We start from the raw sequence: 72,089 nt of genomic DNA, 5'->3' as shown, positions 1-72,089 counted from the left end.
CTCTAGCAAAGGTTGGAGAATAAGGAAGAAAGAGGGAGGGAGAGAGAGATAAGAGAGAGAGTGGTTATTATGGCTTGTCATAATGGTGTAAGGCCATCATTAATGCCTAGGTAAGGGTAGATGTTGACTTTTGGGAAAAGGTGATGGAATGATTACCTAGCACATCACCCCATAAAGGCTTAAAAAATTGTGTCATTGCAATAGGTGGGTCCCACAACGTGCAGTCAACAGTCATTACAATGCGTGGGCCATCACTAGTCATCCGAGCGTTGCATTGACGCACGAGACGCGGCATTGGAACTGTGGCGATAATGCGGTCATGATGGTACAAGTTTCGACTCAGATATACTTGACACAACTCAAGATCGCGCGCATATGCCAATAACAGATCGCGGGTCGCTGGAATTCGACCGGAAGGACCGCGGAAGCCTACGGAACGATACAGTCTAGGACACGGGCCTTACAACCTATATGGTTATATATTTGATGGATGAGTAGCTAACTCAGTGTGAATTCCCTTAAGATTACACACTACCGTATTAGGTAAGTATAGTTATAAAATAAAGCATACAAAACAATACATGATGCAGGTCTTATTAGATGCATGGATGCGTGAATGTAGTCATCACCCCAGGGATGCACATCCATGTGGAAGTTAGGCTCATCACCCATGCAATCATCGACTTGGAAAAATCATCCAGTCAGATAGAGGCTAGTCGTCGGCAAAAGCATACTACGTGCGGTATAACGACTGCCTATCGTACATCACGTATGTTAGCGATAAACGCTGGTCTGTGCCATGTATGCATGATTAGCCAAACCATTATTAGTCCAGTTACAATCAGCCAGTTTTAAATAAGCTCAAGGTCACTATGGGGGCTCATCACCAGCGTAGGTCGATAGCTCGGGCATAGGTCTCATACCACCATCCCCGGCTCATGAGACTACCATCTTAGGATGTTTAATGGAAACCTGTCGACTAGTGGCCAATCATATTATAGTATATGAGGCTTACCATCGCATGGTTGCACAGTATAAAACATCGAACCTATATAGGGAAAATACCAAAACAAAGCCACATAGGGTGATATCAAAACAAGCCACATCGGGTAATTATCAAAATAGGCCACATAGGGCAAGTATCAAAACCATGCGATAAAAGACCATCCTTGAAAACCATTAGACACGACAACCCTGGATGGTAGGCCCATATCGGTGGTCAATTTAAACCACCATTCAATAACCACCAAGCCGAAGGTCCATTACAATCATAACCAGTCGGGTTATATCCCAAGTATGGGTATACATTTATAGGTAGGGATTTCCCACTGATGTACCTGTTTAAGTTCCATAAGCAATCCACAAATAATCTATAAGCATGAATAAATATGCAGGATAAACATTAAGCATGTAATGTAGCAACTCAATTCCAACAATTAACACATATGATTATTAGTGTCTCATAATCGTAAATCGACAGTAGAAGGAACCTATAGTGAAATCATAGAGAATAAGCTTATCGATGTATACTATTAGGATCATAACTTATGATTTAGGTTACTTAGATTCATGGTTTCGTCCACTAATCCAATCTTAGGCTTTGGCTTAGAGTTTGAAATCAAATTCCTAAAATTAATTTAAAATAATATTAGCGATGGAGTAATGATAAATAATAATTATCGGTTAATACTATCAATACTAATTTAAGATAAATAATCTACTAACGACAACATAATGCTAAGTGTTAATAGTAAGTTTCTATAATCACTAACGCTAGCAAAATCAACCCACTAATGGTTAACCACGACTAGGTGGGCTTTAGGGATTTACCCAACCTGTGAGCTTGGGCTTGAACTTATGCAAACTAGGCCCAAACTGAGGCTAGGCCTAGTCCAGGCCCACTATGCTGTTTTAACCCGATTTTGGCCTAGACTTGGGCTAATTTCAGTCCATCACATGGCCCAAATTAGTGGCTGCCATTGACCCACCTTTTGGACTGATTTCAACCCAGAACATGGGTTGGTTTCGGCCCACTTCTTTGGCCCAGGTCAGCAGCTAGGTTCGACCCAAACCATGACCCAAGTTGTAGCCCATAATCCAGCTGGGCTAGCTGGAACATGGCCCACCGAGATATGTGATGCGGCTTGGTGGGGCCTGCCTATCTATTGCTCCTCCTATGGCCTATGTAAAGGCCCGTTCCCTGCATTTCCATAGCCCATCTGGGAGCTATCTTGATCTGTAACGTCTTGGATTTTCACTGTTTTGGATTTCTTAAAAAATCCTTGAATTCTTTTTTATAATTAACTTATATTATCACTTACTGACCATTAACACTCAATGTTAGTTTATACATGGGTGGTACCAGTAAAGAACCGTACAAGTCCGATTAATCAACCGTAGGAGGCTAACGAATCCGTCCGATCACTTAAACACTGAGTTTAACCACATGATTTGCTCACATAGAGCCTAAATCTAACCAACCTACCACTGATTAATCAAGACAATCGTAACTAAATTAAAAAATCTACCCGAAGTCGAGTTAGATAAAGCCCGGATCTTGATTAATGGACCAAATCAACCCCATTACTCTTTTAACCTAAAACTGACTATTTAGAGTAATCATGACCAAATCTTCACTTTCGCTAATTATAAATAGGCCACACTATGAACTTAGTTAATCTAAATCTTAATCATTGCCCACGAGAAATCTCAATACCTAATTTATTCTGAAAATGCCCCGATTACCCGAACAAGCTCTAGACTGCTCGTTAGTGGGCCACTAGTTTCGAAATTTTAGAGTAATGTCCATCCCACTGGGCTTGTGGTCCAACGTGGATGACAGACTCAGCCGACACCCGAAAATAGACGCTGCCAAGTCAATACTTGTAAAGTGCGACTCGCCCTGACCTTGGCTTGAGGCTTGAAATTTTAAATCAATGACCCTTACTTAGAACAGGGAATCAGAGCATTTTAGCCGTCAAATCTCTTCCAGATTTATACCAAAGGCTGAAAATAATTCTTTACACTCATCTGTCAAATATGGTCCCTGATCGAGTAACGGTGACGGTTGATCGTAAATCGGGCCATTACGATAAAACCCCACATCTGTTTACCGTCAAACTTTGTACAGCCCTTCATCGGGCCATGGACCACCTATTCTATAAATTTCGTGGCTAGGGGGCCATCAGGGCAACCTCATCAGCCAAAAAAGGGGGTCCCGCAGGGCCATTGGATCGCAAACCGGGCCGCTGCGCCAAAACCCCGCATCCGTTTTCGATCAAACTTCACCCAACCCTACATCAAGCTTTGAGGCATCTATCCAATGGCTTAGAAGGGCCAGGGGTCTATCAGAGCAACCCTTATATTCCAAATTAGGCCCCATTTGGCCATTTTTAGGATTTTTCAAACCTTGGGGCCAACTGAAATAATTCCATCCATATAAAAGCTCCAACCCTTCTCTCTCTCAGTCATTTTCAGTAGTTGAGAGAGAGAGTGAGAGCGAAAGTGAGAGAGAGAGGTGAGAGAAAGTGGGGGCCACCACCTTGCATGCACCCTCGGCAGACGGATCTCGTCTATTTCGGCATCTTTCTCCCCTTCTCCTTCAAAATCTCCAATTTCTTACTGTTGGAAGAGGGATCTCACCCTAATTAAGGTAATGTGGTGATTCTCCATTTAATTTTTATGAATTTCAGCTTTATCTTTAATCCTTGTACATCCTACACAATGTAGGGCCCCGGTACTTCAAGCCTATGGAGCCGGCGCTGTTAGGGTTGCCTCTTCACTCTTTGATCGTAATTAGGTGAGGACCATTATTTCTAGGTTTCCATTTATCGACCCTTGAGGGTCTCAATTAATGATTGGTTGTGGTGAATGATTTATAAATAGCTAGTATGTTCATATTTCATGTTTTATTGTAATACGTGTTATTGATTGTCTATGCATGCTTATGTTCGATAAAATACCTAAGTGATTAAATGTGTCATTCTAATGATGCTCACATGATTGATTGAACTCTAGATTGAATGCGTTGATTTGTTGATACTCACGTGCTTGATAATATGCTCCAATGAATGTGTTACTCTATTGTTGTCACATGTTTGATGAAATGTTTGAGTAGTGAAATATCTTGCTTTGTCGATGTTCACATGCTTGATTTAATGCTTAGGTAGTTGTATCACTTTATGCGTGTTCGTATGCTTGATTTAATGCTTTAGTGAACGTAGTACACTATGGACGCTCATATGTTCGATGAAATGCTTAAGTGATTGTGTAGTGAAACTTATGCTATAATTATGTGATATAGTGTTATTCTATAAATACTTAAGATTGTTATGATGTTGAGTTAATTGGCTAACCGCCTAAACTAAAAGGAGTGGCCCAAGTTAAGGTGGCCACTTTAGACTTGTTTCATCGACCCGGGTTGAACACGGACGACCAAGAGTAATTGGACTATACAGGCTGTTTGCACCCAATGTCAGTTGTGTCGTGGTTCTCTCAGGTCAATCAAATTAGTCCACTAGCCGACTAATCATGTATGTTCACAATGTATGACATAACTAAATGGAATCTAGGATACCCCGTTCCCAATAGATGTGTCTATTAATAACCGTTAGTGTGATACGATCCCACTAAGACTCATGAGCCGGGCATGGTGGTATAGGACACCGTGTCCAAGCTGTCGGCCTACGCTGGGGTGACGAGCCTCCCCATAGTGACCAGTGAGCAACTAAGACTCATAAGCCGGGCATGGTGGTATGGGACACCGTGTCCGAGCTGTCGGCCTATATTAGGGTGACAAGCCTCCCCATAGTGATCAGTGAGCACTAATGGAGGTGATATATCATTGTTCGAATGGCCCCCGTCAAACTACACAACCGATGGTTGCATGCAAGAGGACCATTCAAACAACTTAGGCGTGAATGGAATTGGGTGATGAGTCATTTTCCTTTATGTGTTTGGTTTTATGTCACAAGCCCGCACCTCAAAACTGAGTGATCATACTCGGTATTGGGTGACGATTCATACTGGGTTGATCCTCATATATTTAGGTATTATATTTTACCCTTGGAATAATCGATTTATGATATAAACGAGTGATACCCAAATTTGGATTAAGGGACATTGTTAAGAAGCCACTGCATGCAGCAACGAGCCATGTGATCCGGATAAGGACTCGTGATATAACGTCGGTATCCTAGCTTCGATAATATGCTGGATGAATTAAACTTAATAATCACTCGGCTAACATGATCATTCACCGCATTGCATTAGCTTAGAATGTAGCGAACAGGCGTGGTTGTCGCATGATGAGGAAGTGTTCTCATTTGCGAAATAGGTGGTCGGAGTCGCGTGTGAGGGAGTGGTTTAGAAAGGGCATGCATCATATCATATTTCATATGCACATTTAACAAGAGTATTTAGGAAATGTTTGATTTCTTATTTTATCATTACCTACGTTGATTGTATCGATAGCATGTGTAACTTATAACTAATTGAACCACTGAGTTAGCTACTCGCTCTCACCTAAGATGGTGTTTTAAAACACCAACCAGGCATATCATTGATGCAGGTACTAGTGAAACCTCAGACAAGTAGGCTTATACCAGGTTGTGCCAATGTCGTCATGTTTTGGAGAATTGTGAGTAAACTGAAAGCCTTACACTTTAATAATCTTGGGTATGTATATTGTGACTTGTATAATCTCATTTTGAGAGATCATCACAATTGAATTTTTTTTTTTCACTTAGCCTTATATTTTTGAATCTATTGTTATTTTTACCTCACTTTGGATTCGCTAATTCGAATTGCACTACTTTGATTATCTGTATGTGAAATGAATTTGAATTTGAATAAGGGCACACATGTGTTTTCATTTGGTTAATACCTAGGAACTCGGGATCGGAGTCTATATACTCGGGTGCCGATTTTCGGGTGTTACATGAGCCCACCATATGACCCATTTTCTGGACCGGTCTCAGCCCCGCTTCAGTCCAGTTAATGGCCCATCTAGGAGGATGTTTTCAGCCCATTGCAGGGCCAACTGAAGGGTATTTTCAGCTAAGCACAATGGCTTGCTAAAAGCCTGCTTTCGGCCCAACAACGGAGCAATCTCAGCCCAGATTGGAGGCTTAGTTGAGGCGTAATTTGGGCTTGATTCAAAACTTGACTGAGGCCTGATTTTAGCCCCATTTATGGCTCTCTAAAAGCTTTGATCCTGGTTAGATTAATGGCTCACCTTCAGTCCAGATTGTGGGTTGATCTCGGCTGAGATTGTGGCCCATTTTCAGTCCAAATAAGGGCTCTGCAGCCTAAATGAAAGCCTGATTTTGGATCAGTTTTTCGGCCCATTCAAGGCCTGATCTCGGCCCATTTTTCAGCTCATATTATGACTAAGCTTGGGCCTGTTCTTAGCTTGGTACAAAGCTCAGTTGGGAGCTTGATTTCAACCTGATACACATCTTGCAGCAAATGGAGGGTAAGGAGTTACTTGGTCTCTCCTCCCTCTCACTTTCTCTATTTCTTCCTCTATCTCCATCTCCTTCATCCTTCCTTCCTTCTCCATTTTCTTTCAACTTTGTAGATCCAGCGACGGCACCAGACTCATAGGAAACTCATCCAACCCGAATGCCCCGAGCTCGTGAGGCTCAGATCGAGCTGCTGCCGCACAGGGCAGCCGCTCACTCCCTCTGTCTTCTCTATTCTCTCCTTTTCCTTATTTCTTTCTTCTTCTTTTCTCTCTCCTTTCTTCTTAGACATGTCCCACAGGGCTTGGACGAGGCCGGACAAGGGCCAGAACCGCCAGCGCTTGACGGTTTCTCGGTGGAGAAGAGGATAGCCATTAATGGAAGATTCTCTCCCATTGTTTCTTTCTTCATTCCGTCAGCATGGGAGGGTTTCTACAGATGTAATAGAGCTAGGTGAATGGTCGGAATGAAGCTTGGATGTCGTTTGGTTAGTGGGGATTTTCATGGGAGGAGACGGCCGATTTTCTCTCAAGTGCGGCTGCCCTTTCTCACTCCCTCTCTTTCTTTTAAAAACCCAGCTTGAAGGGCTAGGATCACGCGAGGATGGACGGTCAGGATGGGGCAAGAGCAACTCACGCGAATTGCCATCGTGGCACATAGAAAACAGTTTCCGTTTTTGGAAAAACTGGTTTTTCACAGCCCCCTATGCGACTGGATTTGTGTCCATACGTACATGTAGATACATGTAAAAGTACCTAAGATTTGGTCAGAACCCTCCTTTGGACACAATGGACGGTTCAGATCCTTGGGATGGGGCCAGATGGTAGGCCATGGACGTTCCAAACGGACGTCCGTCCGTTTGAAGTGAAACAGAGCGAGAGGGAGGAAAATCCTCTAGTTTAAGGAGTTCGCGGGTCAAAGCCTGCTTGACTGGTCTGGCGGTCAGGTGCACTTCATGCACAGCTGCTGTGGTGTGCACGCACCCTGCGTGGGGTCTACCATGATGTATTTCCCGGATCCGCTCCATTTATTTAGCTTGGGGGTCCTGTAAGGACTTTAAACCAAAAATTTGGCAGATCCAAAGTTCAGATGGGTCATTCTCCTATGTTTTTAGTTATCAGCCGTGGAGTTTCATTGATCTAATGGCTAGATCACGCTGCCTTTGAACACCAACGGTCAAAAAGGTCCTAGGGACTATTCAAGTGGGTTTCTAATGGCTGTTTGTATGTCCTTCTAAATGGTTTACTAACCAATACTAATATTAGCGCTAATCTTGATTATAAGTACTTTATAATAAACTATATATTGTTATCATTGCTTGTTTTACGTTATTTTTATCGCTATTGTCATTATTATTACTATTTTCTCCATCATGCATGCATGCACCTTTTTCAAGTCATGTCATGGGTCCCACTCTGTAAGTTAGAACCATCCATCTCAAGACTTTATATTATTAAATATTTAATTATTTTTATTACATATACATTGTTATCTTCCTGTTGTATTTATATTTAAGATGTGGGACTACCCACTATGAGTCATTTAGTTACAAACCCTGATATTGGGGTTACTTTACGTTAAAGCGGGCCACTCCAAGTGACGTCAATTTTCTAATTTTTTACGTCCAGTTGGTTTGTTTAGTTCATCAGTATGATTGCTTGATTTAAGAATGAGGGTTTCTTCCAATGGTTGGATTTAGACTAGAATGAACGTGAACACTTGTTTAACCTAGGTTTGCATTTATACCAGGTTAGGTTACACGGTAACACTAGAGTGCTAGAAAGTACGGGGTATTACATTAACACCCTGACCATGTATATAGGTGGATGTACGGTCAGTTTTGTAAACGGATGGACATAAACTGGGTTTCTGGAGTGATTAGGGGATAGAATAGGTGTATCGTTAGATTCGAGTGTCTTATTCATATGTGTAAGTTTCTCATATTGTAGTTCTGATGGTGGATTAAGCATATTCATAGGTGATGAACAAGATGAACGGATCAGAATCTTGATCTAATAAGTGTACGGACGGATATAGAGGTCAAGTAGCTAGTTTACGATGATCTAAGGGCTGAAATTGGACGTGTATGGTTAATTTATGATAATTAGGTCTGGTATAAAATTTCACATGAAACGGACCATGAGAACCATGTGATTTGGAATTCAGGGGTATAGGTTGATGGCATTTTCGTAATTATTATTGATCTAAGAGTTTTGTGAAATCTAATGGTTTTACATGGTTATATGCCCATTTCTAAATAATTCTTATAAAAGAACTTACATCTAAATCATTATAAATAAAGAGTTATTCACCGATTTTGTCAAAGGAATGTACATATATCAAATCACATGACCAACGGTTGGATGACTTGATTTATGGATGAAGATCATTCTTAATGGTCAGATTCACATTGGAGAATAGGTGTAGGGTTAGGAAAGCTGATTTGATATTGTACATATGTATATATTAAGTTAAACTTCATGATAACACTCGAGAACTTTCAATACTCAGATATTGAAAAGTTCGAGGTGTTACACAAAGAGTGAGTTATCATCATTTTAGGTAAGATGTCTACAAAAACATAACCCATGATATAGCCCACTAAATGGATGGTCATATTGATAATGCTAAGTGTAGTATGATGAGATGGCTCCACACCAAACTCCGATCCTTTCGCCTCTACTTTACCATCTCCTCTTTAAGGACACAAATTAGCTACTGATATGTCGAGTAGTGAGACTAGCTATTGAAGTAACATCACCAAAGGGCCCCACCATGATGTATGTGTTGTATCCACATTGTCTATCCATTTAGAGAGATCATTTTATGGCATAAGCAAAAGAATGAGGCATATCCAAAGCTCGAGTGGATCCCACCAAAGAACAATAGGGAGACTAACGCTCACCATTGACACGTTCCGTTTATCTGTTTTGTAGGGTGACTTTAGGCCACGGGCTAAAAGATGATGCAAATCCAAGTCTCTGGTGGGCCACACATTCAAAAAGTGTGTGCATGACCCGTACCATTAAATCTCTTTACTTAACTACATGTGTGGTGTGTTTTCGCTGGAAGGTCACGTAAAATTGATTTTTCTTTTGTTTTTTTTTTTTTGGAGTTCACTATATAGTTTGTAGTGGTATAATCCGCTATGTTCATTGAGTTTGGCACGATATGTTAGGACATAGGTCCGAAAATTGAATGGATCTGTTGATCGGGTGGGCCACAAATTTCAATAGAGTGTCAACGGTGGCATGTAATAGTATTAGATGTTTGTAACTTTGTCATCCACTTCTCAAGTAACTTTCGACATCTGTAACTCATAACTTCACCATCCAAATGTGATGAGATTCAACAGGTGGTCTTTATTTTTTACTCTCTTTCCGTCGCCCGAATTTGAGCTCTAATCTCTCGAGGATGACTAAGATGCTATTTTACTAGTTAATATGCTTCAAAATTTCAAAATAATGTTTGTACACACCTAATTAACGAGTTATTAGGTGGTTTGGGCCTATACCCTTCATAAAAAAAACCTAATTTACTTTATCCCCTTCAAAAAAAATACCCTACTCGCACGCCGCACGCCCCATTTTCCTTCCCCTTAAAAAATACCCTAACTACACACACACACACACACTACACTAAGTCAAGTAAGCGCAAGCTCGAGCTCGACTCGAATACATTTAGAGCACCAAAAAACAGCTCGACTCGGTTCGAACTTAGCTTTGATCCGAGTCGAGTTGAGCTTTTTCGAGTCGAGTCAAGCGAGCTACCGAGCTTACTCTGCTCATGTACAGCTCTATTCATGATGATTGGTTTACCCCAATGTTCGTGTGGCCCATTTGGCGGATCCAAATATGATAGACGATCAGATGACTTACTAAAAATAAGGGAACTTGATGGTTAGCATCTTGACCGTGTATATAGGTAGATGTACGGTCAGTTTCGTAAACAGATGGACATAAAGTGGGTTTGTGGAGTGATTAGGAGATAGAACAGGTGTATTGTTAGATTTGAGTGTCTTATTCATATGTGTAAGTTTCTCAGATTGTAGTTCTGATGGTGGATTAAGCATATTCATAGGTGATGAACAAGATGAACGGATCAGAATCTTGATCCGATAAGTGTACAGATGGATATAGAGGTCAAGTAGCTAGTTTACTATGATCTAAGGGCTGAAATTCGACGTGTATGGTTAATTTATGATAATTAGACCTGGTATAAAATTTCACATAAAACGGATCATGAGAACCATGTGATTTGGAATTCAGGGGTATAGGTTAATAGCATTTTCGTAATTATTGTTGATCTAAGAGTTTTGTGAAATTTAATGGTTCTATAGGGTTATATGCCCATTTCTAAACAATTCTTACAAAATAACTTACATTTAAATCAGTACAGATAAAGAGTTATTTACCGATTTAGTCAAAGGAATGTACATATATCAAATCACATGATCAACGGTCGGATGACATGATTTATGGATGAAGATCATTCTTAACGGTCAAATTTACATTGAAGAATAGGTGTAGGGTTAGGAAAGCTGATTTAATATTGTGTATATATATATATATATAAAGTTAAACTTCATGATAACACTCGAGAACTTTCAATACTCTAATATTGAAAAGTTCGAGGTGTTACACAAATAGTGAGTTATCATCATTTTAGGTAAGGTGTCTACAAAAACATAACCCATGATATAGCCCACTAAATGAATGGTCGTATTGATAATGCCAAGTGTAGTATGAAGAGCTGGCTCCACACCAAACTCCGATCCTTTTGCCTCTACCTTACCATCTCCTCTTTAAGGACACAAATTAACTACTGATATGTTGAGTAGCGAGACTAGCTATTGAAGTAACGTCACCAAAGGGCCCCACCATAATGTATGTGTTGTATCCACACTTTCTATCCATTTGGAGAGATCATTTTATGGCATAAGCAAAAGAATGAGGCATATCCAAAGCTCGAGTGAATCCCACCACAAAAACAATAAGGAGAATGACGCTCACCATTGACACATTCCTAGGTGTACCATGATGTTTATTTGAGATCCAACATGTTCACAAGTTAACATAGACATGAAAGAAGGGAAAACACAAATATCAACTTGATCGAAATCTTCCTACGCCCCTAAAAGTTTTTAATGGTAGGCGTCACTCTCCCTACTGTTTGACATGGTGGGGTCCACTCGACCTTTTTATCTGACTTATTCTTTGGCTCACGCCCTAAAATGATCTCTCCAAATGGTTGGACAATGTGGATACAACACCTATATCAAGGTGGAGCACACAAAACTTAGTGACATCACTTTAGTAGCCAGCCTAGCTACTCAACCCATCTGTAGCTAATCCACGTCCCCTGCTCAATGGGATGCGGATTAGCTACTTACAGGTTGAGTAGCGAGATTCACTGTTGAAGTAACATCACTAAGTTCAGTGGATCTCACCATGATGTATGTTTTGTACCCACACTGTCCATCCATTTAGAGAGAACATTTTAGGATAGAGCCAAAGAATGAGTCACATCGAAAAGTTCAAGTGGACTCAGCCATAGAAAACGGTGGGAAGAGTGATGCCCACCATTAAAAACTTTTAAGAACCACAAAAGTTTTAGATCAAGCTGATATTTGTGTTTTCCTATCTTTCATGTCTATGTTAACTTATGAACATGTTAGATCTCAAATAAACATGATGGTGGACCTTAGGAAGGTTTTAATGGTAGGTGTCACTCTCCCCACCGTTTATGTGGTGGGTCCCCTCTAGCTTTGGATATGCTTCATTCTTTGGATCATGCCCTAAAATGATCTCTCCAAATGGATAGATAGTGTGGATACAACACATACATCATGGTGGGGCCCACAAATTTGCTGACGTCACTTCAGCAGCAGGTAGAGCTGTACATGAGTTAAACCGAGTTGAGCCTGACACAGCTCAGCCGGCAGCTAACCCCAGCTCGAAGTCGGCTTGACTCGGTCCTTGAGCTTGACTAGTCAGCTCAGCTTGGTTCAGTCAGTAGCTCAGGCCGGTTCAAGCCAAGTTCGAGTCTGTGCGACATTTTCTCAAACACAAACAATGCATCTTCAATCTCTCATAGAATGCATAACAGAAACAACACTTTACATATATTTCATCAAACACTTCACGAACAACATAAAAAACAAGAAATGAGGGCAGTCCTAGTGTAAAGTTTATATATATATATATATATATATATATATATATAATAGTGATTTGTTTCGTATCCATTCCTTCCTTGTCACAAGCCGATTATGCGGAGACTGTATGTACCGGAAACAATACTCCGTTGAGTCATTATGCGGAGACTATATGTACCGGAAACAATACTCTATTAAGTCATTTCATCAAACACTTGACAACACTCCGTTGAGTCATTTCATCAAACACTTGGCAAGCAGCATTACAACACTTTATTCAGTCATTTCATCAAACACCTGGCGAGTAGCATGACAACACTATTGAGCATTTCATCAAATACTTGGCCAGCAACATTAAAATAAAAATAACTGAGTCACCAAGCCGATTGGATTCGAGTCAATTTGAGTTAATGTTCAAGATGTGAACTCAAAAACGATTCAAAATATTTTTGTTCTAAAAAATTAGCACAATTCAGCTCGAACTCAATTTCAAACTGTAATGCCCTAAAATTCGGGGGTCGAGCAGGAGCCCAACTCCCGAGTCCCAGCACATCACTTATACAACATAGATAATGATGATTGAATGTTGTCTGTATTAGTGCCTTAAACATGAGTGAGATTATACTGAACAACATATCATACTCCATAGACAATTAAATTTCGCAAGCAGAAGATTGTGATAGATATATAAAGTACATAGATGTGTTTTCCAACCTCCCAAGTATGATGGCATATTGAGCTGAATAAATACATATCTATTCCAAAAAAAATGCAAAATGACAAAATGTGAATATCCAACTAATCATATATCCCTGTAATCCCATCGATTAGAGCGGCCTACGTAAACTCACCTGATAACTGCATGTATGAGAACTCCTCCTCATCGTTGTAGAAGTCTGGCTCGGCCTCATACGTCGTGCTAAAATCTACATCTAATACAGAGTCTGGTTGGTGTTTAAAACACCGTCCCAGAACGTGGGAGTGAGTGATCAACTCAGTGGAACTATGAAGCAAAGGTTAACATGTTATCAATTTAGTCAAGTAGTAATGATAAAGCAGTACAACTATAAGGTCCTAAGTACTCTTATTAATGCATGGATGGTATGTGTTAATGATGCATGCCCTCGCCTACACTCCCTCTTGCGAAACATCTTACGATCGCGGCATGCACCCCTTCCTCTGTGCACTTCCTCGCCAAAGCACCGTGCAATGCGATGCATGGTCGTATTAGCCAAGTTCTTAATTAGATATATTCATATAGCTAGATTGGGAAGCTAAGACACCTCCCTTTACATCATAACCCAGACATTGATCCATCTAGGGTCGTCAATCCTAGTAGTCACATACGATAGATGGCTTCCATGTCGCTACAGAGAGGCTCGTCACTGTCAGCGTAGGCCTGGTTTATACTCTAGTTTACTACGAAAAAGCTCGTCACCTCAACGTAGTTTCTAGTGTATACTCGAGGTCACTACGGGCTCGTCACCTGATTATAGCCCGACAGCTCGAATACAGTGTCCTATAACACCGTATTCAGCTCACGAGTCTAGGTTGCTCACTGGACACTACCGGGAGGCTTGTCGCCCCAGCGTAGGCCGACAACACGACCGCGGTGTCCCATACCACTATGCCCGGCTCATGAGTCTTAGCGGATCGAGGTACCAAGGTTAAACGGGTTTTGCACTTGTAAGTTGGTACCTTAGATTCAAACAATAGCATCCATACATGGTGAACATACATCGGGTCAACCAGGTTGCTTGACAAGCTCGACTGGTATGAGCATACGTCGAACCAATCGACATGGAGCGCGTAAGCACTCCGCGTGGCTTAACCACTGCCGACAAGTAGCGTACGACTCGGATTCATCGGACATGACTGTCGTGGTTAAGCAGTTCAACCACCGTTCACAGACAATTACCGATTGCCTAGACTACATCGTAGCCCGAATCACATTCTAATAATAGCATTCACATATAGTAATCCAAAACGGCATGTGACAACTGAAATCAGGTATGAATCTTACTTGAGCAATTTAACAAACACATATTACACATATTATCATACATAGACATTTCATCAATACAACACATAGTAGTAAGATAGGTTGTATAAAGGATACTATAACCATAGTTAAGGGAATTAAGAATCATATCCCAACACCCTTATTACATGCATTTAAATAAGCATTTTCACATTCAGGCATTTTATCAAACACTTAGGCTACACATATTATATACATGTAGTAAGGTAGTTATAACAGGTATCATAGCAAATCCCTTTACAAAGGGTTCACCATACGTACAACAATCATGAATTCTCAGTCAATAAACATGGCAAGCATAAATCACAATTCTATATTCGTTCACACATTTCAACAAACACATGAAATGCATTATAAATCAACATAGTTTATATATATATATATATATATATATATATATATATATATATATATATATATATATATATATATACATAATACACGAAAACCCTTGTATCTAAGCACATGTGATAGCAATCAAGCCAGTCATAAATCATTACTGACATTGAAAGCCTTAAAAACCATAACCTAAACATATATAGTCCGCACCTTTCGCCGGTAGACTCGTAACGAACTAAGTTTAAACAATAAGGCCTCGCTTACGGCACAACGACAACCTATAACATGAAATATGTTAGCTACTTCAGCATTTACCCTACTTGTATCCCTAAAACAAATTAGTGTTAGGATTTCTTACCTACGAACGGAGTCGAAATCGTCGAAATAGCGATATAGATGAGGTGGTACAACACGTGGAGCGGCAGGGAAAGATCCCAAGAACAATCTCCCACTTCCTCTCACACTTTCTCTCTCTTTCCTTCTCTCTTTGCTCTCTTCTTTCTCATAGGGTTGCAAAATCGTATGTGAAGGGAGAGAGAGGGTTTAAGGCTCTTATATAGGCCCATAACTGATGGGAATGACCTCAGGGCCATGGTATTCTTAGGTTATAGCCAAAAGTTGGTTGTTTCGGTCCAACGAAGTTGTTCTGGAGGCCCTTTTTCCACATTCGGTCGGACTTAAGCTTCCTGACGTTAGATCTAGGTCAGACTAAGATCTCGGCCTGATCGGATCAGTGGATCGACCGCGGGGGACCAGTTTCAGTTCAACGGTCACCGGTACTCGATCAGGGTCACAAGTACACTGACCTGTGTTGCAAATTTTTCTTGATCCGAGGGTGTAATTGAGTCAGATTCCGACGGTCTGAATCCTTAATCGGCCTACAAGCGAACGACTCAATTCACTTAAGTTTCAGTTCATTTCCTAAAGATATTCGCATTTCTCACACACTTCGCTCCGGGCTCAAGTTATGCGTTTCTGGGTACTATTAGGACTTGATTTCTGATGTGGTTGTCAAGTTCAGTATTGCGGTCATAACTGTATAGTTTTGGGGTAATCGGACTTTCGACGTGCGGTCCAGGTCCGATACGAGGTTTCATGATGCTCCTGAGAGCAACTGTGTTTTGAGATAGATCCTAAGTTTTTAGGTAATATAGCGTTAACGGTTCTACTCGTTTTAGTTCTTACAGATCATATTTGAAGTGACTAGTGCTAATTCTACAGATAATCTAGTTTAGCACTTAGCTAATCCTTGACTAATTTTTAAAGGATTTGTTCCTTAATGATTTCTGTCTAAAGTGGTAATGGAGTCTTTGTACAGATTTTTTCGAGACGTTACACAAACTGAGTTGATTCAAACTTTTTCAAGTTGAGTCCAGTCGAGTTAACCGAGCTAACTCGGTTCGTGTACATTTCTGGTAGCGACTCACGCTGCTCAACCTGTCAGTGGCTAATCGGCGTCCCGCTCAATGAACTGCGTTCTGACGTGGCATCCACCATGTGCCACGTAGGCCTTCCGGAACTGGACGAACAATGGGTATAAAAGACCATCATCATCTTCAGTGACGCCACTCGAAAAAAACAAAGACCAAAGCATTTCAGACAGGAGCAAGAGGCAGAAAATTCGCCATGGCCATTGTCGCCGTTGCTTCCTTGCCCTTTCCCTCCCTCTCCCGATCTAGGGTTTCTGACGAAGGGTTTCTTTCCATCTCTAATCATCATCCGCCGACAGAGATATCCTCGAAAATCTCTTTCTGCTATGGATCTGCTGCTTTTGGGGCTGGATTCTTGCTGAGAAGGCAAGGAAAACCTTCTATTCCTGTTAATTCTCTTGTTCTGGGCTTGTTATCTAAGGTTTATACTATCCGTGATGTGTTCTTACACGTTCTTGTTGATGATTTGGCTGAACAATGATGATTTGATATTCGTTGTACGATTGAATGGAATCGATTATCCTCTGACTATAGTGTTTGATCTTGCATTGCGAAGGTAATTCTGGCTTGGATGATTTGATGATTGTCCTCTTGACTATAGTGATCATCCCCGGACCTTATTACTCTTTCGTTTTCTTGGATACTATATCAAATTTTATTGGTATTCCTTTGATTGGAGCTTGTGATCTTGCAACTAAAAATGTTGCACTAGGAAATTGAATGAATTAGTCAACCAGCTCATCAGGTCGGCCCTACTGTTGTATGTAAGCTGAGACTAGAATGTCATATGCTGAATATGTTCTTCTTTTATGTATCCGATTCTTTCCATAGTGGAGCTTGTGTGATGAACAGGTTTTATTGTGTAGACATGTTGATGCAATTGTCCCACATCCCACACATGCACGCTCCGCACTAGTGTACAAGAAAAGGACCACCTTCCTTTTTTAGCCCATCACTACCTATTTCTTTCAAATCTCTAGATGAGAAAATCTGCCGTTTCTTTCATATCTTTATTGCAGGGAATGACTTTAAATATTTTCTTATCTAAGTATCGTCTTATTTTAGTCATTTTCTTAATTAGAATTCTTTGTTATATAAGTGCTTTGCTGTTTTTGCAGATTTTTAGATTCCATAACCTTTATTACAGATTGTAAGGTTGAATATAAATAGGACCTATGGCCTATGGAATAAAACAAGCTGATTAATATTCTCTTTATGAAATTCTCTTATTTTCTCTATGATGGCTGTTGAAGGGAGGGAGAGTGGTCTCTAGTTCTAGACTGGAGGACTGTTGAACTTGCTCACATTATTGCATTTGTGATCTCTAGCATTCGGCTAGAGGATTGTTAGGTCTTTTCTTGCAGTCTCTTTCTTTTCTTATTAATTTATTTGCTTTCCCTTTCGGGTTTGCATCAAATTGGTATCGGAGCAAGTTCCGCTCTTGGGAAAATTAGAAGGTAATTTTTTACATCTCAATCTATCCTTTCATCTTTCCCCTTCATCCATTCGTCATCTTTCATATTCTTTTCTTTCCTTTTTTTTTTCCCCCCCATCTCAAAATCACCAAACCCTAACTCTATGAAAAAAAAGAAAGAAGAAGAAGAAAGAAAGAAAGAAAGAAAAGAAGAAGAAGAAGAAAGAAGAAGAAGAAGAAGAAGAGTAAAAAAAGAGAAGAAGAAGGAAAAAAAATTTCTTGTATGCTTTGCCAAAGCCCGTTGTCTTATGCACCGCACTAGAAGAGGGACGATTTACAATCTTGAGATGGCCGCAAAACCTCAAGATGAAACTGTCACAACCTTGCAACAAGTGATCGATTTGATCACAAAACGGGAGGATGACCTAGAGGCCCGTTCCACAACCAGAATGAATACTTTGGAAGGACGTATTATTGTTCTCGAAAATGAAACAAGGGAATCAATCCAGACCGCCAAACATCTATGGATGACCTTGTTAGAGAATTGGAGTTTGGAAATGTTGACTAAGGCATCTTGGTCGGAATGATAATTTCTAAGAAGAAGAATATGAGTCTGGCTACGGGGCCCAACAACATCACTATGCCCAACCGAGAGCCAGATGGATGAACAATCTCCAACGGGATCATCCAATTTATCCCAAACGAGGAAGGAATATTCACACTTTGAATCTTGCCAAGCATGTTAAGATTGATATTCCAAATTATGATGGTAATTTGGATCCCAAAGTGTTTAATGACTGGCTAAAGTCAATGAAGCGATATTTTCGTTGGTACGAAATGGAAGTTGTCAAGTTGCGTTTTGCTACCTTAAAATTTAAACGCTTAACTCAAGACTGATAGTACACCATCGAAGATCTACAATGGTGTGGCCTTCCTCCTGTAAGCAATCAGGAGGAAATGAAAGCAAGAATAAAGCCAAGGTTTCTGCTCCTAGATTACGAGACGACCTCTTTTCAAGAGCTCCTCATGCTTCGACAAGACAATATGATTGTGAAGGAGTACACACAACGTTATTATGACTTAGTCATTCGGTGCCGCTTAACAGAAACTGGAAGACAACAAGTGGCACATTATTGTAATGGGCAACGGTTCGAGATTCAAAGAGAGTTGGTAATCGTTCGGCTCAACAACGTAAACGAGGCGTATCAAATGACTTGAAAAGTATAGGACTAGAAGTTGGCGATAAGGCACGGTAACCCTCAAGGTGGGGGCTATGCATCCACCTGCCCTACTACTAGTGGCTCCACTTCATGCCCATAACCATTCGTGCCCTGCACTAACTTACCTCAGGATTACAAAAGTGGTCAGAACTCCGCCCAATTCACTTCCAATCCTCTTCCCTGAAACAATGATGCAAAGGGAAATTCTGTTGCAGTAACGCAAGGGCGGTCGACCAACAATTGCTTTAAGTGTGGTGGTCGTGGACAATACCTGTGGTGACTGCATCAATAATCAGCTTCATGAGGAGAGGTCATGATGCAAGCTCACGGCCCACCAAAGTGCCCAACATGTGTTGATTTTGGATTGTTTATTGATAGATTTAGGGCATGAATGTAAAAAACTGTAATTTACTATTTGTGGTAGATATGGGGGCTGATTTAAAGATGTGTTAGAGATATGGGGGCTGAGTTAAAGATGTGATTGAAGATTTTGAGGATTAATTTTCAAATTTTTGTTTTTGTTTTTGTTTTTTTTTTCCCCCACTATTATTAGGCTTGTTGCCATCTTAGGTAGATTAGATTGATTTGAAATAAATCTAATAGTTGGGAGGATTTTCATTAAAGATTCATTTAAGGCCTATAAAAGGATGTAGGAGATAGTCATTTCAAAATTTCAAAGTTGTGAGTTTTCTCAAGTATTTTAGGAGAAGTTTGATATCAATCTAGTTATTTCTCCCTCCCTAGTCAATGTGGGTGTACTCTTGTCCATTTTTTTTTTTTTTTTGCCATTCAGATGTCGAGATCTCGTAGACTCAATAATCGGGTTGCATAATGGTAGGCAATCTCACTTATCAAGTGGGAGAGCTCTGGCATGGAGGGAATTCAAAGACCAAAATTGGAGCATGTGGACATATAGGGGAGGTTCCCATTTTGGTGCTGACCAATGACAGGCTGCCCTAGCTTGTGAATGTGACAAATAGCTTGGAGTTGAGGTAGAAATTCCAGAATTTCATGGTCCATTCCATGTTGACGACTTTATCGGTTGGCTAAGTAAGGTGGAAAAGGTGTCCGAGTACAAGGAAATTGCGGACAATCTGAAGGTTAAGTTAGTAGCTATGAAGTTTTTCAGTCATGCGTTATCATAGTGGGACGATCTCCAAAACGAACAAATCTGTTAAGGTAAGGAGAGAGTAAATTCTTGGGAAAAGATGAAAAAGAAGTAGGAAGTTCTTACCCGCAACTTATGCGCATGACCTTTTATCAAAGATGTCACAATTTATGTGAGGGAATAAATCAATAAATGAATATATTGAGGAAGTCCATATGTTGAAATTGAGGGCAGGTTTTTGTGAGTATGAAGACCGAAAGATGAATTGGCTTTCAAAGATGTATTTAAGATGTTCGATGCATGCATTTGCATTAAAAGTCGAAGAGATAATTAATTGGGGACTTGAGAGACGATTTGATGTTGTATGGAGACCATCGTCAATATTGGGTAACATGCTAACTTTCCACATAAGGCAACCATAGGTAGAGGGGCAATGGGCCAATGTCCAACAATGAAGTCAAGCCCTAATGTAAGGGGAGGTGGTTATGGGTGGTGTACTATGCCCAACGGCACTTCTTTTACGTGCTTTTAATGTGGGTAACTGGAACTAGTGCTCTCATTATTGGTGAAAATTGATATTATTGCCAATATTATTGGTGTTGCCGGAGTTGCGACACCGAAACTCGCTTTTTTCATTTATCTTCCTAATATCACCGACGATTGTATCGATTTTTTTTTTTTTGAAAAATTAAGTTGTTGGCAAGAAATCACTGTAGCTACCTACCCTGTCACGGGATAACTGTAGCCAACAACCCCTTTTCGACGATAAAAGGGCCGGTAAATCGGGGCATTGCGTAAATACGCAAAATATCGAAAAAAAGGGAAAAAAGGGGAAACTTGCGGATTTTAGTGCCTGTAGAAGAGGATCACTAATAGGAAGTGGCGGTGGGCCAATTGTAGAAGAGGATTGTTGATCGGAAGTAGCAGTGGCCCAATTGATCCATCAGTGCATCGTAAGTGCCATCTAATCTCTATTTTCTATTTTTTTCTTCAAATAGATAAAAAAATTCAAACTAAAAATGATTTCGGCAAAGAATATGCTAAAGATGAGGGATTTGGAGATTTTTTTTTTTGGGAATTTATGTTTTTGAGGGTTCCCGTTTGGAACCCTCTTTTGTTTCAAAAATGGCTTTTTGAAGGTCTTTTATGGGAGTGGATTTGCATGGTGTGCGGGTGTCAACCCCAGTGGCATATGGATGTCACCAAGTTCCATGACCCCACCATGATGTATGTGTTATATCCACATGGTGCATCCATTTGGCGAGATCCTTTTCGGTCATTAGCCCAAAAATGAGGCAGATCCAATGCTCAAGTGGACCACACCACAGAAAGTAGTGGGGACAATGAACCGTTGAAACCTTCCTAGGGCCCACAGTGATGTTTATTTGTCATCCAAGCTGTTCATAAGATCGCACAGACATCGATGAACATAAAATACAAAAATGACTCGAATCAAAAACTTCTGTGGCCCCTAAGATTTTTTCAATGGTAGACGTTCAATTCACACTATTTCCTGTGTTGTGGTCCACTTAGCATTGGATACGCTTCATCTTTGGGATTAAGCCCTAAAAATGTATGGTAAAATGGATGGACAGAGTGGATAAAATGCATAAATCATGATGGGCCCCACATAGTTGACTCAGTACGATAAGCGTATTGATTTATGCGGTGTGCAATCCACTTCCTACGAAGTCACTGGGTGTGCGACTTATTTGGATCTGTGGATTGGTGGGTCCATGCTCTTTTGGGCCATCATGATGATGAATATTTTATCAATGCTGTCCATTTATTTTGAAAGATAATTTTAGATGAGCCCAAAAATGAGGCAGATCTGCATCTCAGGTGGGCCACACCAAAGGAAACAGTGGTGATTAAATGCCCACCATTAAAAACTTCCTAGGGCCATTGTAATGGTTTTTTTGCCATCCAACCTCTTGATTAGGTTACACAGACCTTGATGAAGTGAAAACATAGTTTAGATTGTGTTAGAATTTTCCACACGTACCATTTTCAAGTGTTGGGTATCAAGTGTCATATGCAACTAGAGTATCAAATAACTTCCCTTTATGAAACTTGGAGTGGATTGTGTATGACTCCTGTGTGGGGCCATAGAGATGTACGTCACAAATCCACTCCGTTTCTTTTCGCACTTAGGCGCATAGCGTGCCGTTGGTAATGATTCTACTACGGTGCCACAAATTCGCAAGCTGATGCCATCCACTTTTGTCTCTTCATCTCGTTCTAAAAAGCGAGTTTTGTCTTATTGTTAGAGTATAGACGTGACTAGAGAAAAACTTAAAAGGTCTCTCTAATACCATCTATCATCTAACTCTCTAAACTCAAGCTTTTATTAAAGAGAATAGGCCTTTGAGAGGCTTCTCTTCGATAAGCTAGGTATTAGAGTTAAGAGCTAGAGTGGCCTCTTTTCTACGCCCTAACTCTCAAAATCCCTGTTCAAGATTCTAATAGCTTTAAGGGATCTCATTGTGGCTAATCTGAAAAGCGGGGTCCCTTTCACCCGCACTCTCCACACTTCCTCCACCAATGGTAGCCAAAGAGGCATGATCCAACCACATCTTCTCGAATCTAAAGGGGGACTTCTTGCAGCACTAGCTGAGTACCTGATCAAGTGGTTCACAGAAATTGAGTTCGAGCACGTTCCCAGAGATGAAAATAGGTTAGCCGATGCCCTGGCTACCCTTGCTTCGGTTGTTCGGCTCCCTGTTCATCGATCGATGGAGTCTCTTGTCATAGAGAAACTCTCAATTCTAGCTACCGAGAGGCACCCACTACCTCTTTAGGACATGATTCTAAAAATCAAGCAGATCCAAAACTCTGGTGGGCCATACCACATGAAATAGTGGGGATTGAACACCTGGCGGCGACAGAAGTTTTGTATCAGATGGTATTTGTTCCTACTGTTTATTTGAGTGGTAATAATTCTATGAATGGTTTGGATGGCATATAAATGTCATGGTCAGCTCTATGAAGGTTTCAATGGTGGATGTTGCTGTTCCCAATGTTTTGTGGTATGGCTAACCACCTAAGTTTTGGATTTGCCCGACTTTTAGAATACTGTCCTATTGTGGTCTTTCAAAACAGATGGTAGGAGTGGATTTGTGACGTACATCTCTATGGGCCCCAAAGTTTGAGTTTCAAGTGTAGAAATGCTCCAGTGCTCTCAAAGCACTGTAACTGCAATTCCCTAGTTGCAAAAGTATATTGGACAGTCCAATCGATCGATCTGAACTGTCCAAGTTTTTCATTCACTATCATGCAAAAACCACATTGATCGGATACTCCAGTCCATCCTTGATTTGGCCTTTTTTCCTATAGCCATCCATTTTCCAATCCATGATAGGATGATTGCGATTGCCTAGAAAAATAACTTTTTAGAACAACAAGAAATTCATGATATGCCTAAGGAATAAGATAAAATTGCAGATTGGACCTATTTTGTATAAGTGGTTTCAACCGTCCATACTAAAGGTCATTGATAAAATGGCTAAGATTTGTTAGACCATAAGATATTTGCAAGACAGTCCATGAAGGGTTAGTGAACCTAATGAAGAGTCTAGATCAATGGATTGGACCGTTATAAGTGTCCCAATGCAACTAGGAGCACTATAAGTTATTGTGCTCTGAAAATCACTGGAGTAGTTCTCTTTAAGGAAAGGCTGAAAATTACACAAATGTGCACTGAAATTATCAAAATAATGTATGTGGACGGCATAACAACACATATAGCTAAATTAGTTGGAGGATTTGTGGTGGAAAATGACCCAATGAAGGTTAGAACCATCTTGAAAATAAAAAATGTTTTGGTTTTTTTATAGCTAAAAAATGTTTCTTATGGCAGTGCATGCTTTTTGGGCCCTGTTAGATGGGAACTTATTATTTAATGCATTCTTTGTGCAAATTTTTTATTCCTGAATATGCAAATATGTGTATTTAGGCATTTCCTGAAGTTTCACTGAAAAATCCCACCATTTTCTGCATGTTTCCCCCATTTTCCCTGCATTGGTTGTGGGACTGAGATATGGTTCATTTGACTCGGGCTGACACCTATTCCTTCACATTTTGTTAATATCACATTGCACCCAATAAAACATCTTCTACCACCCAAATCTGATAAAGAAGAGGTCAGAAATTCCTTGGTGTAGAAAAGTTTGAAGAGAAGGGCAAATAGACTAGCATCATTTACGTCTTGGTCGTTAAACAAAACAAAAACTGTAAGATGTTCTACCTCCTATGCAAGAGCTCCTTCATGAATATGGAGACTTGGTGTTTGAAGAACTCCTAGCTAGAACATTCAACACCACAGATTTTAGTCTCTCGGGTTTGAGTCTACATCTTGTGGATTATTGAAAGAGCCTAGTCGAACATGCCGAGTTCCACAAACAAGTTACTAAATTGCTACAAAAGGATGTCATCATGTGTTATTCCTACATTAGTAACCTCTAAGAAAGATGGATCTTAGAGGATGTGTGTGGACAGTCGTGCGATCAATTGGATTAAAATCAAGTACCAGTTTTCTATTCCTCATTTGGATGATATGCTATAGATGCTGCATGGAGCGAAGGTTTTTTCAAAGATCGACCTAAGGAGCAGATATCATCAAATATGTATCTGGCTTGGGGACGAGTGGAAGACCTCATGTAAGCCTTGAGACAGGCTGTACGAATGGCTCATCATGCCATTTAGCCTTTCAAATGTGCCGAGTACTTTCTTGAGGCTGATAACAAAGGTACCCTATCCTTTTCTAGTAAATTTCTAAATTGTTTATTTCGATGATATTCTTGTTTTTAGTCCTGATTCATCTGTTCACCTTGATCACTTACGGCAAATACTTGATGTCCTATGGTGGGAATCACTATTTGTTAACTTGAGAAAGTGCTCATTGTCAACAGTGTTGTGTTTTTGGGGTATATTATGTCTGCAAAAGGGATCAAGGTTGACTAGGAAAAGATCAAGGCCACTGCGGAATGTTCATTTGGAGGCTCACCCCATGAACCCTTTCGGAAGTCCATTCTTTCCACAGTTTGTTAACATTTTATCAGAAATTTATTCAAAATTTCATACGATTATTACACCTGCCACCTATTGAATGCATGGAGGCAAGTTTGAATGGACTAAAGTGATGAACCAAAGCTTCAATACCATAAAAAAGATACTTACAGAGGCTTTGGTGATTGTACTTTCGGACTTAAATAAAGTCTTAAAGTAGAAAATGCTTTAAATGTTAGCATTGACACAGTGTTGAGTTAGGAAGGAAAGCTGATCACTTTTTTCTGTGAGAAGTTTAACGATGTACGAAAGTACTCTATAATCTCGAGTTCTATGCAATGGTACATGCGCTATGACATTGGAGGCATTACCTGATTCATTGTGAATTCATTTTATACTCGGATGATATGGTGTTGAGATATTTCAACTTCAGGAGGCCAAAAGAAGCCAGTGTTGGTCATGCGAAGTGGATGGCTTTTCTACAAGAATATACTTTCCTTTTTGTGTTACAAAGTTGGAAGTCAGAATAAAGCAACATGTGCTTTGAGTAGGAGGGTGGTTCTACTATCAACACTTGCTATGGAGGCCGTGAGATTCAAGGCATTAAAAGAACAATACAAGACAACCCCCTTTTTAGCAAAGTGCTCGACAGATGTGTGGATGATCGAGATCCAAAATGTGAATTCATCTCACACTAAGGATATTTATTTAAGGGTTCTCACTTATGTATTCTTGAAGAATGAGGTTGTGAGATTCAAGGCATTAAAGAACAATACAAGAGGACCCCATTTTTGGTGAAGTGCTCGACAGATGTGTGGATGACCGAGATCCAAAGTGTGAATTCATCTCACACCAAGGATATTTATTTTAGGGTTCTCACTTACGTATTCCCTAATAATCATTGTGAGAGAAGATCCTTTTAGAGTCACACGGAGGGCTAGGAGGACACTTTGGAAGGGATACAACATTGGCTATGATATTGAACGATTCGTAGCTCGATATCGCTGTGTTAGTTCTCCAAAAGTTAGATGCAAGATACAAACATTTATATGCCACTTTCTGTTCCAATCACACTATGGGTGGACATTTCTATGGACTTCATTCTGGGACTTCTTAAGACTCAAAGGGAAGTAGATTCAATTTTTTGTTATGGTGGGCTCTTTTTAAAGATGGCCCTTGATGCAGGACATGGAAATTCAAATATGATGTGCAAGATTTTTAGGCTTTAGATCACGTTAGTTTAGAAACAATTACACAAAATTCCATATCCTACACAAAAGTTCAAGCATTCAATCAAGGGGAATTTATGAAGGCCTAGGCCTACACAAGCTAGGGCTGGATCAATCAAAATTATAGACCAAACAATAATCAGAGGAGGGTAAATTCATCCACACATGCACAAAAATAATTCCCCAATCTAAGGGGTTCACAGATTTCAAGTTGGGGAACCTAAAGGTTGAAGAAAGGGCGTAAATTGGGAATTTGAGTAATTTAGGGTTAGGGTTAGGGATTTGGGGTGAAAGAGGGGTGAAAGAGAGGAGAGAGACGAACCAGAGATGCGTCACACGCGTGGACAGTGGTGAAGGCCCAGATGCACGTGCGTTGGAGGTGTCCCACACATGTGTGGGGCCTACAAATCAGAAAACGGCCAGCTTAGCCCTGGTCGGACAGGGGTGGGCCACAAAACCTCCAAATTTTAGCCTGATCTGATGCACGGTCTGTGTGTGGTGCTTTGCCGAAGTTTCAGCCCTCTTGCAGGGCCAGATTCTGGAAATCTGCTGTAGAGAGAAAAACTGCTACAATAGAGGATGGATTTGAAGTGTAGATGATTGTAGGAGGAGAAATATGGATGGTTGAAGGTGGGGGCGAATTGGGAAAGGTGTGGCTTCGCACCACGATAGTCAGCCCTTCGAGGAATGGAAGGTTTTACACCCAATTGGATCTCCACAACTTAGAAATTTAGAGGAGCAGAAAAATGCAGAAATTTTATTAATCTTCTATTAAAAAAACTTACAAGGGGTGTCTATTTATAATAAAACCCTATACTCCAAAACTTGCGCCATGTGCGCAACCTATTACTCAAATATGAAGTAACCATAAATAATAACTAATCAAAGCAATCTAAACCATCTATGATGTTCCTAATAACAAAAATAATCAAAACTCAAAGTACTAGATCGCTTAGAATAGTGGGCCACGATCATGAGAACCAATGGCGGGATTCACATGACGATCGGGTCTACTCTAAGGGACCAAAACGCAGTCCTCTAGTTAGGAAGTCCTCCTTAGACATTGTCATTGATCTATATCGATGGTGGGGTCCTCCTTGCGTACGTGCGTAGGGGGCGTGCGTGTGCGCGTGATGTCCCCATCAGCCCTCTTCAAATCATTCAAAGGGATGATGGACGTTGCACATATCGCTAACATATTCTCACAGAAGTTGTGTGGTTTCATGAGGTACCAAAAATAATAATTTTGGACTGCGATTCGAAGTTTGTGGGGCATTTTATGGAAGCGGTTGGAGACTATCTTTATCGCATGCTATTATCAAACAGACGACCAGACCAAAGTAATCAACAGGAGCTTTGGTAACCTCTTGAGGAGTATCGTAGGTGACTACGTATCTCAATGGGACTTGGTTGTACCCCAAGTTGAGTTTGTCAACAATAGTCCAATAATCGTACCATTGGAAAAATTCTTATTTGAGATCAAAAATGGGAGAGGTACACATCTCATGTACTTAAGTACCTTTACCGGTATGAGATTAAGTGAGTGAAGATGTTGATGCTTTTACAAGGTCAGATGAAAAAGAAGATTGAAGAGAGCAACACCAGGTATTGAGAAGCTGTGAATGAATATTGACGGGAAAAGATAAAGAAGGTGACGTAGTTATGGTTTCTCTTCGCAAAGTAAAGTTTTCGAGGGGAACTTACAACAAGTTCAAGTCGAAGAGGATTGGTCCATGCTGAGTTAAGAGGAAGTTGGGTGATAATGCCTATATGATTGAGTTTCTAGATGACTTATATCTTGTCAACTTTCAATGTGGCAGACTTGTTTGAATACCATAGCGAGGTGTCTAACATGAAAGATAAAGTCATTATCGATATGAATAAACAACTCATGAAAATAAAGAAGGAAGAAGTTGAATAAGTGTTGCTCATGAAAACTACTGATGCTTGATGGGGCCAATTCAATCAATGCTTGCTGAAATGGAAGAACGAGCCCTATTTGAATGTATATGGATCACAAGTGACGAATTGAAGAGATTGGATCCAAGCCTCTACTACTTATATGCAGTGTTTTAAGTATCGACAATCTCATCCGATATATCCCACGATATATCTTGTATCCCACCTATGCGATACGAAATGCACAAATAGTGGGATATATCCGACATGTTCGATCCAGTGAGCATTTTTGTTTTTTGATCCTTTTTTCCCCCCCTATTAATCATGTTAAATTAGTGTCAAATTGTTACAAATCCACGATTTTTCATTTTTCCATGAAAAATCACGCATTGGAAGCTTCAATTTTGAGATTTGGAGGAGATTGGCTGAGTTCCAGAAAATTGAAAAAATAAAAATTTCTCAATTTCTTGCAAATCGGTTGCAATCTGTGTCCAAACATAAAATCAAACATGATCTAGTGATTCTTCTTTTGCTTTTGAATGTATTGCTTTTTCTTTTTTCCACACATTTTCTTACATTTATAAATTATATTAATAAACTTTGAATATACTTGCATCAATTTAGTTAAACAACGCATAGATAAGGATTGTATACAAAGAAAACATATTATGTGCACTTGTTTTTTGTAATGTTTTGATTTATAAGTGTGTATTGATCAATGTTTGAAATATCGGTATCGCACAATGTATCAATGTATCGCAACCTTGGGATACAGATACGTATCGGTTATCGCATGGGATATATCGTTTGTATTGCGTAATTTATCGCACTTTTTGGGAAACATGGGGAAACATTGGGAAAATGGTTGAATTTTTCAATGAAACTTCAGGAATTATTTAAAAAGACCTTAATACACACTTTTAAATCATAAAATCTTAAAAAATAAGTGCACATAATAGGTTTCCTTTGTATAGGATCCGAAGTTATGCGTTGTCTGGTTGAACAAAGGCAACTATATTCAAATATGATGCATAACTTTTATAAATGTATCAAGACATGAATGAAAACACAACCAATGTATTCACAAGCAAAAGATATAAAAATAAATTAATATTTTAATTTTTTTTAGGTGGACCATGATACAGGAAACAGTGGTAATCAACCATTACAAACTTTTCATGGGCCACAAGAGCTTTGGATCAAGCTGATATTTGTGTGGTCTCTTCATCCAGGTCTTTGTGACCTTACCAACAGGCAACAAGTTGGATGGCGAATAAAAATTCCAGTGGACCGTATGGAGTTCTAATGGTGGGGATTCAATCACCACTATTAATAGTGTTGTGGTCCACCTAAGACCTGGACCTGCTTCATTTTTGGGATCATGCCTGAAAATGAGCTTTAAAATGGATGGACGGTGTGGATGTGTGGATGTAAGGCACATGCATTATAGTGGGCCCCACAGTTAGGGATCCACCAAAACAAGGACGCCAATTCCCTGGATTGCCTAGCCAAGCGACTACCGACAATGCTTTGTGTGCCCCACCATGATGTGTGTGTCCTATCCACTCCATCCATCCATTTTTCCAAACTATTTTATGGCATGAGCTTAAAAATGAGGCAGATCCAAATCTCATATGGACCACGCCACGAGAAAAGTGGTGATTGAACACTTACTGTTAAAAACTTGTTAGGGCCACAAAAGTTTTGGATTAAGCTGATATTTGTGTTTTCTGTTCATCCAGGTGTGCGTGACATAATCAACGAGTTAAATGACAAATAAATATCACGGTGAGCTCTAGGAAGTTTTTAATGGTGGGCATTCAATCACCATTGTTTTCTTGTGATGTGGTCCACTTAGATTTGGATCTCCCTCATTTTTTAGCCCATGCTCTATATTAATCTGGAAAAATAGATGGATGGCTTGGATAAAACACGTATCGGAGCCCACATAGCATTAGGCAATTGGCGTCCCCAAAACAGGGACGCAAATTAGGTATTACCCGTGTAGTAGCTTAGTGGGTGTTGCCCCTATTGTAGGGCCCACCTTGATGATGTTGTGTATATCAATGCTGACCATTCGTTTTTCTAGCCCATTTTAGGATGGGATACCAAAAATTATGCAGATCCAAATCTCACCTGGACCACATCACAAGAAACAGTAGTGATTTAGTGCCTCACCATTAAAAAATCCAAAGAGCCCATCATAAGGTTTTTGTAATGTTTATTTGCAAATCCAACCTGTTGACAATGTCAAGAAGATTTGGATGAATGGAAAATAAAAATATCAGATTCATCCAAAACTTTTATGGCCCATACAAAGTTTTTAATGGTTATTCATCACTGTTTCTATTGGTATGGTCCACCTGAGATTTGGATTTTGATGATTTAAGATCTCATCCTAAAATGAGATGGAAAAATAGATGGTTGTCATGGATATATAAAAAAAACACATCAAGATGGGCCCCATATGGTTAGGGTATACTCACTAAGCTGTTCCTCGGTAACTGCTAATCCACTCTCCACTCTCAGTTCGCGTTGCATAACGGACGAGCGATGTGAGTGGGACCTTGATTGTAGGCCCCACCATGATGTATGTGTTATATCCACACCATCCATCCATTTGGAGAGATCATTTTAAGGAATCAGCCAAAGAATGAGGCAGATTCAAAGCTTAAGTGGACCCCACCACATGAAACAACGGGTATCGTGATGCCCACCATTGAAACTTTTAACGTTCCTAGGGCCCATAATAATGTTTATTTGTGATCCAACCTGTTCATAAGTCCAAGGAGATATGGACTAAGGGAAAACACAAATATCAGCGTGATCGAAAACTTCTTTGGCCCTCAATAAGTTTTGCTATGGTAAATGTTCAATACCCACTGTTTTTTGTGATGAGGTCCAATTGAGCTTTGGATTTGCCTCATTCTTTGTCTCATGACCTAAATGGATATTTTAAAGCGTATAAATGGAATGGATATACAATATATACATCAAGGTGGCCCCACTGTAAGGATTGCACTGTCCTAAATACACCGTACATGCACCAAATCCACTCCTTATATAAGGAGAGAGTTGACGAAACCCTCTCGAATCGTTTTCTTCTTCGTAGGCTTCGTTAGGTGCTGGATTTCGGTTCAAAAGGCCCAAAAATCTCGCTGGAATCCCTACCAAAATCCCGAAAACCTGGGTAGCAATCTGGTTTTTTTTTCAGGAATCTCTCTGAAAGAAAAAAAAAAGGGGGGGTTTTACGATTTTCTTACTTGATTTGGCGCGCTCAATGTTTGGCCCACCAAATCCGGTCGAAGGCGACTACATCTTTAGGTAAGAGAGATTTATCTATATATATTTTCGAATTTGTGGGCTAGTAGAGAGGATTTTGCCTCATACCGCCGAAAATGATGCCGCTACAGAAAGATTCTGTGGTAGGTGGCTGCAGAAGATTTCGTCGATATCAACAGATATCGACGATATTGTGTATAAAATCATTGGAAATTTTATGATACATTGAGATATATCGTCAATATCTGCAATATCGCACAATATTTTGCAATATTGTGTGATATATTGCACGATACAAATAATTCCCTATTTATTTTTCATTTCTGAGCAAATTCCATGGAGTTTCGTATCGCTGGCCAGCGATAATGATAATATCGGCCGATAGTATCGATATTACGAACACTGGTATTGATGTCTTTTTAACAATAACTGAAGTTTCATTGAATTCCCAACATTTCTCTATGTTTCCAACAACAGTGATACATTATGCGATTCGATCGATATATCCCATGCGATAACCGATACGTATCCGTATCCCAAGGGTGCGACATGTAACGCGATACCGATATTTCGAACACTGCTTATATGAAGCTGTCCAACTCGCTGGAGTTGAGTTTTTTCCAACCCGAGGGAAATGATGCAAGCCTACGGCCCACCGTAAGCCCATCATGTGCTGATTTTGGATGGTTTATCAATAGATTTGGGGCCTAAATATTATTAACTGCAATTTACTATTTGTGGATGATATGGGGGCTGATTTAAAGATGTGATTGGAGATAGGCTGAGTCAAAGATATGATTGAAGATTTTGAGGATTATTTCCAAATTTGATTTTTTTTTTTTTTTTTTTTAACTATATTAGGTGTTGCCATCTAAGGTACGTTAGATTTATTCCAAATTAATCTAATAGTTGTGGGGATTTTCATTAAAGATTCATATAGGGTCTTGGGGACCCTCTCTACTCAAATATTCTTGTGGGTGTATGCTTGTCCATTTCTTTGCTATTCGGATGTTGAGATCTCATTGACTTGATAACCGGGTTGCATTAGGTCATAGTTCCTTTGAGATCTCATGGACTCATTAACTGGGTTGCACTAGGTCATAATTCCTTAGTGATTCAGGTATTCGAAATTTCCAAATTGTGAGTTTTCTTAAGTATTTTAAGTGAAGTTTGATGTCAATAAAGTTATTTCCCCCACTACTCAAATATTCTTGTGGCTGTACTCTCCATTTCTTTGCTATTCAGATTTCGAGATCTCAGTACTTGATGACCAGGTTGCACCAGGTCATAATTCCTTGGTGATCCAGGTATTTTACCAACGACCCTAAATATCGTTTGTGGGAAGACTACTCATCTAGCACTTGGCCAGAAATTGCTTCTGCATTTGGTGTGGTTTGACATTTTTAAGCATGCTCCTTGTGCTCATCATCTTGATGCTGTATATCATAACCCGCAGACTGCAGTACCTAAAGTTTACTCTTGCGAAACGTTTATTAAACTCTGATCATGGTCATCTGTACCTCAGTGGTTATTGTGGTAGTGGTTTGTTGGATCAACTGATGATGGAAGATCTACAAGTGGTTACTGTAACTTTGAAGGAGTTAACTTAGTGACTTGCAAGCAAGAAGCAAAGTGTAGTTGCTTGATTATTTGTAGTGGTGATGGCAAATACAACTTGTGAGCTCATGTGGCTAAAGTTCTCCTTGAAATGGGTTTATATGTTAGTACTCTAATTCGCCTTCGTTTTGACAATCAGGCTGCCACAAACATTGCAAATAATCCAATTTTCCATGAGAGGACCAAAGTTATTGAAGTAGATAGTTACTTTGTTTGGAAAAAAAGTGATGGAAAGTATGCCATTGATTCATTGGGGGAGTACCGGAAGTGTTAGAAAATGTTATTGTAAAACATGGCTGTTTAACTTTTGGTACTCCATCAGTGTACCATATCTTTTTTGTATTGTTATGTGAGGACTTGGGTGTAAGAAATGTAAGAGAGGAGATCATTGATTCTTTCTTTATTCTCTCTTCTTCTTCATTTCTTCTCCATACCATGAATCATAACACTACCATTGCCTTCATGGCTGATCTTTGGTTGATCTCCACCACTCCGATGCAACGCCCAAGGGTGGCCATGATTGTATCATGATTCATGAGCCCATGCTACCAGGCAGATATGACTTAACCAAATCCATTGACGTTGCACTGAGTTCTGTTCCTCCGCCTCAGACAAAAGGTTGAGTTTCTTCACAAGCCCATACAAATATCTCCCCCCCTCTCTGGACCCTGATAATCTTTCCTCCGACCTTGAGGCCATTGATCTCCCTCATTTATCCTTTGCTTCTTCCCACCTCATCCTAATGAAGGGGAAGCCTCTACCTCTATCCCCTGTTGCTATGATCATCTCTTCCACACTCTAGATTGATTTGGATGTTGTTTCCACCTGCCAATCTCGATTTCTTGTGGACAGTGTGTTTGAGATAATGTTACTGCTCCATTCCACCGTGGATTTTTATTTATTTATTTATTTATTATTATTATTTATTTATTTTTTATGGATTTGGATGCTTTTCTCTTTTCTTTGAACCATCCTCCATTGGCCCTTTTGTCCTTTGGTCTGGAGTTGTTGCCAGCCTCCATAGGCCTTAAACTGACAAAAGGGAACACAACACGTTTTTGGAAGTTTTGCTTTTAGAGGCAGATGGGATGTGCCCTGCCCTGCCCCAAATTGCAATCGGAAAGGGGAAGGATTTCCACTTAACAGTTCACATTTTCCGAACTGCCCAAATCAGATGGGTTTTGTGCAAATTGTTTTTGTCTAATGTTAGATTTTGTTGATGAGACATGAAGCGCAGTATGAATGTATGATGATCAGTATAGTTATTCTGGTGGGTACCTCAACGAAGATATTCATACCTAACCATTGATCAGTAATATCTGCTTTCTTAATACTTCCATCATGGAATAATTTAGTATCTGTGGAGTTGCGATGGTAATGATGAGATTTAGATGAATAATTATTGACTTGCTACTTCAACTTCTTTACCATTGAACTTCTAGTTTTTTTTTTTTTTAATAATATTTTTTCCTTCAAAAAATTGTGCAAGTTCTTTCTTCACTGTTTCAAATGTCTAAGTGTATGTGAGACCGCTTTGCCTCTGCTTTCACTTTTCTGAACACAGTTATGGTTTACAAAGCTTGATCAATTGCTTTCAGTTTAATTCATTACAAATTAAATCAATAGTGACTGGTTCCTCATATATCAGATTTCGTCCAATCTCTATGACTTGTTAGTTTGTCTGATTGAGTTTTTCATAAAACCTCTGGGATATTTTCCTTCTATTGTTTCTGCTAGTCATTTTTCTGGCATTCAACATATTCTATCTTGACCCTTGTTTGTACAAATCATGCTAGTGTATATTTTGTTGTTCGTTTGTTTTCATTATTCACTTTTATCCAACAAGGCATCAATACCGAGGGTTTGATGGATCTTTGATGTTTTTCTTAATATTGAGACACAAGACTGCTCATTCTGGTGGCTTCTGTACTATTAACAATCTGATCTCATCTGACTGTTGTATTCATAGATAGTGTGCTTTTTGTTATTGATAAGTCTTGCTCAAACAATGTTATAGGAATATTTGCCAATCTTCTATCAATTCATCAAGCGTGTTGGGATCATCCTCTTCGGTTAGTGGCATCTTCTCTGTTTGCTCAAATTTAAGTGTTGTCAATGTACTCTTGCATTTGGCTTGCTGATGAAACTAAGGTCTGCTTTCGGTGTCTATCACTTGAATATTGTTTCTTTTAGTTAATTTTTAAGAGGTAAACTCTTTGAAACGAGCTCATTACCTTTGTTCTAGGCAGACTGGACATACATCCTCTTTTCTCTGCGTACACTTTCCTGTGCATTCCATGTATTTGAATTTGAACACTTCTTTGTGTTTATAATGTGACAGTAGCATAACTCATGATCTCTGAAAATAAATTTCAACTTCACATCCATTGACAACTGTGCCGTTGATTGCTCACCTTGATCAGCAGTTCAAATAATTTCTTGGCTTTAGCACATAAGGTGAATCTACTGGTAGGAAGGAGCAATGCTATGGATTGGCCGCAACCTGTTCATGACAGGCTAAGGGTTGCCCAGGCATGGTCCAGGAGCTAATATAAGGTACCGCGCCACTCCTAGACAGCCTTCTGGCCAAGGACTAAGATCCAAGCCCAGCTCAGCCTGCTGTAACTCAGCTCTCCCATGCCCAGCGGTTATTATCCTGTGGGGCTGGGCCCAGCCAGGCTAGCCTGTTGGCTCTGCAGGAAGATATAGGCCCGACTGCTGCCCAAGGTTCGGTGGGGATCAGTATTAAGGCCCATGCTGTTCAAGTTATAGCCCTAAATATAGATTCCAGTATGTAATTCTGTTAACATGATTTTAGTTATTAAAGATAACTTGTCTCCAACTTCAAATGTTAAATGCCTCGTGCTCAATCCAGCAGGTTTTATATGACAATTGACCGTGATACAAAATTTCCTTATTTTCTGATCTTGTTATCTTTGTTCATTTTAAGCTCCATTCAAGGTTTTAGAACCAATTCTATTGAATTGCTGTGTTTCAATTTTGAGGGCATTAATTAATCGTTGCCAATAAGATTGCCTTTTGAAATTCTTAGAGAAGTCAATATTTTCAGGTGAGTAGTACAATTCACAACGGAACCTTAATTATTCTTTTTACCTTCTAAAAAATAAAACTCTTCATCATGTTAAAGATTCTCTGGAAGGCATACTGCATCCATTCACAGCGTATCTGATTTCCTCCCATTTCTTGTTGTGAAATTTTGCACGGTAGGGTCATGACTGCATATCCACTTCTTCATTTGCGCGGGAATTACATTTATATGTCATGATTTGTATAACATTTTCTCAATGGCAGAAGTCCGATCAGGGTGCTGATTATGTTCCCATGCCAATAATAGTGATTGATCAAGATTCAGATTCTGATGCCACAATTGTGGAACTCAGCTTTGGAGATCGCCTTGGAGCTCTCATTGACACGGTGAAATGATTATGCAAAGCCTCTCTTTCATAATGAAAAATATATTATTTCCAAAAAAAAAAAAAAATGCTCCTTGTTGATAATTATGGCTAGCTTATGGTGAGCAGACAATTCAAAAAAGGCTGCAAACTTTAGTGGAACAGAGCATACTTGAGTAATATCCCTATTGAACATTTTGTTCTAGCTGCTATTTATTTGGTTTTTCATATGATGCACCTGGCCAATGGATTGATTCATAGACTATTTAGTTGCCGTAACGTGCTCTAATTTTGAGGGCTGTTTGGATAGAGGGGAATTGTCTCAGGGTGAGAAATAGATCACATCAAAATATGCCTGAAATGTCTATTCTAAAAATTTTTGAATATGTTAATCTTTCGAACTTTGATAAAAGTACTATTCTGAATTGAAATTAAATACCAAAAATACCATCCATCATATTGCTACCAATCTGCCTTTTAAGATGTAATTTCACTTTTGTTTTGTGATCCACTCAATTTGGACTTCATGATTTGGATGCCTTTTGCATTATGGTCGTCACTATTATCGTCGTTGTTGTCATCATCAACACTGTCATTGTCAACATCATTTTGGATGGTTTTTGTGTTGTAGTCATCACCATCATGATCATTGTTGTCCTCGTCATTATCCAAAATTGGGTGGTGTTTTAGTTGTAATCATCAATATCAGAATCATCGACATTGTCATCCCCATCATCGTTATCATCTTCATCTTCATTATCGTCACTATCATTATCATTACTACACCCCCCCCCCCCCCCCACCAAAAAGAAAAAGAAAAAAAGATGGAGCATAGATACTATCTATGCCAAGCTTGGAATATATATGTGTAACCTGAGTGAAATGAAGAGCCTTAGTGAACACATCAGCAAGTTGGTCCTAAAATCCTAAAATCGGACAAAATAGAGATTTTTCCATTTGAAGCATTCTCACGTATGAAGTGATAGTTAACTTCGATGTGTTTAGTTCTTTTGTGATAGATTGGATTGTTTGCTTTGTGTGAAGCTGGTTGATTGTCACAAAGTAACTGCTACAGTGGTAGGTGTACTGTAAATCCCACTTCTTGCAACAATTTCTTGATCCACCAACTACAGGAGTCATGAGCCATTGCTCTGTACTCTGCTTTGACACTCGATTGGGCCACCACTCTGCTTCTTTACCATTCCATATGACTAGATTTTCTTCCACAAATGTACAATATTCAGTCGTAGATTGTCTATTTGCTGAGCAACCTGCCCAGTCTGCATGTGAATATCCTGAAACCTGAAGATAACCATTCCGTTTATACAAAATTCTTTGACCTAATGCTCCTTTAAGGTAATGGAAAATTTAAATAACTGCTTCCATGTTTGGTCCTGTAATAGTTAAGTAAATAGTTGCTTCCATGTTTGGAAAATTTAACCTGAAGAGAACTCATGACTTGGCTTACCACGCTTACTACATAGGATATGTTTGGTCCAGTAATAGTTAAGTAAATGAGTTTTCCAACCAATCTTCTGCGCCCTCCTAAATCCTTCACCACATTTCCTTGGTCACTTACATGCTTGTGATTGTCTCATGAATTGGCTTACCACCCTCACTGCAAAGGATATGTTTGGTCCATAATAGTTAAGTAAATGAGTTTTCCAACCAATCTTCCTTGCCTTCCTAAATCCTTCACTATATCTCCTTGGTTACTTACATGCTTGTGATTCGGATCCATTGGAGTCAACTAACTTGGTCCCAAGAAGATCGGTCTACATGAGTAACTCTAGAACATTTCCATTGAGATACATTAACTCATTTTTTGGATTTGACTAATTTTATACTGAGGAAGTATCGAAGATGACTCAGATCTTTTGTGAAAAAATGTTGTTGAAGATACTTCTTTAGTTTTTCAGTCCTCTTGTTGTCGCTTCCAATAACAAAAATATCATCCACATATACTACAAGCACAATGAGACCTGAAATACCTTTTCATACAAAAATGAAATAATCAACATGACTTCGAACAAAGCCATAGTTTAACACAACCTTGCTGAACTTGTCAAACCATGCATGTGGAGATTATTTTAACCCATCAAATGCCTTTCACAATTTACACACTTTGTTAGACTTCCCCTGAGCAACAAATCCGAGAGGTTGCTCTATATAAATTTTCTAAGTACAATCACCATGAAGGAAGCCATTTTTTTACGTTAAGTTGGAAGAGGGGCTAGTTGTGATTAACATCTATAGATGGTATAATTTGAATGGAATTCAACTTGGCCATGGAGAGAAGGTTTCACTGTAATCAACATCAAGTGTTTAAGTATGCTCCTTTAACTGTTCAATCGTAATATTAGGTTGAAACTTGATTTTGTAGACCCACTTGCAACCCATAACACATACCAGTTAGAAGAGTGGTAAGTTTTCAAGTGTCATTCCGATGAAGTGCATCCATCTCCTCTATAGCTTACTTTCGCCTCTTATGTGACAGAGCTTCCTCATTTAACTTTGCAACAAAGTCAGAAAACAAGGACATGGCTTAGTTGTGGAAATTTGGAGATAATCAATGAAAAGAAACATGATGATGGTTGGATGACACATCATGATTGGCTATATCATTTGTCCATTTTCGTTGTGAGCAGACCTTTAGCTAAGGCATGGTGGTAATGGAAGAGGTATTAGATGATGAAAGTTGGGCATCTTCGTTGACTGCAGCACGTATGGAAACGGTTTCCTATAAGGAGATTTGCCGTCTTTCGAGAAGAACATTATAGACTAAAAAGGTAACATTGCACACACATATATTGTCTTTGAAGTGATGGACTAGTACAATGATAACCCCCTCTATGTGCGAGAATATATAAGAAAAATACATTTCACTTTTCAGGATTAAATTTACCATGGCTAGACTCCAATTGATCGATAAAACAAAGCCATCCAAAAACTTTAAGAGTTAAGAGGACACAATGGAGTATCTAGGAACAAAACTTGATGAGGCAATTGACCCTTTAAAACGAATGAGAGAATCCAATTTATTAGAAAATATGTTGCGAGTATTAGATCACTCCAAAAACTTTTAGGAACATTCAGGTGAATTAACATAGCATGAGTTCGCAAGGAGGTGACGATTTTTTTTTTTGTTTTGTTTTCTGCAACCCCGTTTTGTTCTGGGGTGTGCGTGCATGATGTTTGATGTAGGATTCCTATTTCAGAAAAAAAAATGATCAAAAATGTCACATTTACTCGTCATTATCAGATCGAAATACATGTGGAATTAAACTGATTTTGCACTTCAATGTGGAAAGTCTTAAAAATAGAAAATAATTCAGTTATATCTTTTATTAAATTAAACCATGTCAATTTTGAACAATCATCAACAAATGTAACAAGATACTTAAATCTAGACCTACTAGATATTTTAATTGGAGTCTAAACATCTGAATAAACTAAAGAGAAAAGAACTAAACGACGCTTCTCAACACGTGGTGGAAAAGTAGCACGGTGATGTTTACTCAACTCGCAGACATTACACTATAGATATAATATTGTCGACAACATATGACACCTCTAAGAATCTTCAATGATAGATGACTGAGTTGGTAGTGCCATTGATAAGCTGTGATGTCTTTTTGTGTTGTTGCGCCCACTACGTCATGATGAAGATAATACATTCCATCATGGTTTTGTCCTCCAATCTTCCTCTTCATCTTTAGGTCCTAGAAAACACAATGTAAAGGATAGAAAGTGATGCAATGATTAAGGAATTTGGTAAGTTTACTAACAGACAAAAGGCTTAAAGGAAATTTTGAAATAAATAAATAAGAGATTAATGAAAGAGAGGACTTGCTTGAAAGGTACTTGTTATGGGGAAAACCAAACCGACCTGTTATACAAGATGTGCAACCAATCATAGATGGGGTATCTTGGAGCTATGTCAACTAAGAATTACCCGAATGAACTCCTTAACCTATCAATGCATCAACTGTGAGGTGAGCTGACATCGAAGGATCAACACCGAGCTGAAGCTCAAGGGCAGAGCTTAACAACTTGACTCACCTGCCGAGTTGATATGATCGACTCATACCTATGAAGAGGGATATCCGGAGAGAACCCCGCCTCATGCCAAGAAAAGGGAAGGTTTCGCAAAATTATAGCCGAAGAGCAAGTCGACTGAGGTGGTCTCGACGATTCTTTCAAAAGCAGATCCCCATTCAAATATGGACCCTTCAGCATCCTACCAGGATACGCAAGTCCAACGTATCCCACCAGGATACGATAATCCAAAAGTCGCTTAAACACCTTATAAATACACCCATTGCCATTGAAGGGGGGTAAGGACAAAAATCTCAATTTAAATCCCGTTTCTATCAATCCACCTGACTTAGGCATCGGAGGGTCCCTGGTCGTAACCGGCGCCCCCATTGTCTTTTGTCATGCTACTATTGCTGGTACTACGTCCACAGGGGTAGTCCCTGCCCATTGAAATTCGAGTAACAACATTTTGGCGCTGTCTGTGGGAAACGACAGCGAAGCCATTAAGGTTCTCCAACATCACTGTGACCTACCCGTTCTTCCCCTCCTACCTCAATGGCCAAGAAGAAGGGTATAACACTGTTCGCAGCCGATCTTGTATAGGAGCAGCCTGAGATTCCCCAGGCTTCGTAGTCAGCTCCTCGGTCTCGGCCACCATCACCAGTAAACATGCCGAGCTATCCACGGAAGGAGGCCCTCTGTCGTGACAGATGCGGATTTGAGGGCTACCCGGGCCTCGCCCCCTTGGCGATCAGCCGAATTGCTCGCCTAAGCTCGGGTTGTGGGGGGCTGTGCCTCAGAAATAGGGACTGCTTGAACCTCAGAGGGTTGGGCTTCGATGACAGGGGCCGCCTCCCTTGATGGGGTGACCTTGACCGCTTCCTAGATCACTGGCAGGTCTGAAGTGGTGGTGGCAGGAGTGGCAGCAGGGTCTGCAGCTGGGCTCGACTGACCTACCATGGACGAGGGGGCGGTACCCCTCCTCTTCGGAGGTGGTTTTTGCTTTTTCTAAGCCAGTTCGGCCTTAGAAGGAGCACAACGTTTGGAGTGAGGCTGGTCAGGCATCCTATACGACAAAAGGGAACGATTAGCAAATGGATAGAGATAAAATGATTTTCGACTAAGTCAACCTGGATATACTTGATATAGGTGGGGCAAGACCAGATTGGAAGAGTAGCTCGGGCGTGATCAACAACCTCCAAGACCTCAACTTAGTATCCAATGATCTCGCCTCGGCAATCCGGCTGTACTCCGACTCGCTCACCTCGGAAGGATACTTGGGTAGAATTGTCAAAGACCACTACAGTTAGAAATAGACTACAAAAATATAAGCTAAAAGAAAAGTCAATTTAGATATACCCGTCTTGGATGAGAAAAATGGGTTGAAAACCGAGGTCGTAGCCCATAAGCCGCTGGAGCCTCCTAGTATCCGGAGACCCAAAATCACATACTTTTCCACTTCTTATGTGAGGTCGGGGCGTCTGTAACAATGGCCTTACCCATCTTCGCCCAAGTTGAAAAGTAATACCAACCCTCATGACGGGGGTTGGACTTCACCTGGTATAGGTGAGAGAATTCATCTGCGGTTAGATTGGGCTGGCCGAGCTGAAACCACAGAATAAACGACCTCACCAAGGCTCTCCAGGCATTCGGGATTATCTGCCCGGGAGCCAGCCCCATGCGCAGGAGAACCTTCCTGATTACGCGATGGAAAGAAAGTCTTAAACTGCACCGTAGGGCAACCAGAAACATGGCTACCTCGCCGTCCATAGGCTCACTTGGAATTTTGCCAAGTGCGGGAGCTCGGAGCACCACTGAGTCTGGAATGTGGTACTCCGACTTAATCTGCACCAAGTTGGATTCCGTCAGCATAGACCCAATTGGCCTGGTCTCTTCTGACTCCGCCAAAAGACTGGCTGACCTCTTCCCTTGCTGGGGCAGACCCCTCAGCGTCCATTGGTCGCTCAACCGAGGATTGAGTGACCATCCTAGACCCATGGGATGCCTGGAAATCTCTATTGCTCATCATAACCAGTGGAGATGGCGGATTCTTTAGTAGATCCCAATCGTCCGGTCCCCCATCACTCTGGAACGTCGTTGATTCCTCCCATTGGGTCGACGGACTTGACATTTTTTGGCCAGAATGATGATTGGAAATCAGGGGCCCATAAGATAAGTGAAAAAGGGAGAGAAGATAGGAGAGACGAAGCTCACTGGAGAGGGAAGCTTTTGGATTGCCGAAAATCGCAAAGTCAGGCTGGGGCAGAGAGGAGCTGAGGAGCGACATGGCAAATAACCCTTGTATTGTTAGGGTTCATCCCTTGTATAGGAAACCCGCTCGTACAACATTCAATGCCTGCACTTAATGTAGTAGCCAAAACGGCTCCTCGACATGTGGAGCTCTCCCACTCGTTGAATTGCTCGACTCTCTAGAAGATGCCACGCGTCAGCTCCCCACAAGCCAGAAACTGAACAAGCTTGTTGCCAACGCATGTGACCTCGAGCTGGTGCACGTTACCTCAAGCGTGCCATATCATGATTGCAGACACACCTTGATTCCTGCGCCCGCCGCTCTATTCCGCATTAATGGTGCGCAGGCTCGACACCCTAGGCACAAGATAGTCCGACCTCACTAATACCGACTTACTTCCCGAGCCCGTTGCATGAGCTTGAAAGTAAGGGGCTACTGTTATGGGTAAAAATAAACTGACCAAAGAAAAGATGTCAGCTCGGACCTCTACGGTCGTCGTGTGATCAACCAGCACCATTCACAACCAAGGAGCTCCTCAACGGCTAGAAAGCAATAACACACTACTAAGGAAACGGTCTACTACTCGAGCTTGACCGCCAGAAGATGAAGTACCTCCGCTTCCATCAAACACCGAACTCTTCCACAGTCCCATACATTTCTGAGCTGCCACCCGAATCGTTTCTTGAGAATAGCTCGTGTCCCATGCAGTAAGATGAAGAGGATGGTCATCCCTGATTCCGTGTACATTTCGCTAAGGAAAGGACCTCGGTCTCAATGCTCGGGCAACAACAGGTCGGTAGGTCGACCATCTGCTCGATACCAAGGGAAAACTCGACTACAGCTCACTAGAGAATTCAGGTTAGCAAACCGCTCTCCGGAACGGTCGTATAAGTCACCTCAGATTCTTCACCTTGGCCTCTTGCCGCGTGCTTCTACTAGTTTCGACCTGGTACTGATTGTCTAGATCTTACCAAAGTTACCCGTCCGAGATCTCAGCCAAGGATCTCGGGAAACAACTGTAACACGGGTCTGTCCAAGGTCTTCACTGAAGATCTCGAAAGATCACTGCGATACTCCCCGGACACTACAATACACTTCTACTAAATAGGGAATCCCCCTCTACGCCACCGCCCACATTCAGCTATAAATAGGAACGCCTCTAATGGTGAAAGATACGAACAATCCAACTCAGAAAACACACCAAAAAACGTTATGTTCTACTAGACCTAGCTTGCCTGTTTGACTTTGGCATTGGAGGGTCCCCTGCTGCAGCCAAGGTCTTCATCTTTGTCTTCTCTTGTAGGTACCGAGTGGTCTAAGGAGGACGTATAGATTTTTGCATCAACAGTTAGTATATGTAGTGTACTACATCTATAATTATTAATGGAATTTAACCACCAATCAAATTGAATTTTCAAAAAAATAAAATTTTTCATTTTAATTATTTTCTAATTAAAAATTAATTATATTTTTCAAAAAATCACCAAACTAGCAATAATGTGTAGCTTGGATTACATGCGTGTTTCATTTCATGTTTGGACATTAAGATTGCAACTGATTTGAGAAAATTTGTGGAAATTTTGAATTTTTCATAAAATTTCCACAAATGGACCCATTTTCCCCCCATATCCCAAAATTAAAAGTGTATGTGATGATGATTTCATCAAATACTCCTAAATACTCTAATATTGGGGCCAATTGACCTGTGATGGAAGTGAAATTTTGGAATTTTTTTTTTAAAAATAATTTTTAGTTAATTATTAATTTAAAAATTAATTTATGTTTTGGAAAATCCCACTAGGAATCACTAGGTTAGGTTACATACGTGTTTGATTTCGTGTTTGGATACAAAGATTGCAACTAACAAAATAAAAATAAAATAAAATAAAGAATAGGGGAAGAAGAAATCCAATTTTTTAAAACATGTTTGCCCATTCCTACTAAATCTTGTCATATTAATTTCTACTTTACCTTCCCAGAGGTCATTCTTTGGGAAACTTCATTTAATCATTCCGATGAATACCTTCCAATCTCCTTATTTTGATGATCTCATTGGAAATCATGTAAAGACAATTCCTACTGCATTTATCATAGTGATCTACAAACGATGAAAATCTCTCTTTTGCCTGCCTCTAACTCGATGAGTGGGGACACCAAAGCTCTCATTTTCTGCAATTTGGGAAAAATTGGGGAAATTTTGATATTTCCCAAAATTTCCCAAATCAGCTCAACTACCCTCAAGTCCCAAAATTAGAGTGTATGTCATGATGATTTCAACAAACACTCCTAAATATTTTGAAATTGGGGCCAATTGACCGTGATAGAAGTGGAGTTTTGAAAAAATGTTTTTTAATATTTTTAATTAAAAAATTATTATTATTTTTTTTTCCAAAAAACTTCCAAATTACTAAGAATCACTAGATCAAGTTTGACAAATGTTTGATTCGTGTTTAGACACTAAGATTGCAATCAATTTGGGAGAAACTGAGGAAATGTTGATTTTTTCCCAATTTCCCTTAGATTGGCCCACCCACATCCAAATCTTGAAAAGCTCCAAATTCATGATTTTTCATGCTAAACATGAAGAATCATGGATTTGCAACAATTTCCCATTGATTACAACCTAAAAACATGAGGAAAAAAAAATGAATCAAAACTTAAAGTACTCACCATATTGAAACCGGCCCCATGAAGCCTCTGATTGCGACTTCTCCCAAATGTGGAAGTTTTCCTTCCAACAATCTACCAATGACTAGTCGAAATCAATATAGAATGAAGTAGAAAGCGGAATTTTGCAAAAAAGAAGATTTTTTTTTTTTTTTTGAAAGGGGTGCGTTGCTGGGATTATATGTGTGATATTGACAATGTATCGATACCAATGTGGATACATTGAAAAAGCATAAAGAAGCATGTGTGATATTCAACAATATATCACGATATTATCTAGAAAGAGAGGAATGAGTGGTGCTTTAGAAATGGGAGGTCCATAGTGGATGGGGGTGATAAAGACAGTTTTAGGGCTTGTTAAGGATTAGGCCTCTCATGTATATGCAGCTAAAGCTGCTTCTTCTTACTCCTGTTCCTTTTTGTCTTCTTAGTGTGTAGTTGTATTCTTTCCTGCCTTTTGGCAGGCATTCTAATAAATTTTGCTCTCTTAAAAAAATAAAGAAAAAGAAGAAAAAAATGCACAATGTTATCTGCGACACCACTAATTTCAGATACTACAACCGGATGTCGTATTGCCAACTTGGGATAATTGATTTATCGGCCGATATTGGCGATACTGAACACACTGATCATTACCATTAGAAAAACCCAAATTAAAGATTGTTCCACTTCCATGGCTTTTCCGGACACGGTTAAATAATGGATAGCCAGGTAAAATATTTTAACTTACCTAGTTACACTTGTATGCAAACAGCCCATTAGATTACCCAAGCATTTTTCCTGCTCAATGCACCAAGTGATATTCCTATAGGTTGAAAAGTGTGGGCTGGTATTCTGTCAGGATAATGACAGCTGTAATTGCCACCACCATTACCGTTACCATATGGACCATAGCAATCGTTACAGCCTTTTTTAAAGCTTGTATTGGCCCTGTAACTGACCGTTGCAGCCAGGCTGTTATGGGTCATTCTTTCCCTAATGGCCATTATGACCCTGTAACGTGTAATGGTTACCGCCGTTATCATTAGGAATGGCTATCACGGCGATTACAACACACCATGTGTGGGGCCCACATGATGTATGTAGCATCTGCCCTATCCATCAGATGCACCCTTTCATGGTGTGAATGAGCCCAAAAATAAGGCCAAATCCATGACTTAGTGGGCTGCACTATAGGGAACGGTTTAGAGTGGATGCCCACCACTCTTGATTGTGTGTAGGGTCCATCATCGTGCGGTTCCGACATCCAACCTGTTCGTTGTGTGTCCAACCTGGATGTGGGAGCTGGCCAGGTTTCAGATCATTCCAAAAATCAAGCGGGCCCCATGAAATGAAATAAGAGGTTTGAGGCATGATTATGCACTGTTCTAAATGGTGTGGCCCAGATACCACTGATTTTTGGGAGTCCAATTTTCTTGGTGGGACTCGCCAAATGCATGGTTAAGATGCCACATACACATTATGTTGGGGCCACTTTGCTTAACCTCACAATTTCTGGTAGCAACCTTGTAGGAACATTTTCCTATGTATATTATATTTCTTTTCATTACTCTATTGAGGCGATATTCTCTAGAGCCTTAAAAAAAAACAATATCAAGTTGGATTTTTTGGGTGTATTATATGCCAGCAAAATTTGTACTTTCATGGTTTGGATAGCTCACAAAAGCAATTGTGTTCTCGAAGGATTATCTGTCTTATTTATATGGAGCATTATTAATCTCTGTTTACAACTTTACATGCTTGCAGATGAAGGCCCTCAAGGATTTAGGCTTAGATGTTGCCAAGGGAACTGTTACAACTGAGGCATCGGTTTTACGAACAAAATTTTTCATCACACGTCTGTGAGTATGCAATACACATTCTATCAGTTTTAATCTCTAGTATTATTACTTATTGAAATATATGGCACAAAAGGTCTCCTTGTATTGTACTCCTTGCAATGCTTGTTGAAGACCTTGATTATTTATTTATTTTTAATTTTTATGGTCTAGTATTTCTGATTGGACCATGAATGGGCTCATTAAGAGCTTGTTTGGATGTAAGCAAAGTTGTCTTCTAGGTGATCTGTTCTGGATAGGCTATTTAGGTCATGCAGTCTTGGACTAGCTATTCTGTTCATTGTTTATCAAACACCCCAGATTAGGGAGTGAAGATAGACTGTAGCATGCGTCACATGTTTGGAGCTTAAATATGGATGGTGTCACATGTGGCATTAACAGCGCATGTGCACATTTACACTTGTGGCACATGTGGGGTGCTTGAACTTGCATAATAAGGGGATAACTTATCCTTTTTCGCCCCCGTGCATAAATTAGTTGGACAAACCATGCAAAACTTGTGCCTGAAGGAATTTTGCTTGCAACCAATGTCTCAAGAAGCATAACAAATTGTCTATTATTGTTCCTCCAAAGTAGAAATGTTGTGATTCTTGACCTGTTTGTTAATCAGTCATGTGTGCAACTCCAAATGTGTTTATTGTTGCTTAGTTCTACAATGCTAAAGCATCCAAAGAAACCAGTGGAGACAAGGCTCTGGGTCAGAAGAACAGACGTAACATGGAACCTAGACTACATTTACTGGAGAATGGGCTGAGTTAGCCTAAATAAGATTTAGTAACACATAAATATGAGATGTAGTTACGAGCCTTGACAATTGTCCCAGCCCATCCAAACATACTGTCTAAAACCTATAACATGCACTCGCTGCTGATAACCTCAGTTTGGCATGGTGCATGGAAATCCATTGAATGCTAACTTGGGATCTGGTGATGACTTTCATCATCAATGATAAAAATGTTAGCTGAGCCAATAATGTTCAACTGCGTCAACTTGGTCTTTTCAAGTAGTTGGGTTGAAATAGGCAACTTATTGACTCAGCTGGAGTCACAGTAAGTCTGTTGAGTTGTTCTGAGTTTTGAAGAATTACCCACGTCTACACATCCAAGTCGGACGTCAGACTATAGTCAGTTTATCTTTGTTACTTTTGATGGATGAGGAATAGATTGTATGATTTGGGTTTTCATTCATTATTAGTGAGGGTGCTTTCGTATACATTCACCTCTCTCTTTTCTGTTTTCATCAAATAGATCATGTGTGATTTGGACATGCATGCTGCACACATGTAATGTATACTGACAACAATCAAGGAAAAATGTTTACTGCAATTTAATATTATAAACGCACTAGACTATTAGTGAGGGAGGATTTTAAGAGGCAATTGGGACAGTTTCAGGGATATTTTAGTCATTTTTTGGAAACATCCGCGAGACTTGGATGATGATGATCATCTATGAGGCTATCAAAGTAATTCAATGAAAAATGCATATTTTTACCTGAGGTTTGCCAGCCATCTGCGCAGCAATCCACACATGCCGCTTTACATGCTGTGGTGCATGTGCCAATATGGAACATGGACACTGGATCTGTGGAAAAATATCAGCCAAGATCATCTTATGAGACAGTCCAATCATCAGGTGCATTACACGTACAATATAATGTAGACTGCTGGAAAATTTTCAAAACAGTCTTCATGTGATCGATACCTCAAGAGGATATTGTGATTTGGCATTTGGGATCCCTCACGCTAATTCGTAGTTAAGTTTATGTATTGGAAGGTTTTGGAGGGTGAATCTAAGATCCTACATGGTGGATCTGGAAGACGAAAGTGCCTACTGTAGCTATAGCCTTTGCATGGCTGGCTGGTGGGATGGTATTCTTACGATTGATCTTCTTAAAAGAAGGAATATGATTCTAGTTAATGGATGCTGCATGTGCCCAAGGGATGCTGAAGACTGCAACCATCTCCTAATGCATTGCTCGTTGAGAGCGGCTCTGTGGAATTGATGTTTTCAATTCAGCAGCTTGTAGTGGCTTGGAGGCTATCCTTCAAGTTGGAAGTGCAAAGTGGTGTGGGATCTCTTTTTTGTGGCTATCCTTTGGACTATTTGGAGAGAAAGGCCTAGTCAAACTTTTGATGGTAAAAGTGACTGTCTCAGGCATCATGTCTCATGTCAACGCCTTTTTGCTCTTGAGTGGAGGCTTCAGGTTCCTTTCCTCTGCCCTCTTTGGTTGGTGCTCCTCTCTGTCGGTCTGAGATTTCTGATAAGCAGTGTAATGGTTGGTTAGCTTCTCTTTTTGTAAAATCTTAGTTTCCGATAAAAGGGAAAAAAGTTTTTCAAACCTGTCCATTGATTTTGTACAAATGGGCTGTCTGATGAGTCGAATTGTCTGATTTGTTCATTAGGTAATTGGATGTCCACTTTATGTATGGCTCATATACCCCATACTGCCATTCATGTGCCATATTGGTATGTGCATCCTGTGTAAAGAGATGTGTAGAGATATATATATGAGTCATGTTCATGTATATTCTATAGTCCTGCGGAGTACCATACTATCCTATGTTAATAAGATAGTGTTAGTCTTTTACTTTCTATAAGGTTAATTACGACATGGCCACAAAAATAAAATAAAGATCCCAATCATCACAAACAATTGAAATCAAAGCCCATTCTAATTTAGCCCTTCTAAAGTCCTCTGATGCTTCCCCATGGAGATTCCGAAAGCATTGGTTGTTCTGCTCTCAACAGGTAGTCTAGACCTCTAATGCTCGAGAGCCACTTTGACAAGCTAATGAACTCTTCCTCTTATTCCAACAAGTTCGTATGGAATAGAGGGTCCACACCACCTCAGAGTTGGAAGCCGAATGCAAAGAGTAATAGTGACACCTATATTCAGGGCCAAACTAGTCAACCTTAGGTAGTCTTCATGCAATCTTCTCTCACCCAGCCAAATGTCCTTCTAGAACCTGATTTTTTTCCCATCGCCTAGGGATCTGTCACATTTGGGGTTGTAGACACCCAGGTTTACACATCCCTATGGTAAAGTTTGATGGAGAGAATTCTTCAGAATGGGTCCAAGTTTGCAAATATTATCTATGAGAGACGAAAACTGGGATCTTTTGGATGGTACAGTGGTGGAGCCAAAGGTTGATGATCCTTCTCGTGCTGAAAGTAAGTAGATAATATGATAGTTATTTCATGGTTGCTTCATTATTTGAAGCTTGAAATTGGGGGTGTTCATGTATTGTGAGACAACAAAGGATAGTTGCGACTTGACTGCTGCGTCGTAGTCTAAAAAAATAAACGTTTTCTAGATTCAAAATATATTCCTTTCTACTATGCTAATAAAGCTAAGCTAATTAAAGAGACATTTGAATGCCTAAATATAGATATAGATATTGGGATGTCTCTTATTAATTATTAATGACTAATGAATCATCCTTTTATTTGTAATAGAGTAACGCTTGGATCCATTTAGGCACTTAGATATGAATACACTAGGTTTCACCAAAAAATTGTTTTGCGTCATGCCTGGATGGGGTTTTACAAGATTATAAAGGTCCAATGAGTGCCTCATGGCTATGTCATAATAGATCCGAACACGTGCCCCGAATCAACTTCCATATCATAATTGCTCCTTAGTTTGTTTTTGTTTGCTCTGACTTTATTCCCGACGAACGATCTCTACATGCTCTAGTGGAGTGGAAGAAGCAACACTTCGTTCCAAATAGACTCTGATCTCAGTTGAGTACCTTAGTCACTGATGCCCATATAGGCATAACAGGTGTTTGGACGAAAATGTGGGCAATGCCGCAAGCAGTGTTTTAAATAGTGGTAGCATGTTGCATAGTGTTCAACCCTTTGTAGCGTGTAGTGTAAGCTACATAATACTTTTATTTTTAAAAATTAAATATAGGAAAAATATGATAAATAGTAAGAAAAAAAAGCAAAAAATATAAAAATGCCTAAAATTGGTTTATTTTTCAAGTTAAGCATATTCAAATAAGTTAATAATTATCATTTATCAAAAGCCAATCCACATATAAATAGAGCTGGGCACAGAACGACTTGACTCGCTTGACTCGACTCGTCCGACTTGTTCTTACCCGGCTCGACCCCAATCGAATGGGTGAGTCGGTCTGAACTGAGTAGGCTTTCACCCAATCAGAATTCAAACTGAGTCGAGTTCGAGTTACCCAGTAACTCGACCTGAAACTTGGTCCAATCAGACTCGACTCAATCCGAAACCGACTTGACTCGGATTTGGGTATATATGTAATAAAAAAAATCCTAAGTTTTAGTATATCTAACCCTATACGCCGCACACGACCACGACCCGATCCCAAACCCTCTCTCCCTCCCTCATCCTCCTCTTCCAAGGTCGGCAACCGCCTACCACCATCACCACCCTCCTCCTCTCTATCTCTCCTCTCCACTCCCTCCTTCCCTCCTCTTCCAAGCTCGACAGCCACCCACCACCATCACCATCCACCCTCCTCTCTCTCTCTCTCTCTCTCTCTCTCTCTCTCTCCTTGATCTCTCAATCCAAATCAGTGCCAACTCGAACCGACTTGGTACTTGGATTAGTCCAGGCCAGACCCGGATTCGGATTGGTTCAGGCATGCTGGACTCGGTACTGAGTCGAGACAAGTTTGGGTCAGGCCTATTTCAAAACTGGATTGAGTCAGGTCGGCCCTAACTTGGTCCGACTCGACTCGATGCCCAACTCTACAAATAAAGTCCTAAGCCAAATCAAATAATGATCACGTTACCAACTTTATAAGCCACTTTATTTTTTTATTTAGTCAAACCGCTTTAATTAATAATGTCTAATTGAAACCAGAAGTCACAATTCACAAGTATGAAAAGAAATAAGAATCCCATAGGTTAAGAGTATTAAGTACAATACATAAGTCATCTATACAAAGAAGGGTTTTCAAAAACCCTCTTTTGAAACTCTTTTTCTTTTAATTTTAGTTTTAAAGGTTTTTTTTGCATGTGAGTTTCACACCAACTTTAGTAAAGGATCACCACAATTTTAAGTGAAAATAAACAGAAAGGTTTGGTTTTAACTTTAAGTTAAAGTAAACAGAAAGGTTTGGTTTTAACTTTACATTTTAATTATTTTTCTAAATAATATGAGTTCTACACTATTTTTAGTAAAAAAAAGTTCTCATCACTCTCTTCAAAAAGAAAAAAACATTGTAGCGTATGTTACAAATGCTACACACTACGATGTAGCATATGCATATGCTACAGGGGATTTACGCTATTTAGCTATGCTACGTAGCACTACGGCTACACTACGCAACGAGTGCTATTTGAAACACTGGCCACAAGGGCTGAGGCCAAATATAGAACTGGCATGAAGGTTTCAATTGGCTAGAGAGCCTAGTTTTGACAAGGTGAAAAGTCCGTGGAAATTATTACACTATGATTCTTGGGATGTGACTTGAGTTGGATTATCATTGACCCATTAGATCATGTTGTGACAAGGAACATAGGGCTAAGATAGAAGAGCAACATATCTCTGAACTTCTAGTGGGCTAGCAATGTTGAAAAGATGATTCATAAAGGTGATGCTAAGAGGATATTTTTGGACATGTTGTTTCTTTTGAGATTATAGTCAAAGATGTATAGGATAGTGATTTAAACTGTATTATGACACATCTACACTTGCAGATTTACCGCATACAGGTTTTAAATTGATAATATCATGATATATGACTTTTCTTTATGCATATTGATGGGAAATGGATAATTACATTGATGGGAAATGGATAATAACATTGATGGAAATTGACATAAGGAGTTTTTTAAAATAAAATTTCTGATTTTTTTTTAAAATTTTTTTAATCTTTTAATTTTTTTATTTTAAAGAATTAAGAATAAATCTTACGATTTACAATTCCATTTGTTATTTCATATGAATTTGATCCCTATTATGGTTTATGATATGATGAAGATTTTGACAATATTGCTAAGGAGGCCAATGAGTTGGTTTTTTCTCTTAAGAGGGACAATGAGGGTCACTCACTATCCGTGAATTCGATCCCTCTGATTTTCAATATGATTATGATTTTCACAAAGTTGCTAGGGAGGTTAATGAGATAGTTGTTTCTCTTAATAAATAAGGGAGGGATGCGAGTTGTTTCTCTTAATAAATAAGGGAGGGATGCGAGGGTCACTCATTATCCATTCCTTACTGCCGCTCCCCAAGTGATCATATCGTGTTGAGCTTTGCATTTCATAAAATTTTTAGTTATCAGAATCAAAGAGATTGAGATGGCTCTAGTAAGGAGGGAAACATTGATTGGGGTTGAAGATTCTGGAAAAAGGATGAGAGGAAGACCTAACACAACTTGCATTGAGGTGACGGTAAGGGATATGAAGGGACATGAAGGCTTGTCACTGAGGATGGGCCTAGGACATAATTCATGGCCGAATAGTATTTGTAAAGCTAACCCCAAATAGTTGAGGACAAGACTATGGTGGTGGTCATGATGATGATGATGTCATGCAATGTTTTAAATATTGACGATATCGGCTGATATATCCTACGATATATCTTGTATCCCACCTGTGCGATACTAAACACATAGGTGGTGCCGATATATCCCAAATGTTCAATTTGGTGAGTATTTTCAATTTTTGATCCTTTTTATTGAAATTATGCTAAATCAATGTCAAATGGCTGCAAATCCATTGGTTATTCATGTTTTGCATGAAAAATCATGGAGTTGAAGCTTTGATTTTTCGATATCCACAAGTTCTGACTAATTTAGAAGTATTTAGGCGTATTTGATGAAATGACCATTACATACACTTTAATTTCGAAATTCGAGTGTAGGTGGTCCGATTTGAGAAAAATTAGGGAAATTTTGAAATTTCCCCAATTTCTCACACATTGTTTGCAATGTTGCACTCCAAACATGAAATCAAGCATGTATGAGGGCTGATTTACTGATTTGTTAAGTCCTTGTCCATTTTCAGAAAATAAAAATATTTTTTAATTAAAATTAATAAAAGTTATTAAAAAAATACATAATTTTGAAATTTCCCTTCAACTAGTTGTCAATTGAGACTAATTCAAAGTATTTAGGAGTGTTTGATGAAATGATCATCACATACACTCTAAATGTTATGCATTTAATTTGAATATAGTTGCATTAGTTCAGTCAGACAACGCATAGCTTAGGACCCTATACAAAGGAAACCTATTATGTGCACTTCTTTTTTGAGATGATGTGCACTGTTTTTTTTTTTTTTTTTTATTTATTTATTTTATTTTTGTTTTTGAGATGTTATAATTTAAAATTGTGTATTAAGGTATTTTTTAACAATCCCTGAAGTTTCATTGAAAAATTCAACTATTTTCCCAATGTTTCCCCATGTTCTCCAAAAAGTGCAATAAATTACCCGATACAAATGATATATCCTGTGCGATAACCGATATGTATCTATACCCCAAGGATGTGATACGTAACGCGATACCGATATTTCAAACATTGATGTCATGATGTATCTTGGAAACTGTAGAGCAAGTTCCCCATGTTTTCTTAATCCTAAAGTGGATGTATTGGATTCTATAATGGCTGTTTCTTTATTTAACCATGTCAATGTTTTGAGAATTTTGTATTCTAGTTGTTTCCAATGTCTTTATTATCATTAAAGACGGATTTGACTAACATCATAGAGACACTGGGCGCAAAGTTGAAGACCCTGATATGTTAGAGAGAATTCGGCTCACCATCATTAATAACCTTCTCAAGTACCACCCGGTATGTGTACCTAATATGAAGTGTTTGTTTTCTTATTGTTGTCTGCTGGTGTTGATTTTATTTCTCTGTCTTGCCTTTTGACCTTCAAATTTCCTTCTCAGGAATCTAGTGAACAGCTGGCAATGGGTGAGGCTTTTGGAATAAAAGCACCCCAAAAGAAGGTCAGACTGTTCATAAAGCTTTTATGCCTTTTTTGTATCAAGCCTCCGTGTCCTGGGCTGCCTAGTCAGCTATATGATGGTTTATTTGGATGCCTTTCTTGTGCAAAGCAACTATCTGTAACTTTCATTCTGGATTCACTTTTTTGGGGTATCGTCCTTGTGCAGATATTGCGTTTATATACTAGATCCACTTTTCTGGAATCAGCAATTTGTCTTATCTCTTGATTGATTGGAATGTGAAAAATTAAAACTTAAAAATGAAAAAGAAGCAATACATGATGATCTTATAGTTCTATGAGATCATGTGACATGTTTTGATTTTAAGTCGATTTACTTTAAGACCACTTAAGCTTGGGAGCTTTTAATGCTCAAGAAAAAAGAATGAAAGAATGAAAGAAAGAAAGAACAAACCTTTCATTTTGGGAGGTATTATGTTTTGTATTTGGTAATATTAATTAGCTTCTCACCCTAAATAGTTTTTCTCTTGAGATATTATTAAATCTTCAGGGCCCTTTTGGTTTGGAAGTTCAATAGTTTATTGTAGTGACATGGGTTATAATTATTTTCCAGTATTTATTGGTACTCTCCTTGCCTCCCAGTTTGTAGGTAGAGTTCAACAAATTGACACGAAATGTGGACGTGACAAGTAACCACTTTCAGTGTCCGTCAGACGCTATCTTTTACTTACTGGGGTATACTTACTACATATACCTGACTGGCCCTTAATACTGGTACAAATCTTTCATTCACTCATAAGTGCTTATAGTTGTTATAGTGATAGAACATAACTGCAAGCACCTATGTGCTTTCACTAATAACAACAGATACAACTATAACACTCATAACTTTGTAATAACTCGCAAGCAGATGGATACGAATCCTGGGTTAACCTTGAACAGGTGAATGGCCTTCCTAAGTGTGGCATGACTATTATGAGCACAAGTGCACTTTGGAAAATGACATATCACTTCTCAAGAAATTGTAGAGTGGCATCAAAAGCCTAATGTATTCAGTGATGATTACAACTTACAAGTAAAACTTTATGTCGTTCTAGCATTTCTATAGGATATGGATTAAGATTTATATTTTGATTATTTAAAATAAATATTTTTTTAAAAACAAAAACTTCTAGGTGGAGCATGATATAATTCCTCATGGTAAGTTTGCCTTTCTAGGAATTATGTATGATACATGGGTTCTTCCTCATGTACAGCTGTGCCATAATGATTGAGGTACATATGCTGTGTAGTGCAGGTCTGTACATGCAAATGATCCTCCTCTTTTTGTGTGAGTACCATGCTGTTCCTCCCTCTTTTTAATGTTTGTTTTATTTTCAAGACGGAAGAAATAAGAAAAACTTGCATTTTTTTTTTCTTTAATTTTTATTGTTCCCTTTTGAAATGGGGGAATAGCCTAACTAAAGAAATAAACATTTTATAAATAAAAGAAAATAAGTGAAGGAATATGACATTTATCAGACATTGGAAACGTCAGGGCCTACTTGGTCCGTGGGATTAAATGGTATGGAATTGTATTAGATGGGATTAAGACCATTATTGCACAATGATTGCATGTCTGGAAATACCATGGTATTTTGGCCATCCAATTCCTATGTTTGGAATAAAATTCTTGCTATAGGAAAAACACTGAATTAAGCAAAACCCCGTTTGGTGGACAATGGAATAGTAATCAACGAACCAAATTCACAACGGATGTCGGTCACTTGTACATGTATATAACCAGAATGTCATGTGTAAAGGGCATATATGGATGGACGGCATGGATAAAACACATGCATCAATATGGGGCCCCCCATGTAGTGGATTTCAAAATCTACGGAAATCTTGCATGGGATAAAATGCAATTCCATCCCACCTAATCCCAACCCTTCTCGTCCTCCCCAAACGCTAGATGGAATTTGCAAGGGATCAAACGCAATTCCATCCCACCTAATCCCATCTAATACCATGCGCCAAACGCCCCCTTGGTGTTTATTAAAGCCCAGAGGGAGAGACCTAATAACTTCATCATTTATACAAGTGCTTTTACTTCCATAAAAGTAGTCCTATAAAAAGTAATAGCTTTTTAATGTTTTAAAATGGTTTACTTTCACTTTAATCTTTCTTTAATACAAATGTTCTAGTTTAGAAGTATATTGTGGGAGGATTTTGTTTTTCGGAGTCTAAACAATTGGATTTGACAAAATTTGTCTAGGAAAAGGAGTTTCGCCTGTGAATCATGTACACATCAATTTCAGTTTCTTTGAAATGGGATATAGAGTCATGTTACAGTATTTAGATGATAGTATCGAGGTGTTGGATATCGGTATTGTATCAGCCGATATAGGACAATATCATGGTTTTGTATCGTATCATATCAGCTGATACGAGAACTGTATCGTATCGCATTGGCCTAATGTGATATGCAAGCCTACACTAAAAAATGGGCTGTATTGGCCTGCATCGATTAGTACCCGTGAAGGCCCAAATTTGATTTATTTACTTCTTTCCATATTTTCTCTCATTATCTTTTTCTTTTTCATTTTTTTTTTTTTCACGCACACCCTCGCACGCCATAGTGGGATTTCACCACCTATGGGTATCGAACCCACGACCCCCTCGTCTTGAAACTCCTCATTAACTTTTTCTTTTTCATTTAAACAATGAATGAACGTTAGAAAGTCATTTTAGATTAGATCTAGGCTTATTTGGGGATCAAAACAAAAGATTTGAGTGAAATTGAATGAATTGAAGTAGAATGGACCAATGTTTTAAATAGCGTGTAGCATATGGCGTGGTGTTTGGCCCTCTATAGTGTGTAGCTTAAGCTACACAATCCTTAATAATTTTAATTAAAATAATAGAAAATATGATAAAATTTACAAAATGCATAATTTCTATGTGTTCTTGACAATGAATCTAGATCATCAACCACTTATTTCCATGTAAAATCTCTCTCTTTGCCTTTAGATGTCTCTAATGGTGACTTTTAAAAAAATAAAAAAAATAAAATAAAATTGAAACATCACAAATTCATGATATAGATCACAATTTGGATGGTCCGGATTGATCTAAGTGCTCTATCTACGATATGGACCACAAATTGGATGGTCCTGATTGGTTTAATGTAGTGCCATGTGTCATAGGTATAAGTCATCACCATTTTAAAATAGGTGTTAAACTAAAATGGAAAAAAACATTTTAAAAATGTGATTTTAGGTAGCTTATGCTATCCACGCTACATGTAGCGTACACTACATGCACTGTAGCTTATGCTACATACCTTGTAGCTTACGCTACCAGGGAATTATGCTACTTGCGTATGCTACGTAGAGTTTTCTCTACACTACACAGCGCTGCTGAAAACACTGGAATGGACTCTATGGGAAAAATCGGAAAGGAGGGTGACTATCCACTTATTTATTTATTTATTTATTTTTATGTTTTCATCTTCTTTTTGTTTTATTCAATGTAATGGGCACTAATTTACCAAATAATGCTTGATTTATGTTTCAGTTAGGGCTCATTTGGTTGACTTTCAACAAGTCAAGCTGACAAACAACATTCTTTTAAAAGAATGGTATGATACACCATTACATACATGTCCAAAATACAAAAATGAGATAGATTCTTGAATATCTTGTCTTTCCCTTTTAAATATTTGGCTTAAAGAAAAATTTCGACTGATGCGGGCCAATACAGGCTGACGTGGTGCCCATATTGTATCATTTTCAGCCAGGCTGATGCATCCCTTATACCTATATTCGGAACCATGGACAGTATCCTCACTTGTCATACATCCTAATTCAATTGTGATTCAAATGAATCACCCAAAGCGGAATAACTGTGTACAGTATTTCTAAAGTTCTGTTTATGTTGTGAGTGGAGTGTGTATCTATGACATAATGAGTCATCTTGCATATACAACTTTTATTTGTATTCTTGACTAGTTGACTTTCATTTGACTGACAGCTTGATGTTGACATTGCAACACACATACATGTTAAGGATGATGGACCCAAGAGAAGGTGTGTTGCATGTTAATAGTTTTGTGAGTTTGGAGCATTAATGTTTTACTTAATGGTGCAGTTCGATGCGCCATTGAACTGACTTGCAATTATTAGTCTAATAGTAGAAGAGAACTAATCACCTACAACCACTTGTAGGCTAACAAGACCTATGTGACATTTTTACAAGAATGTTTCCATAATAGTAGAAGAGAACTGATAACTTTCTAGCACTTGTGGGCTAACAAAATCTACAACACATTTTTACAACATTTTTCCCATGAAAATACATATTTTCAACAGCAAAATTGGGAACAAAAATCCAGAAGGCATTAAAAAAATGGATTGTAGCATACTACCGGTTGTAGGTGATCAGTTCTCATAGTTGAAATAACCGTTCTCCTTAGTGCTTGTAGGGTGATTGGGTTCCAACTTGCAATTATGTTACTTTCAAGTTGGACTTGGGAGAAGATAACTGTGAGTTCAAGGCTACTTGTTCCAGAATATGAGCAAACACCATTATTCTTCTGCCATTTTCACTCAATCAACCTGATTATTCGCAATTTAATTAACTTGTGCATCCAATTGTTGCCTTAGTTTCAGTGTTCACACTAGCTCTGCTGATGTTTTGTTCTGAGACGTGAATCATGCAAGAGCACTTGCTTATGAGTAGGCCTGGCCATGGATCGGGGTCAGCCAAAACCCCACTCATTAACCATTACCCAGTGACCCGACCCACTTAAAATTTCCAGAGCCTGAACCCGGGTCAACCTGACCCATTTGATTGCAGTCAGACTGGGCTCAACCAATCTTCCCAATACATTTAACTTTAATCTCTCATATTAGGCTTCTTTGCTGGAGTTTTCATGTATATGGAGCTCTCTATTACATGCTTATGGGATTTTGTTTTTCCATGACGCGTATGTTTCATCTCAACTACACACTTGCAAAAGAGCAATCACACGTGTATATAATACCTTCGTTTCGTGTTATGGGTTGGGTTGGGTCGGATTGGGGTCATTTGGCCTGGCCCATTGATTCAATATATGGATGGGTCTGGTTGTGTCGGCCTAATCCCGAGCCCAACCCATTAATCTAAATGGGCTACTTTTTGGCCCAAGCCCGACCTGCAACTAGACCCGACTTGGCTCGAACCTTGCTTTGAAGTGGGTCGGGCCAATCGACCCATTGCTACCCCCACTTATGAGATAGGCACTTGATCGAAGTCACACATATTTCTGTATAATCCCATTTGTTTGCTGATGTTTCTTGCCCAGCTTGCTTTACATAGAGACGGCAGACCGGCCTGGACTACTGATGGAAATCATCAAGATTATGGCTGACATCAACATCAGTGTGGAATCAGCAGAGATTGATACAGAAGTATGTCTTGAGCTTTCATGTTTTTGATGTTTTACATTTGTCTTGTAAACCCTTGTTTACGTTCTCTGGCAGGGATTGGTAGCCAAAGACAAATTCCATGTCAGCTACAGAGGAGCAGCACTAAACAGTTCCTTGTCACAGGTAAATGATTTCGCAAGAACCTGGCCTGCCAAACTGGCTGTACACTGAATTCAGAGAGAAATACTTGAGGCCTGTTTGGAAGGACCATCAAATCGATGCTGGTTACCTTAATATATTGAGTGGGAACCCATCTTCTTTGCATTTGGGACAGCAGACCCAATTAAGTGACACACACACACACCCCGCCAAAATCAATATTTAAGGCTGAGTGCATCTACAAACTGGCAACTTGCCATAAAATGGTCCCAAATCTGATGACTATGTAAATGGTTTTTATGATGACATTATTACTTAAAAATCTTCTATGAGGGTCTAAAAATGCAAAATTTCTTTTATTATTGGGCTCACTCACAGCCATTGCGTACATGATATGTTGTCATCTCACAGCGGAGGGCTGAAACTGTTATAATCCACTCTCTCTCTCTCTCTCTCTCTCTCTCACTCATATATGGAAAATGCAGGTTTTGACAAACTGCCTACGCTACTACCTTCGGAGACCTGAAACAGATGAAGATAGTTACTGATACTCAAGCTGAAGCAAGAGAGAGAGAGAGAGAGAGAGAGAGAGAGAGAGCTCGTTCCATGCTGATGTATTTTGTAACTGCCTGCTGGCAGTTGGTTTCACTTTGCAGGCATGTTCCAATTTTAAAAAATAAAAAAAAGCAGCAGTTTCTCTTTTCCGTTGTGTATTTCTGCATAGTCTGTCTATTTCTGTATGCATGTTTCGCCTCTTTGGCACTAAAAAAAAACAATGGAAAATACTGATGGTCTGTGAGGCAGTTGAGTGTGGAAGACTGGGAGAAATTGCAGATATTTTGCCTTCATTAAAGTGATCACAAGGTGTTTTTTTTTTTTTTTCCTTCCTGGCTCACCTTTCTTTCGTTCCCTCTCTAATTAAATACTACACGCATGCATACAGTGTGCACACGCACCTACACCCACTTTTGCTGCACATGCTTACACACATGTAAGAATTCTACAAGGTGGGCCTTATTGATCAACATTCTGGATTGTCCTAACGGTTGGATAGTGTGATCAGGAGTACCAGTGGACCCCACTCAATTGTGAGGCATCTAAAACCTTGTAAGGGGTGGTGCGCTATAACTGTGTCACACAAATATTATTCAGTTGAACTGGGATTACTAAATTGAGTTTCCATGAGTTTCAAACTCCAACTCTCTAAAACTATATAAACAAGGCTGGTCCCCAATACAACAGAATCTTTACAATATGGTACTCTAGTATATCTAATCTCCATATTCAATGCATAGCAGTCTTTTGCAATTCAGTTTACAGCAGGTATTAGAGAAACTCTGAGGAGTTTCAACACTAGGTCTTGGGTTCGATACCCATAGGTGGTGAAATCCCACCACCGCGTGCGACTATAGCAGATCAGTACAGGTTATTGAATCTGTTTAGGGCCCGTTTGGCCGGGTGGATTGGAAGGGATTGAATGGTATTAGGGTGGATGGCATGGATTTCTAGGTAATGATGGTGTTGTCAGTGGATTGTCTGGAGAACCATGGGATTGATATATCCCTGGATTGCTATATCCAGTCTGTTTGGCGCGCCCGGCCAATTCCGGTATTAAACCTTCTCATCCCTTCTAATCCCTCACACCAAACACGTCCGAGGCAAATTTGAAAGATTAGGGTGGATTTGATGGGATTTAACTGTAATGATGGTGTTGTCAGCGGATCGTCTTGAGATACATGGGATTGGGATCAGATCACCGACGCACGCCAGGCCAATCCCGGGATCTGACTTCCGATCCCTTGCAATACCATCCAATCCCTTCCAATCCGACCGGCCAAACGGGCCCTTCGGGGCCTGTTTGGACGGTGGAATTAGAAGGGATTAGGTGGGATGGGATTCATCTGGTTCCGTGCCAATTCCACTCCATGTTTGGGAAGAAATGGAAAAGCTTGGTATTACATTAAATGGAATTGCATTGGGTCTTGTGCCAATTTCACTAAATGTTAGCAAGTTATGTAGGTCCCACTATGATGTGTGGGTTATATCCGCACCGTCCACCCATTTATTAAGATTATTTTAGAGCATTGGCCAAAAAATAAGGTAAATCTAAAGCTCAAGTGAACCCCACCATAGAAAGCAACGGGGATTGAATACTTACCATTGAAAACTTCTTTGTGGCCACATAAGTTTTGGATCTACCTCATTTTTAGGCCCATGCCATAAAATGAGGTTACAAAACAAATGAACGGTTTAGATATAAGACGTGTGTTATTCTCAGTAATTTCAAATGATGGTGGGTATATCCATTCAATGTTCCACCGTATTATCAATAAAGCTCGGCATTAATCTTATCCCATGCCAACAGGAGACAATCCCTGCAATGGGTAATAATTATGTTTTTTTTAATCCCATCCCAAGTAATCCCTTCTAATCCCACCGCCCAAACAGGCCCTTAGTATCTCTCAGGCCTGGATCTGAGTTATATTCAATTAGACCACTCAAGTCAGGTCCAGACCTTTGATTTTACTACTGAGATTGGGAATCCGGCATTACTGGTCATCTCATCCATCGATAGCTGAATTCCAACCAACAACAGGGGATAAAAACCTTTTAGGCTCATAGCTGCCGGGATTTTATTTTCTATTTTTGCCAAAGAAGAGAGGGGTTTCGAATCCTTTACCTGCGTCCCAATCAGGGCAGTGGTCGACCTTCGATTTAACAACCAAAGGAGGGAATTGAAATCTCTCTTTCCTTTGCTCCGGCAACCCTGATTCCAATGTCCGTTAGCGCTGTCATTGCTCATGGAGGTCGCGACAGCCATTAATGGTTTCCATTCCCGCCCGAACAGAGATGGGTTTCTTCGAACCCTTGCATATCATTGTCGTGGTAGCCATAAATCCTTTGTATTCCTCTGTTATGCGTCGTTTCCTTTGGTGGATGTCTGCGTACGATACAATGAATCCTTTATAGCAACCCTCCTACGGAAGCTGAACTCCGACGGATGCAATGACATCAAGATTTCACGGGCGTGGGATGCCGGATTCCAGCAAAAGTGAAGGCTAGTTTGGGGCTAGCGTTTCTAAACCTTCTTCACAACTACTCCTTCCATGATGCTGGCGGTAGCTATTAATGGCGCTTTGGAACGATGGCTGTCATCTTTTTCTGGCAGCCGTAGGCAGTGGCTCGGCTTTCGACCGAAATTGAAGCGGGATTCCGAGCGATTCTTCGGTCATCATTGGTGAAGACCAGCCGAGATTCCGGCGATCCTTTTGGCGACAACTGCTGGACTGAGCAGTGGGCCCTGTAAGCGGAACTGGCAATTGGGCCCGATCATGTACTTGGCTCACAATGTCGGGCCTTGGGCCCATATCTGTTGGGCCTTATCAATGGGTTTTTTTTTTTTTTTGTTGGCATGTTTCAGGTTCTGATGATGGTCTTTTGCCTTAGACCTGCCATTTATCATGTGTGCATGCTGTTGGAACTGTTCATTGGATGGACGTTTAAACATCTAGATTCTCTCTAATGAACCCTAATCATCCGATCATGACAATCCATTTTCATGGACCATAAAGTAGAATCTATCCATCCATTTGCATGACACCAAATGTTTTCTATCCAAGATGCCTATCTTGTGAATTTTAAACCTAAATTAAGGATTCTCAGTGATGATGATTAGATTATATACATAATTCATAGGTAATTTGTTGAGGGCATGATCAAAATCATAGTTAATCCGTTGGGCCAAATCAGACTAATTCATAGTTAATCTGTTGAAGGCATGATTAAAATTGTAATCTTGAGTTCAAATTTGTGGAATTGAATCCGGTTGTTTTAGCCACCATAGTGACCTCGATCGGTGAATTCTTTTACGAATCAGGACTTGTGATAGTGGGATTCGAATAAAGGATTGCATAAAGTTGCATTTACATTCAATGCGAATAATGACGAAAATGCAGACAATCACTGTTTGGCAGTATGGAGTAAACGGTGTTGGTGATGTAAAGTTGAGACACTCATCTTACCCGCGGATATTGAGTATCCTAGATTTACACAATTGACATCACATAGCTTTATGCTTTGGAGAGTCACTTGCATGTCATGACTACCTCTCACAGGAGGAGTCGTGATGATGTAACTAATCCTCACCATGATTGAACAGTTGAGCCTATTTTTATCCTAGATAGTTCAATTGAAGCCCCTGCCCCCCATCCCCTCCCAAATCAATTGAATTGATAAATTTGGCCTAATATTCAGTTTAATTCATGAATTATTATATGTAAACAATATGCTAATGTGAGTATATTTTGTAATCAGTCATAATTCCAATTCAAACACATCTTGTTTCTTCCATAACTAGGTCAAATTATGTTCAATGGAATGAGTCCACAGAAATTGTCGTAGTTGTTTTCAGTTAAACCTTGCCTTGGAAAAATTAGAACCTTCAAGACCATCTAAAAATGCTATTGAGTCAGATTAATCGTTATGAGACATGGTCCAGATCCAATGGTATGTATTTCAAAATCATAAAGAATTTAATTTTTGAGACAATAAGGGGTGCCATGCTTAATGTAGACAAGGCCAAAGTTTTCTTGATCGTAATGGGAAACCAATTCAAGAAATCTGATAAGATTGAAGCGGGTTTCATACTAAATAAATTAACCTGCTCATCCTATGATAGAAAAGGAAACATTCGGGAATACATTATACAACAGATCGAAGTAATATCTAAGATACGCTCTTTAGGCCTAAAAATTACAGGTAACCAATTGGTTCACTTGGTTATGAACAAGCTACCTTCTTAATACAATACGTTCTTAGTGAACTATAACACTTTAAAAGATAAATGAACATTGGACGAACTGATTTCTCAGTATGTCTAAGAGGAGGATAGGATCTAGACATTAGGGAAGACACAAAATGTTAATTTAGTAACTTCAGGACATGAACATAAAGGGAAGATAAAAATGAAGCAAATTTCTAATAAGGGATCCTTAGGTCCTCCGCCTGAAATCATGAAAATCAACTTGGGAATGGATCGAGCAACAAGCAGGTTAAAAACAATAATTGCTTCTTCTGCCAGAAGCTGGGCTATTAGAAGAAATAGTACATAAAGTACAAGTAAAGGCTCATAAAGAAAGGTATTGATTCTATTCTGGTCTGTTTTGAATCAAATCTAACTGACGTGTCGTTAGATTCTTGATGGATAGATTCGGGAACAACTATTCACATGTGTACTTCTGTGTAAGATTTGCTACAAAATAAGCCACCAACTGATGTGAAACGCTCAATATACATAGGCAATGGTGTTAAAGTTGACGTGGAGGCAGTTGGAGTCTGTAGGCATAAGTTAGGGTTAGGTCATTTATTGGATCTAGTGGATACATTTCTGTACCTTCTATAAGGCATAATTTGATCTCTATTTCTCGCTTGGATAAATTAAGTTATTCTTTTCAATTTGAGAATAAAAGATTGAGTATTTACTTTAATTCAATTAAAGTTGGCATTGGCTCTATGGTGAACAACCCATACCAATTGGACTTGAATACCTCACACATCTATAACGTAAATGCCCTGCATAGAAATAAAGTATGTAGATTATGAAAATTCCTCCATGTTGTGGCATATGCGATTATGTCATATCTCTCGTGAGAGATTGGATAGGCTAGTGCGACAATGATTCTTCATTCTCTAGACTTCCGCGACTATAAAACATGTGTTGATTGTATCAAGGGTAAATGAACCAAACCAGAAACAAATGTGCAACAAGAGTGTATGACTCTTGGAGGTCATACACATGGACATTTGTGAGCCATTTCCTACAACATCTTGGAGTGGACACAAATATTTTATCACATTTATAAATGACTACTCTCGTTTCAGGTACCTTTATCTTATTAGTGAAAAATCATATGCCATAGATGCTTTTAAAATAATAAGGTCGAGGTTGAAAATCAACTCAACAAGAAGATTAAGGTTGTCAAGTCTACCGTGATGGTGAATACTATGGCAAATATGACGAATTAGATTGCAATCTGGGACCCTTCGCTAGGTACCTACAAGAGTGGCATTGTCGCCTAGTAAATCATGCCTGGGATCCCCAGAGCAGAATGGTGTGTCTGAAAGACGCAATCTGTAATGACCCTGAAAATTTTGTGCTTTTCTTTCCTTAGTAGTTTTTGGGGTAATTAGCGTTATACTCGATTGTTTGTGAAATTTGCATCAATCACTTTAAATTGTATCTGCATGACTCAAAACTTGTAGATTAGTTAGCGCTATGTTACTCTGAAATCTGGGATTCATCGCTAAATCCAGTTGTTCTTGGGAATTTTTGGAAGTTCTGGATCGGACCTGGACCGCGCGTCGAAAGTCCGATAACGATGATCTTAGGTTGTTGCGGTCACCCTGTTGGGCTTGACCATCACCTCGAAAATCAAGTCCATGTGATGTCTTGGGTCGATTTGTTTGAGTTCGGAGTGAAGAGTGTGAGAACGGTTGGAAATTTATTAAGCTTTTGTGAAATCTGAGTCGTGTCGCTTGCGCGATGATTTTAAGCTATCTGACCGTTGGATTCTGACCCAATTTCACCATCTGATCAGGGAAGGTTCCCAGGCATATCCTTGTGCTTGTAGACCTGATCGAGATTCTGTGACCGTTGAATTGAGTATAGTCCGCCATGACTGATCTAAAGAGTCGGTCGGTTCGAAAACTTAGCTTGACCTAGATCCATGGTCAGTGAGCTTAAGTCCGACCTTTCATGGTATTAGGCCCACCGGAAGTGCTTTGTTGGATCGTGAGAGGTTGGTTTTGGTTATACCCTAAGTATACCTTGGCCCTGGGGTTATTTTCATTAATATTAGGCCTATTTATAGACCTTGAAACCCTAGCTCTCTTTTCCATACGAATTTCCTAACCCTACCTAAGAAAGAGAAAGGAAAAGAGAGAGAAAGTGAGAGAGAAGTTGGTGAATCATCTTAGATTCTTTCCTGTTCTTCTACATTCTTGAACCTTCACTTTGAATCGTTATTCTGACGATTCTGAGTTCATCTTTGGGTAAGTTAACCTAACCCTAATATGTGTTAGAGCTTAGAATAGTCTTGGTGTTGTTGTATCTCATTTCTATTCTTATCTTAGGTTATCTTGTCGCCGTTGACGAAGACATATCGTCTGAAATCAGTTCGGTGTTCTTTTCTGGCTTAAGGTACGGACTTTAAGTGTATAGGTTATGGTTTTCAAGGCTTTCAATGCCAGCGAATGGTTTATTCTTGTTATGGATGAGATTTCACATGCCAAATGTTATGTTTATATTGCGTTCCGGATATGCATGTGTTATATTGAGATTTGTGTATTCTATGTGTATGTATAAAGTACCGTATGCGTATAAAATATGAACATGTGATTGCCATGATTATCTGTCGTGTACTTATGCTAATTGTATGTGTGGCAACTCCTTGGTAAAAGGAATTGTCCAAATGCTTGTATTTCAACATACGTCATGTATGTTGTATCATGTATTCTAAGTGTTTGTAGAAATGTCTGAATGATCTAAAGTGTGATATTTCAACCTAGTATGGGCGTTGAGAAGCGATTTTCAACTCTCCCACTAGTGTGTATGATTTCTTTCATGTAAGTTACTTCCCTTGTTGTTTAAATTCAAGCATTACTTATGCTTTCATTCATGTTAAGTTGTTATTCTTCAAATGCTTGTGTACCACATGATTTGAGTTGTTGTTCCATTACTATTTTATATTTAATACGAATATCTGTTATAGTGTAATGTGTGTGGGACTATGCATTAGTCCAGGAAATCGGTAATCGACCTTAAGTTCGTGGCTGAGACTGCTTTCGCCACGAGGGATGTGTTAGACGAACCCGAGTCGTATTAGAGTTGTCGGCAGTGGTTTGGCGACACGGAGTATTTGCGCACTCTATGTCGTTCAACCCAACGTGTACTCGTGCTAGTCGAGTTCGTCAAGTAACCCGATTGTCCGATGTATGTTTGCCATGTATGGACGCTACTGCTTGAATCTAGGGTACCGAACTTACCAATGAAATCCTATTAACCATGGTACCTTGATCTGCTAAGACTCATAAGCCGGACATGGTGGTATGGGACACCGTGGTGGAGCTGTCGGCCTACGCTGGGGTGACGAGCCTCCCCGTAGTGACCAGTGAGCAACTAAACTCGTGAGCCGATTATGGTGGTATGGGACACTATTCGCGCTGTCGGCCTACATTGATTGGTGACGAGCCCTTTGTAGTGACCTCGAGCATACCTGGATACCGCATCGAGGTGACGAGCCTTAGTGTAATAACGAAGGTATGATAGGCGTGCATTGATTGGTGACGAGCCCTTTGCAACGACCTACAACCATATGATCGTATGAGATGTCTAGGACTGACGACCCTAGAATGGATCACAGTTTGGATGGTGATATGAGGAAGGTATCCTAGCTTCCCAATCCTGCTGTATGAAAAGGACTAATAACAACTTAGTAATCATATTCATGCACCGCATTTGCATGTGCTTTGTAGATGTGGCGCACTTTGAGGTGGTGTCATGCGTAACGTAAGATGAAGACGCTGAGGGTGTACGCATGAGGGCACACATCATTCTACATACATCCTTGCATAACAAGAGTACTTAGGACATGTTTAATTGTTCTCCTTTATCATTACTGCTTGATTGAATTGATAACATGTTAACCTGTGCTTTATTGTTCCACTGAGTTGATCACTCACTCCCACGTTCTGGGGCCGTGTTAAACACCCACCAGACTCTGTCTTAGCTGATGATGTTGCAGATGTTGAGGCGACTTCTGAGGCAGAGCGGGAGATGGATGATGATGAGGCTGCTTTCTCTTTTATGCAGTTTTCAGACGGGTTCTAGTGAGTCTCGTTCTGATGCGCGGGATGCTGGGATTTTTTTTTGGGAAATTAAATGATGTAATTTTGATACTTGTAATTTTGATAGTAACACTTACATTACGACCTGGTATGTATATGTACTTCAGGGATTTGCACTTGTACACAAATATTTCTATAAGTCTTCCGCTTGCTTTCTTCACTTATCCCTGAATTATATCTGTGCTTGGCTTAATCTATTCCATGTTTTATGCACTAATACAGACAACATACATCCATCATTAAATATGTTGCATAAGTGATGTTTTGGAACTCGGGAGCTGAGTTATGCTCAACCCCCGAATTTCAGGGCGTTACAAGTTGGTATCAAAGCATGATCTGGATTAAACCGGACCTGGGTTATGGTCACACACCGCACGCTGTCGCCACTTTAGTGTATTTGGGTGCGAGTCTATTGTAGATTGTGTGTTTGTGTTCCGTAGCTTCTATCGGCGAAAGTTTACTAAAAACGTTCGCCAAGATCGAGTCTGTGCTCTCTCCTGATCACACACAGCGACCCGAAACTTTTCCTAGACCATCTATTAATGAGTCTAGATGGTTTATCATCCTATTTCAACCCTTAAACCTTCAAGAAATCTCTGTTTGAATCAGATTTCTGCCCGAATGGCCCGATAGGCGTCGAACTAAGTAAAGGGGCCGATCGGGGCATTTCCAGTGGGGCCCAGGGGGGGACCCACATCATTTGGGAGCTAAGGGACCAGGAGGACCTCGCCCAAACGGCGAGGCATCGCTGGAAGGTCCAGAGACCGGCGATGCCATCGCCGGCTCGGTGAGGCCTCGTCGATCAGCGGGCTAGGCCGGGCGGGCCGGCGCGGGCCGACGCATATTTGGCCTTGTGTGGCCCACCCCTCCATGGTTTGGTGGTTTAAACCCTTTCTACACTCTATTTCCTTCACAAACCTCCCTCCCAAGCTCTCTTTTCTTTCAAGTTTCTCTCCAAACTTCTCCAAATCCCTTCCAAATCTTCTTCTTCTTTCATTTTTGTGCAAACCCATCACCCCATCTCAAAACTTCACCCTCCCTTTGCTGTTTCCCTTTTCTTTTCTTCTCATTTGGGCTCTCAAGTCCTCTTTTGGGATCTCTAGAGTGTGAAAACTTCACCATCTTCCTATTTCTCTCTTTCTCTCATTTTTCATGGCCCTCTTTGAGTTTATCACGGCCATCTTTTCTATTTCTTCCCTTCTTTCTTTGATGGGGAAGAAGAGAGCGCCCGTGGATGAAGCCGGGCCTAGCCGCTCAACCCGTGCACGGAGGCCGAGAGGCGCCGCCGCGAGCACGTCCGCCACTCGTGAATTTCAGACCAAGCGGGACCTCGATCCTTGAGCTCCCATTGGTAGAACCTTATTGGCGGAGCTGTCGCATGGAGTCTATGAAGGCCGTAGAGTCCTTTTTGAGGCTCATGTTGATCCACGGCTGTATAGCGAGTTTCTATTGTTGGAGCGCCTGGAAGGCTGGTTAGTGTTCCTTGTTTGAGGGCGAGTATCGCGCGAATGCAAGTACTGTTCGAGCTTTTTATGCCAATATTCGTAATCTTTCGCTGGAGCCTCTGCAGTTCAAGATTCCTTGTGGTAGTGGTCGGGAAGCTACGGTCAATGTCGCTTTGCTATCCCGACTCCTGAATGTGCCACTTGGTAAGGTGCATGCCAGCGAGAAGAAGTTGAACAGTATGCGCGAGAGGGACCGTCGCACTCGGTTCTTGTGTGGTCGTCTGGTCGAATGGCAGCCTAATTGGAGTCTTCTGGCTACCAACATGACGGACGACTTCCGCTTGCTTCACCACATGTGTACGTTCAATGTATACCCAAGGTGGAGCAACCGCAGTGAGTGTACGCGCCTGATGGTAGATTTCCTGTATCAGGTGGGGCAAGAAGCGAAGTTGTGTGTGCCGACATACATCCTGCGCCAGATTATTCTCATCGCTCGTTCGACTAGGAGGACCGAATCGCTTCCTTTTGGCCGTCTCATTTGTAAGCTTGCACATGAATTTGGCTATAGGCTTGGAGCAGAGAAGCCGGTTCCTGTTCGTCACATTAGCCTGACGACCCTTAAGCAGATGGAGATTGGTTATGGTCGACATGCCTCAGAGAGTGAGGAAGAGTCAGAGAGCGATGATGAAGAAAGTTATGCTGAAGGTGGTGCTGAGATTGAGGAAGAAACAGAGCAAGACGAGGAAGAGGTAGAGGCACAGGATACGAGTGATAGCTCTCCTCCCGTGGCGCTTGAGCAGAGCGCAGAGCAGACTGCCAGAGATGCCCGTCTCGCACAGCTTGAAGAAGGGCAGGCTGTTTTACGCCAGGATATTG

General features: G+C 39.8%; 1 protein-coding gene across 3 annotated transcripts; it reads left to right on the top strand.

Annotated features, from left to right (window-relative positions):
• The first annotated feature begins 16,557 nt into the window (after window positions 1–16,557).
• LOC131250933 (ACT domain-containing protein ACR12) lies at window positions 16,558–64,414 on the top strand. Of its 3 annotated transcripts, none has more exons than XM_058251342.1 (10): window positions 16,558–16,797; window positions 35,225–35,279; window positions 36,520–36,642; window positions 47,323–47,417; window positions 55,113–55,197; window positions 55,299–55,358; window positions 59,330–59,385; window positions 60,642–60,747; window positions 60,820–60,888; window positions 64,034–64,414. In XM_058251342.1, exons 1-10 carry the CDS (start codon window positions 16,628–16,630, stop codon window positions 64,037–64,039), a joined length of 825 nt encoding a protein of 274 aa, XP_058107325.1. In that variant the 5' UTR covers window positions 16,558–16,627; the 3' UTR covers window positions 64,040–64,414. The 3 variants fall into 3 exon arrangements, with proteins under 3 accessions (XP_058107325.1, XP_058107334.1, XP_058107320.1); XM_058251337.1 differs by lacking the exon at window positions 64,034–64,414 and adding an exon at window positions 61,350–61,743 and having other exon boundaries at window positions 16,559–16,797; XM_058251351.1 differs by lacking the exons at window positions 36,520–36,642; window positions 64,034–64,414 and adding an exon at window positions 61,350–61,743.
• The last annotated feature ends 7,675 nt before the right edge of the window (window positions 64,415–72,089 follow it).

The sequence above is a fragment of the Magnolia sinica genome, chromosome 1 (genome assembly GCF_029962835.1).
Source record: "Magnolia sinica isolate HGM2019 chromosome 1, MsV1, whole genome shotgun sequence".
Lineage (NCBI taxonomy): Eukaryota > Viridiplantae > Streptophyta > Magnoliopsida > Magnoliales > Magnoliaceae > Magnolia > Magnolia sinica.
The sequence above is the reverse complement of the archived record's forward strand: the minus strand, read 5'-3'. Positions and strand labels throughout refer to the sequence as shown.

Excerpts from the sequence above, each read along its gene's own strand:
- LOC131250933 (XM_058251337.1), top strand. The coding sequence starts at position 16,628 with ATGGCCATTGTCGCCGTTGCTTCCTTGCCCTTTCCCTCCCTCTCCCGA. Across the intron at positions 47,418-55,112 it reads AAATTTTTCATCACACGTCT|AGACACTGGGCGCAAAGTTG; the intron begins GTGAGTATGCAA and ends CTAACATCATAG. Across the intron at positions 55,359-59,329 it reads TAAAAGCACCCCAAAAGAAG|CTTGATGTTGACATTGCAAC; the intron begins GTCAGACTGTTC and ends TTTGACTGACAG.